Source organism: Pecten maximus, chromosome 5, assembly GCF_902652985.1.
Source record: "Pecten maximus chromosome 5, xPecMax1.1, whole genome shotgun sequence".
Classification (NCBI taxonomy): domain Eukaryota; kingdom Metazoa; phylum Mollusca; class Bivalvia; order Pectinida; family Pectinidae; genus Pecten; species Pecten maximus.
The window spans coordinates 12,754,074-12,806,776 of record NC_047019.1 but is presented as its reverse complement, the minus strand read 5'-3'; the positions used below and the strand labels follow the sequence as shown (position 1 = coordinate 12,806,776).

Here is a 52,703-nt window from a genome sequence, read left to right as displayed (position 1 = left end):
GTGAGCATAACGGTTTATGATATGTTCAAAAATATACATAATCTGTTAAATGTATAACCATATATGGATATAAGGCATAAACGCGAATTATCTGGGACACCGCCTTTGGAGCATACATTCCTGAAAATGCGAGTATGATTAGTGGAATATTTTTAAACATACCTGGACTTGTGATGAAAAACTTCACAACACACAGCTGAATGTACAAAACTCGAATTTACACCGTGAAGGTCCCGTACTGGTATGGCAGATATTAGTCGCGTGTTGAAGCTTTGTTGCTATGTTAATTTACATATTTTGTGACGTTATGTGATCTAGTTCAATTACAGATATTACGCAATGGAATTTCCAAGTAGGCACTTTAGGGCAATTCCAGGAAAGTCCCTGAGTCATAGACTCCTCCTTGTACAGCACATTCTGATAACCATTGGTTAGACGGGTTATTTAATCCCCTACATGTACCTTGCTTTCCTTTATCGGGTTCGAACCAGTTGTACCGGTAGTAATCTGCTGTACTCATATTGGAAGAGCTGTTCCAGCAGAACCGAACCGGTTCTCGTGGATCGTTTCTCAGATTACCACTTGGATCTAAAATGGCGGAGCTGTGATTCTTCATTTGTCATGCAAAAGTACTCTTTGTTAAAAACGAGACGGGTACACTCCATTTGCAATCTAATTTTATGAATTATATATGTCTTTGTTTTAAAGCTGACAGTGCAAGTTAAAAAGCATCCAATTGAGATTAAAAAAAAATACATAATACATGTACAGATTTCCAAAAATCGTTTCCGAGACATCCCCCAATTATGGTTGTGTCGTATCTAAGGACGGGCAGACATTTTTGTTTTTTGTTATGCGTAGAAACGAGCCGCTATAAAAGCGCGTGCGTCCATTGAGACAAGTATCAGTCTATCGATACATGTGCATAGCGACACATCTCTCCATTATACATAGTATACGTTCTCAATACAAACGCAAATTAGTTTTTGTTCACATTACGGAACTTGAATATGGAATTTGAAGAGGTAACTTTATATATACTGAAACGAAAAAGAAACGCAACTTCAAATTGTAGGTTTAATAAAATAATACTTGTGAGCATTATGTTTAAATTTCATATGTAATAGTTAATATTGAATATTGATGTAACATCCTTTAAATGTTTAGAGATTTTTAAGAACAGGTCACTTTGCTAGAAGGTCATGATTGGTAGTACCCTACGTGAATCCAAGTTGAAATGGCAGCAGTTTTGAAACCGTGCCCTAATATCGTGTGTGTCCTCCTCGAACAGTTATCACATCTCTAATTCTTTGTTGCATTGAGTTCATCAGGGCATTGACTTTCCGTATTGGAATGTTATTCCATTCTTGGACGAGTGCATTTGCTAACTGAGGGAGGGTATTTGGGGGGTTACGGCGATTTCGAATTCTTCTGTCTAATTCATCCCACAAATGCTCGATTGGGGACAGGTCGGGGCTATATGGAGGCCAATCTATAGGAACAATGTTCTGTGTCGCAAGAAAGTCTCTACAGACTCTTGCAACGTGTGGTCTCGCGTTATCTTGCTGAAAGGTTAGATGATGCTGCCTAACAAACGGCACAACATGGGGCCTAAGGATCTCATCCCGATAGCGTACGGCCGTTAAATTCCCATTGACTATCACCAAAGGCGTCTTCAAACCATGGGAGATTCCCGCCCAAACCATAACTGATCCACCCCCAAATCGGTCGTGTTCCAAAACACAGGCGTCAGCAAAACGTTCGCCTCGACGCCGGTACACACGTTGACGGCCATCTGCTCGAAATAACGTGAATCGAGATTCATCGGTGAAGAGCATAGACCTCCAACGTCTCATAGGAAAACGTCTGGGCATATGTGCCGTTGCCCATTGCATACGACGTGCTCGACGTTGCGGTGTTAGTGGTAAACCAACGTACTGTCGCCTTGCACGCAAATTAGCCTCACGCAGTCTGTTGATCACTGTTTGGGGATGAATTCGACGGTTATGATTATCAATCGTATGCCGTTTCAGCGGCCGTTAATCTCCTGTTACGCAGGTGTGCCAACCTAAGAACCCGGTCTTGACGTCGCGACGTTACGCGTGGACGTCCTGATCTCGGCTGGTCATCGACTCTTCCTGTTGCGTTAAGACGTGAAACTAATCGACTAATAGTCGATTTGTGAACTCTGAATTGTCGAGCGACGTGAAGTTGCGTGTTCCCTGCCAGAAGCATCGCTATAGCACGTCCTCTATCAACCTTTGATAACCGTGGCATAATTGTAAAAGGAATTATTGTTTGCAAAAGTATTGGCGATGATGTGGCTCAATGTTAGTGATGAATTGATACTGGTTTGAATGAAAAAAGAACGCATATGTTTGTACAGGCACGGTTTTTGATGTTTTTACCGCGCCGGAAGTGCATAGGTCTCTAGTCACACTTGGGTGATTTTGAAGATTGGTATGGGTGTTAGGCAGGGTGCATGTTTATTTCCGCGATTTTTATACAGATATGTATATTTAATACAAAATTAATCACAATTTTCCATGTTGCGTTTCTTTTTCGTTTCAGTATATATACATATATATTTTATTTTACAATAAAAGAAAGAAAAGAGAGTATCGACAACACAAACAATTTGGGCCCCAACAAAACATGCACCTAATGAAATTATAAACAGAGTAAATATGAGTAAATTCCTACCTGAGTCTTTCCAGTGGGATATGCAGCAAGAACAACTTTACAACTGTTACATCATTATATCCATAGTTTCCATCGAAATATTTTCCGTGTCTTCGTATTATTTGTGCACGTGCCATAACGCAATTAAAACATGATAAAACCGCACAACAGCCCTAGTGTAGTGTAGACAATAGGAATACATCCGAGGAGTGCTAGTGTAGGATACGAGTGAAAATCGGAACTCCTCGGACTGTTTACTTGTTATGAAAATGGCTGCACCCACGAAAAACACGTGAGAAGATGGATAGAGTATTTGGGATTAATTCGTTATGCATTTTCAAGTATTTATTTGGAGACTTTAATTCCAACAAGATTTGAAAGATAATTGAGAGACACTGACCATCTTTCTGCTCAAGTTACAGGTAAGTGCTTCTGTTTGGTGTCGTTCGCGAATACAGTCGTAGGTCACGTGGTGTACAGATATAGTGTAGAAGATACAGGTGTGTCACGGTGAACACCTGAGGTTAGAGTGAATGCGAGTGTGACGAAGCACGTTCTTTTTATAGCAGCGGCAGCTTGGTTTTATCCACGCATAACAAAAAAGAAAAATGTCTGCCCGTCCTTAGATACGACACTACCATAAGTGGGGGATGTCTCGGAAACGATTTTTAGAAATTTGTGCATGTATTTTTTTTTTTAATTTCAATTGGATGCTTTTTAACTTGCACTGCCAGCTTTAAGAATTTATTCAGGTATTGATTTAAAAAAAATTAAGCTGTAACAAGGTAATCCCCTCACTGATCATAAACAATAAATTAAACAGTTAAACCATTAAAAGTCAACTTGATTTAAAGTCCACAGATGAAAAGATAGCAGTGCCGTAAATGCTGCACGATACCTCGAACACGCGTACTAGAAAAAATAAAGCATGGCATTCATTTTAAGAGTCAATTTATAAATAAGAAAAGAAACTTAAATGATCGCCAAGAAATGTAACGAATTGTTCATTTTTGTGGCACATGCGAAGCATCATGAACACTGAACATTTAAAGATGCCTCTGTCCGTCGTTTTTACGAACTTCATGCGTCATTGTCTTCACGATATGTTTGTTATAATGATATTCAGTTCGATTTTGAACTCCGTGTCAATATTCCTTTATTTGACAGTATTGGCCGTTTGTACATACGATATTTTCATAATTAACTGTTTTCGATGTGCTCGGTCCAGACGGATCAATAGGTAATTTGGAATGTTGCTTTATCAGTTTGAGTTGGAACCCCCTGTCGATATTCTATTTTTCGGGGGTTAGCTCTTTGCACGTATAGCATTCTTATTACTACTGCATTTTTCATCTACCGCTTGTCACACCAGAATATAACTTGATACAATGTACAATTCCCTTTTTCATGAATGATTAATTGGAGTGGGTTTTAATTTTCGTGTCACCACCCCAACTCACCTTTAACATTGTGACTTAATTGTCGATGAAGCAGAAGACGGCTACTTTTCCGGAAGACCTGGTCTTATTCTCCGTGTACTCTTATCAGGACTCACCATTCAAATATTAAGGTTTGTAGATAATTTGTCCTCACTTAATCGGTTGAATACTTTGTTCTTGCACTACATGTTTTATCAAAAGGAGGATAATTCGTGCTTAACGTTATCATTTCAATTTTATGATATATACATGTACTTGTTCTAGATAATACTCCCCCTCTAGTCTGTAAAAATTCACCGGTCAAATCAGGCGAAATCAGTGAATCTTTAACGAACATTACATTAAGATATACCAAAATGTTATTAAGCATTCCTAAACATCAAAGATATGTTCATTAATATCATATAGCAGTATATCTAAAAGGATTATACGTAGGCATAAGATCTGTGTGGATGGGGGAAATCTTGCACTATATGTTTAATCAAAAGGTTGATAGTTAGTGCTTAATCTTATCATTTCAACTTTATGATATATACATGTACTTGTTCTAGATAATACTCGCCTTGTAGTCCGTAACATTCACTGGTCAAATCAGGCGAAAGCAGTGAAACTTTTACGAACATTACATTAAAATATACCTAAATGTTGTTGAACATTCCTAAACACCAAAGGTATGTTCATAAATATTCTATAGCTGTATTTCTAAAAGGATTATATGCATACACAGAGAATGAAAATCGGTGATATTAGTTGGAATCAATTTATTCGATCGAGTTTTGAAATTGCGGGCATTTCTGTACAATCGTTTGTAGTTCTATTTAAGTTCACTAAACTTTTGATATCTGTACATGTAGGCATAATTAACGTTACGCGATGGTAAGGCGACAACATTTGTATATTATTATATTGTTCCTCCAATTATTCCGAGGCATTTACTGAGATAATTGACCACGATATTTCAACAATTTTAACTCCGCACTGAAAACAAAAAATCGCCATCAGTGTGAAGACAAAACAATAAAAAAAAATATAATAGAAAATATTAACAAGTTCAAAATATTACCGGAAGTGGTAAAAGTCCAAATATTTTTCGCATAACAATTAAAATAATACAAACCTATCACCATTGCATACACTGAAAATTACGATGGCCTTGATAACCTTGATAATGCCTTGTGCACGTTGGTGAGCATAATGGTTTATATGTTCAAAAATTTACATAATCTGTTAAATGTATAAACATATATGGATATAAGACATAAACGCAAAGTATCTGGGAGACCGCCTCTGGAGCATACATTCCTGAAAATGACAGTACAATTAGTGGAATTGTTTGTAAACATACCTGGACTTGTGATGAAAAACTTTACAACACACAGCTGAATGTACAGAACTCGAATTTACACCGTGAAGGTCCCGTACTGGTATGGCAGATATTAGTCGCGTGGTGAAGCTTTGTTGCTATGTTAATTTACATATTTTGTGACGTTATGTGATCTAGTTCAATTACAGATATTACGCAATGGAATTTCCAAGTAGGCACTTTAGGGCAATATCAGGAAAGTCCCTGAGTCACAGACTCTCCCTAGTGCAGCACATTCTGATAACCATTGTTTAACGGGTTATTTAATCCCCTACCGTGGCCTCTCTTATCGGGTTCGAACAAGTTGTACCGGTAGGAATCTGCTGTACTCATAATGGACCGAGCTGTTCCAGTAGAACAAAATCGGTTCTCGTGGATCGTTTCTCAGATAACCACTTTGATCCAAAATGGCGGAGCTGTGATTCTTCATTTGTCATGCAAAAGTACTCTTTTTTTTTTAAAAAACGAGACGGATACTCTCCATTTGCAATCAAATTTTATAAATCATATGTCTATCTTTTAGGAAACTATTCACGTATTGATTTAAAATGCATTATGTTGATAAAAGGTAAAATAATCGGTTTTCTTATTGCGAACGACGGCCGCCATCTTGGAGACTCGCTTCAGATTCCATTACATACCATTATATGATACAATACCAACTCGGTGCAGCTGGTACGAACCCGATAAAGGAACACACAGAAAGTGTCCTCTCACTGATCATAAACCATAGATAAAACAATTAAACCAATAAAATGTGATTGATAGTCTACAGCTGAGAAGGTAGCAGTGCCGTATTTTTACGATAAGAATACTAGAAAAATATGTGTATAAAAATGCGTAGACGATACCTCGTACACGCTTACTAGAAAAAAATAAAACATGGCGTTGGTTTAAAGCGTTAATTTATAAAATCAGAAAAAAATTGAGTTAAATTTTAATGATTTCTGAAAATAGCCCCAACTCCACTATTTAACTATTTTTCTCCAAAACATTCCATATGTGTTAATAGTATTTATCCCATAACCACGCTTGTTTCACAACTGATATGGCACGTGGTAAAATTCGTAGCAGTGTGTTATTGTTTTTGTTTACACACCGCAGTGTGTAACCACTTTCTAAGCCTCCGATTGGTCATTTGTGACCTCCAACGAATCTGATTGGCTAACGTCTGGCCTTTGACCACGGACTATTTTTACTACTCTCACTTATCTTCTCTTTTTTTTGCCGTCTGTCTTCAAAAGATCAGCATGGACACGTTTTGTGGATTTTTTGGTGCTCAACATTAGCATATTAAACTGGATGAGAGGGGTCCCCGGGTGTCCTCATGGAAATGTCGATTAATCTGGGGTTTGAGTCGTACGAAATATAATTTGATGATGGTAAAATAGACGACGGAGGCGAGATATTGCATCGGTTATAGGCCTACAAGTAGCGAATTAAAACTGACACCCCCCCCCCCCCCCCCCTTGATTCTAGATATGCAGCGGATGCTGATAGCAATGATTGCAATTATCAAAACAATGAACAACTGTAATACAAAATGGTTATATCGCTGTCTCTAAATCGTAGTCATTTGAATGAAACGGTCGCACCATCTAACGTAACTGTTTGGCAGCTTCCCTTTTAGTTGGGCGTCATTCGGTACGGAACAGAAAAAAAATCAACGAAATAACACAAGTTTTCTTATCATTCCACTTACCTTTATTACGAATATATTTATCCCAAACACAAAAATTTAAAAATCATCTTCAAACATTTGTCTCATGTCAGTAAACTGACGAGATTTCGTGTAAACACATTGACAAACGTAAACTACATAACTGTTAGGCTTGCTCAACACTCAAGCTCGGTTTCCGAAATATTTGTTGAAATGCACGATGTCTTGAATGAATAAATCTCAGAATGAACATTTAACATCACAATAACCAGTAATAGCATACCTACGAAATCCAGGAAAGGACCGATAATTGAATCTGACATGATTAGTCTAATATTCAGCGGTGACGTTCGACTTCGCGATATCGATGACGGTGTCGTCTTCGAATATTTCGAGCGGAGTTATTTAAACAAGTTACCTATTAATAAATTACACAAATACAAGGACCTTTCAAACTTATATTTCGTTTTGTAAAATGATATCATTTACAAATATAGTACAGAAGATATGAGTCGTGCATCTAAAATAGATGATAAGCTTTCGTTCATAACGAACTATATTTTGTCCCGTAGATCTAGTGATTTGGTTCACGGAATTTAGTTGCTACGTTGGGAGAATTTGAACTTGACATGCTTACATTTGTAAGTAAAGAAGTTATAGGATAAACAAGTTCCCCTACTCGTGACGATTGTTTATCATTTTTATCCAACTCTCGTTAGTTAATTTTCTAATTTTGAAAAGACACTCGCTAAAGCTCGTGTCTTTTCAAAATTAGAAAACTAACTAACTCGAGTTGGATAAAAATGATAAACAATCTCCACTCGTTGGGGAACCTCTATATAATATGGGCATTTTAGTAATTGAAATGCCTCCCTATACTTCATATTTGTGCAATATAATTCACAGCCGCCATTTGCATTTCAAGGTCAAAAGAGAAATGACGTGTATGCTTTGATAAAGTAAAATCTGGTCAAACAAGTGCTCGCACTACCTGCTACAGACACTTGTCACCATAGCAGCATGGTTATTTTGTGCAATATGACTGATCCACATGAGCTTTATTTGTTCTCCTGAAACACGCTTTCTATGTCTGTTTTGCCAAAATTAACAGGGGGCTTAACAAATTGAATGTCAAATTCAGGACTCATGGATAGCCACTTTTGTTCAATTGCGACATAACAATGATTTCGAAATCTGGATAAATAGCACTTGATTTTCTGTTTACATGAACCTTAATTGATTGAATAATGTTTTCGTTATAAAGTCGGTATTCTTTGTTGTTGATGTTTTATTCCAATTATTGTTAGATTTATATTTATGAATACCCCACACAAAATATATCACGCATTCTTGATACCTTCCACCTTTGATGTTGTTTGGAACGTTATGCCCCATCAACCACATACCCAGCAATAGAAAGCATAATGATTTTCATATGGTGACCATGGAACTTCCAAGACGACACCCATTCAATTACATGCATATTGGCAATGGCGACACATTCACTTCTCAATTTTAGTCATATCGGTTTTTGCTCCTTTGACACTTTTATTTAGGTGACTCACTGAATTTATGAGATGCATTCACTAGGCAATATTGAATTGTGTGGTTAAGCAGTATATATGGGTGTTATGCGTTGCTACTCATTTTCAAAGCATCAACATTGTTGCGAAGGAGGAGTAGATATTTCATACTTGCGTTATGGGTTGTCATCGCCCACGTAATAAAATATAAGGAAAATAACAAATTTCACACATAAATACGTTTTGCTCCAGTTGTCCATTCCTATTTTCATTGACTTTATTTACTGTCGAGTGTCTGAATTGACAAGGAAAATACTTAATAGTCCAATCGGAACTCCTCGGGTATTTTTTTCAAAACCCGAGGTTGTCCAATTGATTAATAGTTAATAGTTACTTTCTACTCCTATTACGAATGTATTTATTCATAAATATGGTGTAGTTACCAACTTTCTTCAGTTTCAAGGTATTGTCAATGCAGTTAAACTAAATATTCATATACAAAGTATCCAAGATACAAAATTTATACTCCCCTTCATTCCTTTTAACATAGAACCATTCATTAACAGGACAAAGGGAACAAGACATTTTCATAAAATCTTGTCTAAGAATGATGAAATTCCTACTGGTCGAAAAAAATGGGCTGATAATTATGATTTTGATGATTCTGTCTGGGGAAATATATTTTCTCTTCCTTTCTAAATAACCAATGATTCAAAACTTCAGTAGTTCCAATACAGAATTTTACATAATATTTTGACAACAAATTCATTGCTTTTCAAGGCAAATATTGTTATAAACCCTCTTTGCACATTTTGTAATTCAGAGTCCGAAACCATAACACATATTTTTTTGGGATTGTCAAAAAGTACAGGATTTATTGCAGAGCCTAGAAATACTTCTGGATGCACTTTTAATTCCTTTTACTATGAATAAACAGTCTTTTATATTTGGACTCCCATCAGTTAGAAATGTGTATAATAAAGTTGATAATGAGATTAACATCATCATTAAACATTATATCTATAAAACCAGATGTCTGAACACTACCCTAAATTTAAATGCTCTTATCAATTCAAAAAGAGAAAACCACAATGTCAAAAACTATACAGCAATTGGGAAGAGTGAAGCTTCTCTTGAATGTTTGAACAAAGGGTTGGAAAAATGGAAAAAAGGTTTTCCTTTTGTTAATATTTGTTATATTGAATATATTTTTCTTCTCAAACTCTGACTGTTTGCAAAAAGCCAATGACATTTATAAAATTTTATCATATATTTACAGCAAGTATTTCTTCCGAAGGCCTTTTTTATGTCTGAAGTGTCTGTCTTGTGTTTGTCTGTTTGTCAATCTGTCTGTCCTTCTAATTATCTGTTTGTGTTTGGATGTCTTTATAGTTGTCCGTCGGGTGACGAAGATGGCATAGATAATCACCGAAGAAATCCCATTTCATTAGAAAGTTTCTGTGAAAAACATATCTTAATATTCAAAATATGTATGTAAACCTTACCTTGAAAGTCTTACACTAATCAATTCAAGGTACATCCTTTCGTTATTCGGTTTTTGATGTTTTTGAAAAGGGATCATAAATGAGGATCGATAAAAATGTTGATATATATATATACATGTATTTACTATTCTTAATGTTTAAAATTTGCAAAAAACATATTTGTCATTTTTCGAAAGATTATTTTCCAGTGTTGGACATTGCGTTTCTTCTCGGATTCATGACCAACAATATAATTCATTACAAACCAGCCATGATATATTTCACCTAAATCATGAAAATCATCAATACAAATGTTTTTTTTTTTTGTTTTTTTTTAAATAATTTGAACAGTGACCTTTACATCCATTAGGTCACAGGTGCCTAAAGTATGCAGAACTATTTGTATTTTTTTTTATTTTTAAATCCAGAATCCAGATAATAGCGACAGTACTCGAGGCACAAACATTCAATTTCAAGACTAATTTAAACGACTGTATTTTCTATGTACAGCTTGTTACTCTACGAAAACATGATTCATATTATCTCTAATCTTACTTAAGCAGGTTTTTGTTCGGCCATCTTTGTTTTTACAACACAACGTGAGTTTTCGGATTGCATCATATGATTGGAGAGCCTTACATGGGAGCATTGTTTGCATGCTAGTTTGTCCTATTTGGATCGGTTAGAGATTTTCAGCTATATTCATGCCATTACACATATTTCTGGTAACCTGTGTTACATGAAATTATGTTAGGGATAAAGACAACCTTAAATTTGCAGTTTGTTATTTTTAATATGAAAATTGTAATTCGCTTAGGCTACCTTTAAGATATACGCCCCTTCTACTGAAAAAAATGTTTTTTGTCGAGGTTGGAAATTCGGTCAAATTTAAGAATCTATTGTGAGGTTCTGTGAGAAATTCTGAAATAGAAAATATATTGATACAAGTTTTGTCATGTACGAAAAGCATTTTAATTAGGAGGTATATTTTTGAAAACCACTCGTATCCACCAATGGAGAAACGTTTCGAGTTTAATCTTTGTTAGTTACCGGGGTGTATATACAGATTATCGAGAGCCTATAAATTGTAATAGAAGTCTAGCAAACATCACGGGACGCACAGTCATGTCGGCGAGGAACAATATTCTTCATTAGATCAGTCTAGAATTTTATTACATATATGCATTATGCAATTATGGCACTTTGTTTCAATAGATAGAATGATTTATGGAACGGCAATAACTAACTCGACTGAGGGCGGTAGCCGAGGTTGATATTGGTTATCGTCGCTCCATTAATCGTATCTATTGAAACAACAACACAATTTTTTCATTACATTGTAGGATCAAACCCACCCAGGTAGCTTAATGCTGAATTGATCCCATACCATTTCAATAGCATTTCATTCCATAATATTCCCCACAGCATCATTAATACCACATCTTTTATCAAACATCTTATTGCCATCTTGCGCAACTTAACAGTCACGAGTCCTACGAATCTGACTGGCTGAAATTATCTGGTGTCATAGAAGAAACGCAAGTGAGTGCAATGGAATGTTTTATCATTGTCTCAGAATACATTTCAGTGTAAAATGCAATAACACGTGATTGGATGAAGGCCAATTATCATCTAATACAAAATTGGAAATAACATACCAGTAATATTTGGCGTTGTCTTCAGTCACACTTTAGTCTTCCGAACATTTTAGCTACAACAATTCATAACTTGGTACAGTGCATGTGTTTTTATCATAACAGAAATAATTCGAAACCCATTTCAATGTTCCTTTCGTAAGAAATTACTCACACAGGTGATGTGTGTTTAATCTAAAATATTAAAACTCGTACAGGTAATGTGGGTCTGAATCCGAAATATTTAAACTAACACAGGTGATGTGAGTCTTAAACTTAATATTATACCTCACACAGGTGATGTGAGTCTTAAACTTAATATTATAACTCAAACAGGTGATGTGTGTCTAAATCCAAAATATTATAACTCACACAGTTGATGTGTGTCTTAATCCAAAATATTATACCTCACACAGGTGATGTGAGTCTTAAACTTAATATTATACCTCACACAGGTGATGTGAGCCTTAAACTTAATATTATACCTCACACAGGTGATGTGAGCCTTAAACTTAATATTATAACTCACACAGGTGATGTGTGTCTGAATCTAGAATAATATACCTTACACAGGTGATGTGGCTCGTCGTCTAAAATATTATACCTCAATCATGTGATGTGGGTCTCAATGCAAAAATATCATACCTCACACAGGTGATGTGTGTCGTTATCTTAAACGTTATACCCCACACTTGTTATATTGGTCGTAATCAAAATATTATTATTCACACAGGTGTTGTGGGTCTTAACCCCCGCGGTGTATCAATGTTTGTGACTCACTTTGACGAAGGTTGTACCTCTTGTGTTTTAAACGTTTGACTTCCTGAGTTATCTCCCGTACGACATGCTATAAACGTTTATTTATAATTTTAACACACCAGAGTCTAATATAGATACCCGAATTCAGTTTAACCACATTGTTTGTGTCATCATTATATATACGAAGGCCACAACTTGTACGCGGTATTTTAATGGCGGTTTTAGAAAATGAGATTGAATTCATCATTATCAAGATAACAAATGAGTCTTTTATATTCTTTGAAAGAATTATAGAAGTCTCCATATCTACACGTATAAACAAAATGATAAATAATTGAAGAAGAATTGATATCGCAATTTGTCTTTCTCTCATTTTCGACACAATGTTGAAAATAATTCCGTTATTCTGAAGCCGTCATTAATAGTTTCACTTGAGGTTGAAGAAAAGTTAGCGGAACTGAAGAACGAGTTAGAGCTTGAAAAAATAAATGATTTCAAAAACATTATCTTTAAATGTAAACTTTATTCATCAAAACAATTGCAAAAAAAGTTATATCAATTAATATTAATTACACTTGTTGGTCCGGATGGAAGCGTACTAGTGGTCTTACTGTTGGAGGAAACCAGAGTACCCGGGAAAGACCCCTGTGATTGGACAGGAGACCTCATACCTTTTCACATCCGATCGAGGGATTGAACTTCGTCCACTTATAGTGTTTTAGCACTGTACCACACGACCCCCAAACATTGATTTGATGCATATATATCAAGAGATGAACATTCATGCTGGAAAAATTAATTAGATAAGTAAGTCGTCACACGATAACATACATGTATCAAGCAGGAAGTGTATATACAATGTTAATATGACACTCTTATATTATGGAACATAGTGTATTTCAAAAGTATTGTATACAAAATTGTCTCACGAGACATCATTGTCAATATGATATGATAACCATTTCAACATATAAGATCTGGCATTTCAAAGATTAAATGTTTAATAAGCTATATACAATTACAATGTTTAATAAGCTATATACCATTTGTTCATTGCAATGGATAAGACCATGGCAATGTATCATCTCAAGGAGGATGGGGTTGAAATATTGCACAACTTTTATGGTGTCTTTCTATGTAGCAAAAAGACAACAAAAAAGTCTATTCTCAAAATATTTTTCTATGGTGCGCCGGCATCGAAAATAAACAAAAGTACAGCTACTTGATGGAATATTTTAATGTTAGCACTAGCTTTATTGAATTTAAATTATAATAAAAGCTTCGTTTCCTACAAGTCTGCTTAGTTGATTTACAGCTTAGCAACCCGTAGGTTCGGAATTCGAATCAATGTCTCTTTTTATATTTTGTTATGTTTTTTCGCTACATGTTTCTCAATCATATTTAAAAGATATTTACAACAATTAAAGTATATTAAATTTACATTTTTTTAGTAAAAAGATAAAAAAAAAAAAAAAAAAAACAGAAAGAAAGAGAAAGAAAGAAAAAAAAATCATTTGGATAAAAAAGAATAGTCAAATAAACAACATACTTACACTTGTTCAAAGTTTAAATGAAAATAACTGCAGACAGGAGACATACATGAATTAGAAGTGTAAAACGCAAAGTTCACTAATGTACATTGGTGACCTTTTTGCGTAAATTTATAGACCTCTTGATATTTTACCTGTAATTTAAGTTCAGACTATCGCTGTGCGTGGCATTGGTAAGAATACGCGAAAAACGACCCTAATATCTTACTGAAGTTTTCATGCTTTGATTAATACTTAACCAAAACATGAAAGGTGCCGTTTGTAAGTTCAAGTTAGTATAATACGAGGGTTGATTGATATGTTGTAAGCCTCGTATTGAAGGACGTACTCAACAATGTTTTTTTTAAGACCTATTTTTGACTATATAGGGCCTTGTACCCAAGAACTGGTTTCATTCGGGTAGTTAATATCGGCGAAGTAGCATTCTAAAGTAAACAAGACAAGTGTTTTTTTGCAAAATGGACAAAAACGGTTAGGGGAAAGACACTGTCGTTACCATGGCTGCCATTCACGATTGTGGCTTTAAATTAATTGAGCTTCCGCCATATTCACCTGATCTCGATCCATAAGACTTTCATCTCTTTCTGAAACTGAAAACAGCTATTTTAGATGCCCTAACCTTAACCCTAACATGCATTAGATGACTTTCTGAACAGCCAAGAAAAGGAGTTCTGTAAAAGTGTATCGATACTGAAGGGGGTTATGTTGAAAAATACTACAATATGTCCGGCAAGAAATTCAAATCCTTCAATATGACGCTCAAAACTGATGAATCAGCCCTCGTAAATTTAGTTCCATTAATGGCATTATATATTTATGAACAAGACTTTTGCTTCAACGGGATTTTTTTTTTTTAACAAGATGTGTTTAATTCAAATGACGATCAAATGGAGCGTCACGTGCTACGAAAAAAGAATCAGTAACGTTTAAAATTGTCTTCGATTATGATAGTTCTAAAGACATTTTCATGATAAAAAAGCAAATAAGAAAACAATGTCCTCACTTAAGACACTTATATGGTTTTAAGGAAGCATCCTTAGAGCTCTTTTTTTACACCACCTTACTGGTCTCATCCATATGGCAACTGTGTTCCCCTCCCTGTCAACGATGTTTGATTTAAACGCAATATCTCCTTCCTCCTCATCCATGTTGTCGACTTTCGTTTCTAGTTGACGTACTTGTTGATCTAGTTGACCTAGTTTATCACAAGTTCTTTGATAAGTTTTGTTTGAAAGGTCGATGCTCTTTTTCAATTCAGCCAATTCGGCAAGTACAGTTTTTTGAAATGCCTGTGCTTCTCCTGACGCGCTAACGTGATTGTGTGTAAGGGAATCTACAGATCTCTGAAGGCAAACAAAACTCTCTGTCGTTTCCTTTTTTGAAGCATGTATGTCATCCAGGAGATGATTCATATCTTTTTTCATTTGCGGCAAGTCTTCTGTACTCACTGACGGTTGATCCAGGGTCTTACGTATAGTTGACACTTCCCTTTGAAGAATTTTAATCTCCCTTTCTAATTTCGAAACTTCCTTTGAACTTTTTTCGGAAGCTTCATGCAAAACATCTTTAACTTCTTCCTCTTTTTCTGCGGTTTTATCCTGATTATACTTCTTGCTTTCCTCCATATCTCGTTTGATATTTCTAAATTCATTCCCATATTTATCATCTATTTTTTTTGTTTCTCGCTTGTTTTTGGCTTCAATTTTTGCCCCTTTTTTGTCAATATCTTCGGCAATCGTCCTAACGGATTTGTTTATTTCCCCTCCTAGTTCCGTCCTCAATTTGTCAGTATTTTTGTCTGTATTGGATATGATTTGTGCTGATTTGTTTTTTATTACACTGGTCATCCTGTCCTCTGAATTTTGCATCGTCTGTGTGATATGGTCTGCCTGTTCTGTATGTTCATCGCTTCTCTTATTATCTGACTCTTCTATTGCATTTCGAATGTCGGATATTTCTTCACCTGAAACAATTATCGTGTTTTGGTTTTGATTTTATATGGCTATGTAACGTAATGGCAAACTCATCAATACAATCTTTTGCTGACCTGAATACTTCATTCTAATTCGGTTTATTTTATCCACCAAACCTGACCTAATAACAATTTTTATATTGCTTGCACTGAATTCAATTCAAAACAAAAACGTACGCTGAAGATTGTCGAGATTAAATTGGTGATGCCTTGTGCATCAAACATTGATATTCATGGTGATTACATGATGTGTTATATCATATTAACCCTGTTTTCAGTAAATCTCCCACCATACATCTAGACATCTTATATGATAGAGGGGCTATAAAAATGAACATTCATATTTCATGAAAAGCATTAGATAGATTTTAAAACGGCAAACTACATTCTAGCAAATAAATATCAACTGTGATAATGGTAAGACAGGAGGTCTGACACATTCGGCTTAAATTGTGTGGTAACAGTAGTATAAGTCCTCTACCAGTTACACCATGTACTACAGTGTAATACATGCTAGCGTGACATTCTCGATTCTTGGTTTTGTATGACCTTGATGATCAGTCGCGTCCTATTTGCGGTTCTCTATTTGATATAAAGTTCCATCTGTAATATGTATGGTTATCACTGTATGTATATAGAACCGATAATGTTATGGAAGTCTACATGGCAGAAAACAGTTATAGGAATACAATGATATGCAAAATAATAAGGCCTAACCACATGTGAAAATATTACTTAAATATTATCATGCAAATAAGATGTACAGGATGACGGACGGGATGTGACGTCATTTGATTATTGATGACGTCAATAACAATTGCAGCTCGATTCTTGATCAATCAAAAGACCGCCGGAAGGTCATAATCCACTAGTGGAATTTAACATATGTATATCCAACAGTCGGCAAATTATTACAATGGATTGAGAGTGGAATAACATAGCGTATTGTGGTAGAAATAGAGGTTACACAACGAGTGGTTGTTGGATATGGAATTTATTTCACACTCGTAAGTTATTTTTTTAAAGTTACAATAGACACGAGTGGCTTTTGCAACTTTTAAAATAACTTACGACTGTGAAATAGATTCCATATCCAAAACTCACGCGTCGTGTGACCTGTTTCTACCACAATAATATCGCATTGAAGCAAAAAAAAAGTACGTTTAACAAACACCCCATTAAACAGATAGTAGTTTCTGATTGTATCAAAAACGTATCTATGTTCTCCAGAAAACAATGCATACACTTCCCATGGAATAGAATAAGAATCAAATAAAATACTTAGTTATTAGCTTACCATTATTTTGAATTATGGTGGTATCGTTTCCGACCACAGTAGTCTTATTAATAGTTATATCCATTTGGACATCAGATGATGTCTGCTGGATCAGCTGATGTAGATTAATCATAGCTGGCGGTGCAACTACAAAGTACAATATTTAGGTACACAAATAAACATTATTTAATCTAAGAAAGTAGACCAGATTGAATTAAACTCAATCATATCAACATTATATTTATTTATAGAAGTGAAAAAGATTTGGTACAAAATGATGTGTTCAACTTTATAGTAATGTAACCGTATGGGGTATTTCAACAGATTTGATACAATAAAAATTCCAAAATCTAGGAGTCATTTAAATAGAAAATATTACACACTATCTAAGATTCCGAGATAAAGTAAGTGTCATTTAAAGATATTTTAAACTAGCATTAATCCAAAAGATAACTATAATGAAAACAAACTTACGTTGTCCACTTTCATTTTTGCGAATGGCCAAGGCATGATGTTTATCTTCGTCAGGTATATTGTCCTTGCGATTCCCACCTAGTGTGTCAGGGTCACTAGCCTCATCGTCGATCGAGTCAGATTGGTGACTCTTCCAATGTGTATCGGTGTCATCAGACCGGTTGTCCTCCCCTTGTTCATGTGTTTTGTCAGAATGTGTATTGTTGGTATCAGCGTGGCCAGAGGGTGTACTGTTGGTGTAAGCTGGGTCAGAAGGTGTATTTTTGGGATCAGCGTTGCCAGAAGGTGTATTGTTGGTATCAGCTTGGCTAGAAGGTGTATTGGTGGTATATGCTGGGTCAGAAGGTGTATTGTTGGGATCAGCTGGGTCAGAAGGTGAATTTTCGATATCAGCTTGGTCAGAAGGTGGATTTTCGATATCAGCTTGGTCAGAAGTTGAATTGCTTGTATCAACTGGGTCAGAAAGTGCATTACTGGTATCAGCTTGGTCAGAAGGTATGCTGTTGGTGTAAGCTGGGTCAGAAGGTACAATGTTGGTAACAGCTTGGTCAGAAGGTGAAATGCTGGTATCAGCTAAGTCAGAAGGTGCATTGCTGGGATCAGCTGGGTCAGATGGTGTATTGTTGAGATCAGCTGGGTCAGAAGGTGAAATGCTGGTATCAGCTAGGTCAGAAGGTGCATTGCTGGGATCAGCTGGGTCAGATGGTGTATTGTTGAGATCAGCTGGGTCAGAAGGTGCATTGCTGGAAACAGCTGGGTGGCAAGGAGCGTTGTTGGTACCAACAGTGTCAGAGGATGTATTGTGTGTATCACCTGCTGGGTCATTGTAAGTATTATTGTTGTAAGTTAGGTCAAAAGGTGCGTTGTAGGGATCAGCTTGGTCAGAAGGTGCATTACTGGCATCAGCGTCGACAGAAGATGTATTGCTGGCATCAACTTGGTCAGAAGGTGCATTACTGGCATTAACTGGATCAGAAGGTGCATCGCTGGTATCACCTGGGCCAGAAGGTGTATTGTTGGCATCAGCTGGATCAGAAGGTGTATTGTTGGCATCAGCTGGATCAGAAGGTGTATTGCTGGCATCAGCTGGGTAAGAAAATGTATTGCTGGTATCAGCTTGGTCAGAAGGTGCATTGCTGGTATCAGCTTGGTCAGAAGGTGGATGTTTGATATCAGCTTGGTCAGAAGGTGGATGTTTGATATCAGCTTGGTCAGAAGGTATGCTGTTGGTGTAAGCTTGGTCAGAAGGTGCATTGCTGGCATCAGCTTGGTCAGAAGGTGCATTGCTGGCATCAACTTGGTCAGAAGGTGAATTTTCGATATCAGCTTAGTCAGAAGGTGGATTTTCGATATCAGCTAGGTCAGAAGTTGAATTGCTTGTATCAACTGGGTCAGAAAGTGCATTACTAGTATCAGCTTGGTCAGAAGGTATGCTGTTGGTGTAAGCTGGGTCAGAAGGTACAATGTTGGTAACAGCTTGGTCAGAAGGTGAAATGCTGGTATCAGCTAGGTCAGAAGGTGCATTGCTGGGATCAGCTAGGTCAGATGGTGTATTGTTGAGATCAGCTGGGTCAGAAGGTGAAATGCTGGTATCAGCTAGGTCAGAAGGTGCATTGCTGGGATCAGCTTGGTCAGATGGTGTATTGTTGAGATCAGCTGGGTCAGAAGGTGCATTGCTGGAAACAGCTGGGTGGCAAGGAGCGTTGTTGGTATCAACAGTGTCAGAGGATGTATTGTGTGTATCACCTGCAGGGTCATTGTAAGTATTGTTGTTGTAAGTTAGGTCAAAAGGTGCGTTGTAGGGATCAGCTTGGTCAGAAGGTGCATTACTGGCATCAGCGTCGTCAGAAGATGTATTGCTGGCATCAACTTGGTCAGAAGGTGCATTACTGGCATTAACTGGATCAGAAGGTGCATCGCTGGTATCACCTGGGCCAGAAGGTGTATTGTTGGCATCAGCTGGATCAGAAGGTGTATTGCTGGCATCAGCTGGGTAAGAAAATGTATTGCTGGTATCAGCTTGGTCAGAAGGTGCATTGCTGGTATCAGCTTGGTCAGAAGGTGGATGTTTGATATCAGCTTGGTCAGAAGGTATGCTGTTGGTGTAAGCTTGGTCAGAAGGTGCATTGCTGGCATCAGCTTGGTCAGAAGGTGCATTGCTGGCATCAACTTGGTCAGAAGGTGAATTTTCGATATCAGCTTGGTCAGAAGGTGGATTTTCGATATCAGCTAGGTCAGAAGTTGAATTGCTTGTATCAACTGGGTCAGAAAGTGCATTACTAGTATCAGCTTGGTCAGAAGGTATGCTGTTGGTGTAAGCTGGGTCAGAAGGTACAATGTTGGTAACAGCTTGGTCAGAAGGTGAAATGCTGGTTTCAGCTAGGTCAGAAGGTGCATTGCTGGGATCAGCTGGGTCAGATGGTGTATTGTTGAGATCAGCTGGGTCAGAAGGTGAAATGCTGGTATCAGCTAGGTCAGAAGGTGCATTGCTGGGATCAGCTGGGTCAGATGGTGTATTGCTGAGATCAGCTGGGTCAGAAGGTGCATTGCTGGAAACAGCTGGGTGGCAAGGAGCGTTGTTGGTATCAACAGTGTCAGAGGATGTATTGTGTGTATCACCTGCTGGGTCATTGTAAGTATTGTTGTTGTAAGTTAGGCCAAAAGGTGCGTTGTAGGGATCAGCTTGGTCAGAAGGTGCATTACTGGCATCAGCGTCGTCAGAAGATGTATTGCTGGCATCAACTGGGCCAGAAGGTGCATTACTGGCATTAACTGGGTCAGAAGGTGCATTGCTGGTATCACCTGGGCCAGAAGGTGTATTGTTGGCATCAGCTGGATCAGAAGGTGTATTGTTGGTATCAGCTGGGTAAGAAAATGTATTGCTGGTATCAGCTTGGTCAGAAGGTGCATTGCTGGTATCAGCTTGGTCAGAAGGTGGATTTTTGATATCAGCTTGGTCAGAATGTATGCTGTTGGTGTAAGCTTTGTCAGAAGGTGCATTGCTGGCATCAGCTTGGTCAGAAGGTGCATTGCTGGCATCAACTTGGTCAGAAGGTGAATTTTCGATATCAGCTTGGTCAGAAGGTGGATTTTCGATATCAGCTTGGTCAGAAGTTGAATTGCTTGTATCAACTGGGTCAGAAAGTGCATTACTGGTATCAGCTTGGTCAGAAGGTATGCTGTTGGTGTAAGCTGGGTCAGAAGGTACAATGTTGGTAACAGCTTGGTCAGAAGGTGAAATGCTGGTATCAGCTAGGTCAGAAGGTGCATTGCTGGTATCAGCCTTGTCAGAAGGTACCTTGGCGGCATCATCTCGGTCAGAAGGTGCATTACTGGCATCAGCTCGGTCAAAAGGTGGATTTTCGATATCAGCTTGGTCAGATGGTGAATTGCTGGTATCAGCTTGGTCGAAAAGTGCATTGCTTGGGTCTCCAGTGTGAGAAGGTGTATTGTTGGTATCAGCTAGGTCAGAAGGTGTATTGTTGGTATAAACTGTGCCATTTGGTGTATTGCTGGTGTTGTGGTGTTGGTTATTTTCCCTCATCATAATTAGTCCAGATTGTACTTCCTGTTTACGGATCACGTCTGACTGCTTTTCCCCAATGTTATCTCTTTGGTTAGGGTATTTCTGTTTTTCTGGGTCGGTCAGCTTCTTTGGAATAACTTCTTTGCTGTATCGATACAGCTGCGATAGAATGCTTCCACTCCTCTTTGATGTCGTATTCAGTTTTCCCCTTTTTGATGAGCTAGGTCTGAAAGCTTACACTCTATTGGTTTTGTCTTTGCATTCTCGTCTAATTTTAAATTCTCACTGATTATAAGATGTGATCAACTTCTTTCTGTTTGTGTATCGGCTGGTTGTGTATTGTTGGCGTGTGAACCAGTTTAAGGTCCGGTTTGATGTTAATCAAATAAATTTGAATTGTATCGTAATGGACCTGAAAAAAACCCAACAAAGGTTCGTCAGTTGATACATCCTATAATTTGAGTTTATTTATCATGCTACACTGATGTCTGTATACACTTATTTTTCTTGCCAACAAAAGACATATAATAAACAATAAGCATGCAATTTTGAAAATGTTCTGGAACATGCAATCTTTTCTTATCAAATAGGGTGGTTATTTTTTTGCCGAAATAACATCGCCGTACCAATGTCTGTTCCTATGTCAGTTAAATAGAGACTACTAGTGGCTGTTTGATAAGGTATATAATTCAACCGAATTATTTATTTTTTAATTGTTACAAAAGGTACGAGCTTTAAAAAACAAACAAACAAACGAGATAAGATTAAATAGCATATTTAACAACAAAGATACATGTGCATACAATAAAATGAGTCGTCTGTGTGTTGTGTGTGTGTGTGTGTGGGTGTGTGTGTGTGTGTGTGTGTGTGGGGGGGGGGGGGGGGGGGGGGGGATGTGACCTGGTTGGAATGCGTGTCTTTGCTTACATATGTTAGTAAGACGTAATTATATATCTAATATATCAAATATTTAAACTTCAGATCTTAAAAATGTAAGTATTTCCAAATCTCAGAGACAACTTCATGACAATGTGGTGGCATGATTTTTTTTTTCATTTATGTAGTTAATGATTTTTTTCTTAACTTATCTCGCATATACCACTAGTAGTATATTTGTATATCGATACATTCATCCAACAATCAACTTGTTTACACAGTGGCCCAAAGGTCGAATAACACAGTGAGGAGAATAAAAGGTATTTACATTCAAACAAAAGCATATCATTCAAGGCTCTTATAGGCAAAATAGCATTCATACAGTGCAAAATTGCTGCAATTACAGACCACTTCTTTTCAAAATTAGATTTACACGAGATCATCCTTATAAGTGATATTGTTCGTGTCAAAATCAAGAAACGGTAGTCATCACATAGCTTAATTAAATGCTATACGATACCTAGGTTATTAGCAGAAACGAGAACACAATAAAGTAGCGCGAAAGGCTTAAATTGAATATCTAATACTCTTTTAACAACATTCATTTGCGTTTTTTGTTTCCGAAATTAGAAAAAAGTTCTACGTTCGTAACATTCCCCAACCTTGTGATTCACAGGGTGTTTTACAAAGCTTAAGTAGCCTATATCTTACCCTGGGTAGTTGATAGCGTATTCTGAGGCGAGTATTTTTGGCTTGGATAGTTAAAGGAGTTGCTGTTCAGAAAAAAAGAGTTTTGGTTGAGACAAAGTATATACACATGAACATACTATACCTCTTCTACATATGAATAATACTTGTAGCAAAATATATATGAAATGACACCCATATTGTATACCTCACTGCGTTTCCTGAGGTTTCTTATTAAATATTTTTCTATTTAATGTATTCCAAAAGTAAATGATAGTTATATCCAATGTAAATCCACGTGCACACTCAATGTTACAAATAGGCGTGCCTGCTTTTATGCGTATGGCGGTGGTAGAGAATTTGTGTATCCCGAGCCGAGCCCGAGCCGAAGACCCGAGCCCGAGCTTTGGATATTTCCGTTTTTCTCCTTCATTACTGAATGGATTAAAGTGATTTTTTCTACAAAGATTTGATTTCAGGTTTTAAATCAATCCGTGTAAGTGGATTTTCTTAAAATGTATTTTAACGTCCTAAATCGACGATTTTCATTTTTTAGGGGGAGAATTTGTGTAGCCCGCAATCAAGCGTGACTATTCATGTTTTTTGCTAATTATTTCCGATACATGCTATTATTGAGAAATATTACTAGATACAAACAACAAGTAAATATAGCTGATTCTAAAAATATAAATTTCAACATATATCTAATGTGACTTGATGTCAAATTTTGACATTTTTGTAACCGCGCCGACGATCAATGAACTCGCCGTGTTTACCGAGCTTTCACCGAGCCCGTGCTAAGGGCAGATAACTCTACCGATCCCGAGCTTTGTAGAACTTTTATTTACCCATCTTTTCATTATTGTTTATCACATTAAAATATTTTTATCACCATATGTACTTTTGTATTTTTTTACGTAGAAAATAAAGTTTTCATTTGTGTTATAAACCAATTCACTCGTTTACTTTTTATCTGTTACTAAAGCTATTTCTTTTAGTAAAAAAATATTTTCATCAATGCATGATTTTAATACAACTACAGTACTATTTTCCTATTGTATTTCAACGCTCTCTTCCAATAGTTAACAACTTAATTTTTGTTCTATATATCATTGGTATGTTAATAATAATTAGTTGTGATGTTGAACTAAATCCAGGTCCCTTACACAACCTTGATATTTCCCACCTAAACATAAGATCACTAAGACACAAAATAGATATTATTGAAGCTGAATTATATGATAGTGACATTATCTGTCTAACTGAAACACATCTCACTCCTGAAATACCTGATTCTGAACTAATGATTCAAACTTATTCTGAAAATATTCACAGACTAGACAGGAAAACTGGCCCCGGTGGTGGAGTTTTAATATATCATAAAGATAATATATATTATTACTAAAAGAAGACATGATCTTGAACAAGATGAAGTTGAAATGTTATGGGTAGAGGTCCACATTGAATCTCGAAATTTTTTATTGGCTTGTTTATATCGACCGGAATCACCAGTTAGATATTGGGACATTCTGGACACCATCATTGAAAAAGCCATTAATACAAATCTTGACATAGTGATAACTGGTGATATCAATGTCAACATGCTTAATCTTCAACCTCATTCAAATCTGGCTAGAATGATGACTAAATTTAATCTTTCAAATCTCATTAAGGACCCTACTCGTATCACCCCAACTTCATCAACTTCAATTGATATTGTTTTTACTAATAATACAAGTCTGATTAAAAATGCATCCATACTTCCTCCAATATGTAGTGACCATTCACTGGTTCAATTCACTATCTCCTATTCAGTTTTCAAAAAACAATCTTATCGCAAAAAAATCTTTATATATCAAGATGCTGATTTTGATAAGATGAACAGATATATTTTAGAGAAGGATTGGGATAATTTAATCAACATGATACAAATGAATTTAATAATATTTTATGTAATACTGTAAATGATTTAATCAGTGAATGTGTACCAAGTAAATATGTTACAGTTAGACCAAATGATAAGAAATGGATGACTAATGATATCAGATTACTTATAAGACAAAGAAATAGAGTTCATAGGAAAGCAAAAACTACTAATTCCATGCACCATTGGGAAAATTATAGAATTAAGAGAAATGAAATTATTACTAAGATAAGAGAAACAAAAAACACATATATTGAAAATTTACAAAAGTCACTTTCTGATAAATCTACTCCCCCCAATAAATGGTGGAAAATTGCAAGAAATGTCCTTAATATTAATAAATCTACATCTATTCCCCCACTATTACACAACAACACTTTTATACAACATCCATTTGACAAAGCTGAGTGTTTAAATAAATATTTTGTTTCCATATCAACAACATCAGCAAATACTGATCCAATTCCAGAAATTATCCAGAATTCCCCCCATTCCATTGACAACATTATTATAACACAGCAGGATGTAAAAGATCAGTTATTCCTCTTAAATAGTAACAAACCTGCTGGACCAGACAATATGATTCCTAAAGTCATAAAAAATCTACTATCATCTATATATGTACCTCTTACTCTTTTATTCAACAAAACTCTTGAAACAGGTGTAATCCCACTTAGCTGGAAAATGGCAAATATTAATGCTATCTTCAAAGGTAAAGGATTAGTCAATGAGGTATCTAACTATAGACCAATCTCTGTAACATCATGTTTTAGTAAAATGTTAGAAAAGATTATTTTTAAATACTTATATAATTACCTCACCACTTATAAAATTATCACTAAACATCAGTCTGGCTTTACACCCAATGACTCTACTGTAAATCAATTATTGTCTATCTACCATACCATTGTTAAATGTCTTGATCAAAACAAAGAAATTACCAGGTAGATACATATTTTGCGATATTAGTAAGGCATTTGACAGGGTTTGGCATGATGGTCTGGTTTACAAGCTGGAGTTATATGGTATTAAAGGTAATCTTTTAAACTGGTTTAAAGATTTTTTATTACACAGAAAACAGAGAGTTCAAACTGAAGGTTTTGTATCGACATTTGACCCTGTTCAAGCTGGGCTTCCTCAAGGCTCAGTCCTCGGACCACTGATGTTTTTAATCTATATTAATGATATTGTTGACTGTGTTTCTAATAAGATAAAACTATTTGCAGATGACACCTCTCTGTATGGTATATGTGATAATAACCCCATTGAAATAGCTCAAAGTCTCACTAATGATCTAATTAATATCAAGCAATGGGCTGATAAATGGGATATTAAATTTAATCCTGCTAAGACAGAATCAGTTATATTTTCTAGAAAAAATAATAAAGATCACCCTGCTGTAAATTTTTATGATGAACCAGTTACTGAAAATAAATTACCTACACACCTTGGTCTAACACTAAGTGATGATGCCAAGTGGAACCAACACATTTCTAATATATATGATAAAGCTTCAAAAAGAATAAATATTTTAAGATTATTAAAAACTAAAATTGATAGGAAGTCTCTAACAACCATATATACATCCTACATTAGGCCAATTATTGAATATGCCGATGTTGTTTGGGATAACTGTTCACAAATACAAAAAAATCTCTTAGAATCAATTCAATTAGATGCTGCTAGATTAATTACTGGTTTACGCAAAGGTATTTCACATGAAAAACTATATACAGAATTAGGGTGGGATTCATTGAGTTGCAGAAGGCAAAAACACAAACTTATCTTAATGTTCAAAATATTAAATAATGAAACCCAAGATTACTTAAGAGAAATTATTGAACCATATATTCATGATGAAACCTTAGTTAGATATCCACTCCGTACAGTTCGATTATTTGACCCCCCTTTATGTCGTACAGTAACTTATTTTGAAAGTTTTTTCCCATCCGTGTTAAATGAAATGAATAGACTCGCTCCTGAAATCAGTAATATTCACTCCACTTATCAATTTAAAAAAACTTTTAAATAACAAACACCATATTATATCCACTACAACTGATGTATTTAAATATTCTGGCCGTCGTGATATAAACATTATTCTATGCTAATTAAGAAACAACGTAAGTAATCTAAATTACGACCGTTTTAATGATCATCTATTTGAATCTCCAATGTGTCAATGCAATCAATCTGTTGAAACTATATCACATTATTTCTTTGAATGTAATTTATATCAAAATCCTCGTCTAGTACTTATACAACATTTAAATCATCCACATCATAATCATTTATGTACCAATGTCATGGTCAATGGATGTACTCTTTGTAATAATATTCAAAATTTTAGCATCTTGACACATGTCTCAAATTTCATCCTGCAATCAAAGAGATTTTGAAATCATGTCTGATGTATAATGATCTAATATTTTTAATATTTCTTTTTAACCCCTGGTGACTCCAATTATACAGCAATATAATTGAATAATCAAATAGACATCTAAATACATGTTTAGAATATGTAATATGAAATTGAATGAACAATGTCTATTTATTCTTGATTACCAAATATACTTGATTAATGTAATAATGAACTCTGGGCAGTCTATTAACAATTTTTCTTCTGTTAATCTATTTTATCTATAACCTTATTTGTTTGTGCTTATATGTAAGTGAGGTAATTCCTATAAAGGTCTTTTTGAAACAATCATTTTATTTTCAAGAGTTGGTGTAACTCTACTAACTTAATATGTTTCTATGGGATGAAATTGAGTTTTGATCCTCTTCAGTGGATGGCTTGTGTGTTAAATATATGGACTTTATGGCCTGTATCTGTTGGGGGAATAAACTCAATATCATCATATAGATACACCTACTTTACAAAATACACTATGTTTGAATATTCATTTAGTAAATAATAAAACCATTAGCTAAACTAAATATCCTAAGGGTTACTATTTAATGTTGAAATTAATAAATCCTTGTAATTATTAAGGAATTACCTCCCCTGATACCCTCACCAACCTTCCATATATGTATATAGGTCTGTGTTTGTTTACCATCTGATAATTATAAGGAAAGGACTAAGATAGGCTATGCCTGATGTCCAATCCTATTGACCTAACATCATGTCAATAAAATATGTTGAAATTGAAAGGATGGTTGTTAAGAACGGTTAGATGTGTATAGTTAACGTGAGTATATATATAGTGTAGTTAAATAATGTATCAGTGGCTAAGTTTAGTGGTTTAGTTGAATATAGCTATAGTGTAGGTAGACAACTTGTCTGTGTTGTAGTTGAGTGTAAGTAAAGATGTAGACAAGGAGTCTTTTTTAGTTGAGTGTAGGTATATTATAGGTAGACAAGATATCTGTGGTTAAGTTGAGTGTAGTTAAAGTGTAGGTAGAGCGATGTCTGTGGTTTAGTTGATTGTAGTTAAAGTGTAGGTAGACAGATGTCTGTGGTTAGTTGAGTGTAGCTATAATGTAGGTAGACAGATGTCTGTGGTTAAGTTGAGTGTAGTTAAAGTGTAGGTAGACAGATGTTTGTGGTTAGTTGAGTGTAGGTATAGTGTGGGTAGACAGATGTCTGTGGTTAGTTGAGTGTAGCTAAAGTGTAGGTAGACAGATGTCTGTGGTTTAGTAGTGTAGCTATAGTGTAGGTAGACAGATGTATGTGGTTAAGTTGAGTGTAGATATAGCGTAGGTAGACAGATGTCTGTGGTTTAGTTGAGTGTAGCTATAGTGTAGGTAGACAGATGTCTGTGGTGTAGTTGGGTGTAGGTATAGTGTAGGTAGACAGATGTCAGTGGTTAGTTAAGTGTAGCTATAGTGTAGGTAGACAGATGTCTGTGGTGTAGTTGAATGTAGGTATAGTGTAGGTAGACAGATGTCTGTGGTTAAGTTGATTGTAGGTATAGTGTAGGTAGACAGATGTCTGTTATTAAGTTGATTGTAGCTATAGTGTAGGTAGAGAAGGTGTATGTGGTTTAGTTGAGTGTTGCTATAGTGTAGGTAGACATATGTCTATGGTTAAGTTTATTGTAGCTATACTGTAGGTAGAGAAGATGTTCGTGGTTAAGTTGATTGTAGCCATAATGTAGGTAGACAGATGTCTGTTATTAAGTTGATTGTAGCTATAGTATAGGTAGAGAAGGTGTTAGTGGTTAAGTTGATTGTAGTTAAAGTGTAGGTAGACAGATGTCTGTGGTTAAGTTGAGTGTAGGTATAGTGTGGGTAGACAGATGTCTGTGGTTAGTTGAGTGTAGCCATAATGTAGGTAGAGAAGATGTTAGTGGTTAAGGGTCATCTATATAGCAGAATAGTGTTGAATTTTAAACACGAATAAATACCTTAAGATTTGCACAAAAAATGTCATGTAATATACCAAAATGTTTGTTTGGACATGTAGCTTCTTACAATCACCAATAATATGCTATAGATGCTACCAGTTTCTTCTGTAGAGTAACTTTGTGGTAAGATTTGGCATGGAATAATTCTAAGTCACGCAAATGATCAAACCTGAAAAATAGCCATGCTGTTATGTTCACAAGTGTCTATAGCACAGGATAGGAGCATTTGTTTGACCGAATTTTACTGTATGTACGTATAAACACTTATTTTGTTTTGACCTTGAAATGCAAATGGCAGCTGAGAATAATATTACACAAATATGGCTTAAAGGAGGCATTTCAGTTAATAACAAAACTCCTATATCGTACTTTTAAGACATCTCATCATAGTAACATGAACATTTGAATGTCAATTTGTTAAAATGGTGAGTTTGCAGCCTTTTTCAGAAATAGGCATATTTTATCCCAAACTCAATGGTTGAACATTTTTTCATAAAAGCAGTCTTCTTGCCACTTCAAGAATACTTTATATTGTCTAATAAGAGCATTTTTGATGTTTTAAATACCTCCTTATATGCCATATTTGTGTGATATCGTTCACGACCGCCATTTGCAATTCAAGGTCAAAATAAAAACAGCGTTTATACATATAATAACGTCAAAGCTGGTCAAACCAATGCTCCTATTTTGTGCTTTAGACACTTGTGAGCAAAACGACATGGCAAGTTTGTGTAATATATGGGATACAAATGAGTTAATTATGTCCCCCTGAAACATGCATTTTTCCTACGTTTTGTTGAAATTTACAAACAGCTTAACAAATTACATGTCAACAGCAAGACCGAGGGTTTGCCATGATACATACTAAAAGTTCACCATGTTACTTGTGTGACATTGCACCATAATAGGGATTTATAGGCCTGTAAAATATCAATGTTTTGACTGAATTTGCTGTTTAGATGCCCCTTAAGTTGAGTGCAGCTATAGTGTAGGTAGACAGATGTCTGTGGTTAAGTTGAGTGAAGGTATATTATAGGCAGACACATGTATGTGGTTAAGTTGATTGTAGCTATAGTGTAGGTAGAGAAGGTGGCTGTGGTTAAGTTGTTGATAGCTTCAAATGCGGATAATGAGGGTGTTGGTAGTTGTATGAATGATTAAGGTCTTGGTAGTGCGTGTAGTTAAGGTGAGTGTAGGTTAAGAGTGTATATAGAAGCCGTGAATTTAAGATGAGGACAAGTATGGGTAGCTTACAGGAATTTTGTGTGGAGCGTATAGTTGATGTGAGGGTACTTACATGGTGGGTAATTAATGGAAGTGATTTGGTAGTTAAAAGATTAGAAGTAAAGAGGAAACTAGCTAAAGGGAGATTAGCTGAAATATGTACTTTTTTTAAATTTTGGTTGTAAATGACGTTTTATTCACGTATAACAAAAACCAGAAAAAGTACTAATCTGCCTTTTTGTTTTTCGAATGTTAGTTATAAGATCTACATTATCTCCCAGTTCAATAATACACCAGGCCTTATAACATCCGACAGGGGACTTGCATTTGTTTAAACTGTCAATGAAACATATAATAACCACCTTAGGAAGTACGATATGTATTAGCTACACGATGAAGCTTTACTTCTTAGTATAATCTAGTATATAGTTACAGGTAGGATACTATATCTTTCCATACTCTATGATATCTGACATTCGTTTTAAAACTCACCTGCTGTTTCGCTTCCCTTCCTTCTTGTAATTTAGCCTTACTGTGATGATAGTGTCGTGTGTGAATTGCATGTATTTAAATTGAAGTCGAGGTTTAGTTTTGACTTTTTAAAATAATATGCAATATAATTTCCCGCTGGGGCGCTTTAGGGTAAAGGCAGGACGTCTGAGCCACGATCTACAGTCTACCGGTGATGTATTCCTAATACACTACCTAGCGTGATACATTGTTGACCTCATCCTAGATTCCCCTGATGTCCCTTCATTGACATATAAATACAGTGACTTACGCAATTGAACCGGAAAACCCAAATTAGTTTTAAATTCACAGCTGTCTATGTAACAGGAATTTATATGTACTTATAAAGCTTTACAGCAAATTAGAAAGCAGGAAGTATGGTATGGGTCTGGGAGATGACAAGTCTTCAATAGGTCAGACTTGTTTGTGTATTGTTTAAAAACCATTACTCTTCGTAGCGTGTTTACATATATATTCTTATCACTTATTAGTCGCCCAATCGGTAACGTCTTCGACGGTTTTCCTGCTGCTTATTATGTAATTCAATAAAATAGTTATTTTGCATATTATATTACTATACTGTTGTGATTGTTCTAGCACCTTTCCAACTCTATTTATTGTGAATCTGGAACTCGACCTCCGACCTCTGAACTATAGCTGTACAATAATGAATGGCGCCATTCTGTGAAGTTATGGGATATTCCTTAAAAGTACAGTGTTACAGATGTATAAATTTAAAGGTATTATGTGGCCAGCAAATCTGTTTCTAATTATGTGATTCTGTATAGAAAAAGACATGGTATTGTAGCAAAGGAGATAACTTAAAGCTTTAAGAAATAAAAACTACCCAGGCATGTAACTCGGTTGATATAGGGATTGAACAGTGTTTTTATCGCGTTTACGGTGGCATGAACGCTGTGGGATACAGACATATTCATTGTATAACGCTTTACCTAGGTCTGATATAGCAAAAGAGATAGCATTAATATAGAAAAAGAGATAGTTCTGATTTAGAAACGTTATAATTCAGATATCGAAAAAGTGGTCACTAATGTTAACAATTAAAGGAAGCAAAATAGTAGAAAGTCTTGAACATACAATTTCAACTTTATATTTTACAATATATACACATAAAATAAATTCACTTCGCAGCTTAGATCCTTTATAACACACCCTAGCATTCCCTAGAAGGCAGACGATAACTGTAAAATCTAAATGTCAGCTTAACATATTTCTGAGAACTACAATTTCACACGGAAACACTACACAATGATGATTATCCTTGAATTTACGGTATGATCTACTATGACCTCTGAGATTATAAGTAATTATATAATGTAAAATGCAAGCGTTGACGTAAAATGTATGCATGTATAATACATGTATAAAGGGTATTCAGTTTATATAATTGCAACGACTTCCTTTTCCGGCTGAAGAACATGACACTATCATGTTAATCTGTGTGTATGACTGACGTCATTTGTCTTAGTTGTTGTCTAGTCGACGGACTTCAAATGCCGAATTGATATAAAAAAAAATCTGTCATTTACATGTATACGAGCACATTCATATGTTCCCGACATCCCACTTGAAGTGCACACGAGTTCTGACCAAGATTCGACCGTTTTAAGTACTCTAGAACTAGAAATGATGACAGAACCGCCTTGTTCAGTTAGAACATAACAATTGAATGGTTAATGGAATGAGCACATTTCTGTGTCCCCCACATTCCAATCAAGATGCACACGAATAATGGCAAAGATCTAACTGTGCTGAACACTCTAAAAATGATGACACAACCGCCATTTAACCCTGCAAGATTCTATACGAATGAAAATATGCTCCTGCGGACATGTGCTTCCTTGTCCACCATTAAAATGGTTACCGGAAAGAGCACATTTCCGTGTTCACCACATCCTGCTGAAGGAGCACATGAATTCTGACCAAGATCCGACCACTCAAGAAATGATGACGGAACCGCTTTTACACGCGGCATCTTTCCGTAACAATGTAACAATGCTGCTGCACACACGTGGCTCGTTTTCCACTATAAAAATGGTTACCGGAATAAGGAAATTTCAATGCTTTGAACATCCCACTCGAGGTGCACACGAATTCTGACTAAGATATGACCGTCTTAAGTACTCAAGAAAGGATGACAGAGCCGCCTTTCTAACCTGGCACCATTCCGTAATAATGTTACAAAAATGACACGTTGTTTCTTGACCACTATTATCATTGTTACCAAAATATTTACATTTACACTGCAGCCCCACTATATAGCTTTACCATGCTCACTTGGAAGTTATGAGTCCATAACTTCCAAATCTTTATTATGACGCCATTATTATAGTGACGTCATAATTGTCACGTCGGCGATAACGAAAGATGGCTATTGAAAAGACTGTTCCGTAATAAGTTGTTCGTTCATTATCAGAGTAAAATTCCTGGATATAGTCTTTCAAATTCGTTGTCAAATGTAAATATAAGCATTGAACTGCTTTCATTTGGAAGTTATGGGTTGAATTTGCCTTTGTTCAGCTGGCATTCATCAGTCCCATAACTTTCAAATAAATGCAGTTCAATGCTTAAATAAACACATTTTCGTGTTTCTTTCATCCCACTGGAGGTTGACATAGAGAGAGAGAGAGAGAGAGAGAGAGAGAGAGAGAGAGAGAGAGAGAGAGAGAGAGAGAGAGAGAGAGAGTATATATCAATAATTACTAGGTATGTGGATAAGTTCAGGATGGCTCATTATGGGGCAGGTAGTTTAGGAATGAATAACTAAGGATTAGATGTAAAGAGAAAAGTAAGCTTCGGTTAAGAGCAATCGGAGCAATGAATTGTTCAGGGCGATAAAATGTGCATAGTTAGTGTGAGAGTAGGTAATGGGTAGGTAGACAATGTGTCGTTGGTTAAGATAATGGCAGTTAGGGAGTTGGGAAAACACAACGTCGGTTTTTAGGTTAGTGAATAGATTAGTAAACAAAATGTAAAGAAGAAGCAAGTTGAGGAGATGTTAGCTAAATTGTCTACCTATTTGAAGTCATAGTGTGGAGGAAATGTGAAGAATGTCCTTAATATTAACTTTTCTCATGTGTGAGGGATGACAGAATTACGCAATGTGTGGAGGGAACTACTGATGAAATAAATTAATGAACTACATTTTAATTAATAAATGCGCAATTTCAGCACGTACAACAAAATTATATCAGTTTAAATCATTTTTAGTGATAAAAGGACTGCAAATGTGTCATTTGAATAGATGCATCCACTTATTCAGCTTGCATTCAATTTAAAAGGGACATCCCGGTAAAAACGTTAAAAACCTTTACGTAACTGTTTTGAAATCGTGGCAACACAAACAGACGATAGTTTACAAGGCGATATCTATATTCCATCTGGGTTAGTTGGATAACGATATTATACAGTGGTTTAAATGTTAAATAACACGTTCTGTATATATTACGGCACACATTTATGTGTAAATACGTGTAAACACTGTTGATATATAGTATAGTGACAGTAGCGATGTACTGGTACAGACTGTGTAAATATTACCGAGCTTGTGGAACTATTACCGAGTTTGTGTTAATTTTACCGAGTTTGTGTAAATATTACTGAGATTGTCGTGACCTACTATCAAACAATCAAGCAGAATACGGGCGGCGTCCGTATTACTGCTGTTTTCATGTTTGAACTGTTACAATCTATTGTACTGCTTCCCAAGTTTAATTTTAGGATTGTGTTTGACCCATTTTCCTATTATTCTCTTCATTGCGGAAGCTGTTATCGTTTCCAACCGCAGTCGATTCACATTGGAAGCCATTTTTGTTTCCATGTGTTTTAGTTTGTTGTGCGCATGCGTTTGTCGTATATGTCACAAAATTTGCATATTCAGAGTGATAACCTGTTAATAATTGATAATTGATGTTTTTATGTACATACATCATCAAATTCGTATGGTTATTGTTCAGAAGGTTATTTTTTTATATACCCAACAATATGATAGAAAATACAAAATAAATATTGGTTTACCGTGAGGTCCCTTTAACTTTGTTTCGTTTTTAACTGTATATCTGTATTTTGCATTGACCGCTACATTGACCAATCACGTACTTCATCTTGACCAGAAACGCCACCTGTCGCGTCATATCCGGGGCCAAAACAAAATTAGACGGCTATGCCGAAAAATAGCAATTACACAACCTATGTAACTGGGGTGGGTTAGGTCCCAGGTGGATGACAAAATAGCACAACTCCAAAAGGTTGTTCTCATTATTTATTCAATCCATTTCGGTTCAGTAACCAAATTCCAGATTCAATTCAAGTTCTGTAATAAATACAAATAAAACACAATTAGATCTCACAAATGCAAAACACTTGCATTCATAAATACATCCATGCATTCATACATGTATACATGCATACATGTATACCCACACACACACATACACACATACATACATACATACATACATACATATCCTAGGCCTTATTCATTTAACTAACTTCTAACAATGTATGAAATGCTAGATCAATTAACTACACAATATATGAATGCATCACATCCACAGTATAAGGGGAGATAATCTACCCCTTATCTACATTTAACCTTATATTAATAAATATAATACAGAATTACATTTCCAAGTTACAAATACTTATTTTACACGAAACTACATCATTCATGTACTCATAATAGACATGTACCTGCTATGGGCTGAACTTTCTCTGGCAATCTAATCTTCTGATTAGATCTAAACAGGTTGACCCAGGGCCCTATACACAAATAAAATATACTAATTAGCAAAGTTGCAATAATTAAGGTATCTCCACATAAAATACAATATTGACATTATGTCTTTACAATAATACATTGTATACACTTGATATACACTTGATAGATTATTATGGATTTACAAAATCAGTCTTACAACATTTTGTCAGACTTGTATCAAACCAACATCAAAAATAGACAATTTCATACTATTTACAAGAGTATGTGAAATACATGTTAGTAAAGAATAGAAAGAAAACTTACAGGAGTAGATCACTGAATTTATCTTCCAAAACCACGTCGGAAATCTATCGCCATAACTTTTGAAATGCCGGACGGATGTACAGGTAGAACCGGTACCTTCTTCTTGAACTTCCAGCAGAAAAACTGCCAGATTCAACACAAAGACTTAGACACAAACAATAAAAGTGGAGGGAAAATATAAACCAATAAAAACATATGTACTATCTTATCATAACCAATAAAACCCATGTTGACAATCATGTGACCAACATAATGGTTTGACCCAAAAGCCTTATTACTTACCTGTATATACCTATACAGGTAACAACCTGTATCTACCTATACAGGTAACATACACTCTTCCATACTCACACACACACACATTCCTAGTCACTACAGGTAAACACACACACAAAGACATGCATGGACATACTTGGACAACACACTGCATAGTGATTAGATGAATGTGAGGTGCTGGTGCAATTGAAGTTGATGCTACTTAATAAATGACTAATTACTAAATTAGATAAAATATAACTATATAAATCACCCTGCCACACCTATATGATGTGTATATATACCAGGCATGCGTCTCAGGTCAACACAAATATCTCAAGCCATCGTTGATAGAATAGTAGTAGAATATATGACTAACAAATATACATCATAGTCTCATAGACTGTCACCCGGGTACATGTATTGTACAATATCAAAGTATCAGGAGAAATGTTCAATAGTCAAGCAGATCATTAAAGGTCAATAAAGATATCGATAGCCCTGGTATACTGTATAACTGACAATCTAATTAAAATCTACATGGTCATTATCACTACGTTACATGAACATTTAACAACATCCCATAAGGGGTCACGTCAGGGTGACCTTTTGGATTAGCCAATCAAATGACTACTTCCAGAATCTTGGAAGTGAATTTTACATGTCCGAATTAGCATGACTAGAGTGCATAGCTGTCAATTTGTTTCAAGTCATTTCGTCCCACAAATCATATAGCTATATACGCTGTGCCGAAATGTTTTGCTTCGACGACATCGCCAAATAGACAATTCGCCCTGAAAGTGAAATACACACATATCGGAGGTCATCAGAACGTGACCCTTTATGGGATGTTGTTAAATGATCATGTAATGTAGTGGGAATGACCATCTAGATTTTAATTAAATTGTATAACTGGTATTTTTCGCTCCAGGTAACAAGATATTCGCCCAGTTTTAAATTCGCCCTAAACTACTTTTAAGAAATGTTTTTCCTCGTATACAATCGGAAAATTCCGTTCGGAATTCTCGATACAATTGCACTCGGAACACTCAGGATTTATCAAGTTCCCCCATTTTCTTTTCATTGCATACCCCGCTGAGGTGTGAAATGTACAACGTTTACCTGTTTTCAGATTTACTTTTAGCCTATATTGATTCAAATAGTATCAGATATGCATGAATTGTAAGTTCACCGTGCCGTGACTAATTACTGGCCAGTATTTTATCTTGCTCACTTATAAATCGATGGAAGCCACAAGCGACGTCGAACTCATAAAATTAGCCTCCACACTAATGCTTTTTTGTATGCATCATTTTGAGAAATGACTGGATTTTTTTTTTTTAAAAGTTACTTGGTATTTATAGTTTAAAAAAAAAAAATCAAATAGTTGTTCCCGCGGCATTAACACATGCTAGTATTGTTACATTTTCTCTGGAGTCAGACGTTCTTGATGAAACAACTCGTGCCCCTTTCCTTGCCACTACATTTATTGGGCGGTGCTGGAATTTTTTGCCCGTTTCGTCGCAATTCCAGACACGTTCTGGTTTTGCTGCAATTCCTAACTCGGACACAATTTTGGCCAAATCCTTAAAGAAATTGTGTATCACTGTAGGGTTCATCATTTTGGTCCTGGCAGAGGACAGCGCCTCGGGCTTCCGGAGGGAGAGTTCTGGGTGTCTGGATTTTAATCCTTGCCACCAGGTATCTGCGGGCACACCATTTTTAAAGGGTGTTGGTAATTTAGATGTTCTGCATAGCCTTGCAGTTTTCAACAGAAGCTGTTTTTTGGAAACCCCAAATCCTTTGTTTGATGCCTCTATAGCTTTGGCTACCATGGAATCTTCGAGATTCTTTGGAATCACAGGTTTTCTCCCTGGAACCGAACCCATTTTATATTTGCCATTTTTGTGGTCAAGTATAGTAGTCTTGGGTATCCCAAATGCTTTGCTGGCCTTCCCAAACGACATTCCGTTTTCAACGGCTGTAATAGCCTTTTGTAATTGGTCACTATCGTACCTACAATATATCCCTCTGTTCTTGAACTTAGGCATCTGAAAATTGAAAATAGAAAGGGAAAAGTGATACTTATGAGTTATATTATTATGTATAGATAAAGAATATCCAGCATATTGTTCTTAAGGGAAAGGAATTGCTGTGGATTGCTTCATTGCCATTCTAAAGACACCCACAAACCGGTCTACTTCAGTAGATAGAACCAGTAGGGCCAGTGTATACTCAAATTTATAACACTAGATACGCTTTAGAATATATTGTTTAACTGCTGATAAGAAAATCGTCTAAAATTGTGACACAATATCGGTTGTTCGGAATTACCCTTGTATGCTTTTTTCTTTCACGGTAATTCCGACCGAAATATATCTGCATTTTAATACTAATTCTTCCATATTTTTTTTGGTAGTTTTTAATTTTACTTACATTTCAAGTCCTAAAATTGTCATTAAATTGATTTAAGATAAGCAAAACGCCATATACATACCTTCTAGCTAGTTGAAAAAAAAATCTGGATCGTCAGAGGACAAAGTCAAAAATTCCCGCTATACAACTGTACCTCAATCTTGGTCCGCAAAACGCTCGTAATGTACGTGTTCCGCGTAAGGATATTTACCAGGCATTTTTTCCCCAAAACACCACAATAACAAAGCGTCAACTTGAGGCCGACAGCGAAGCGATAGGACTAGGGCATTAGTTTCCACGCAATTTCTACCAAATTCGGTCGGAGTTACCCGACTGGTCGGATTTACCAGGAGTTCCCCTATATACTAAACCTAGTACGCTATCTTAGCCCATATTCTCGATTTAATTAACGTGATATTGCAATTTTACAAGGCCTAGATTTAGATATAGATTTCATTTCACATGCATAAATTGGAATAAAACACACCTGAAAAGTACGAGGGTATGTTTTGTATCAGACTACAATTGGCCTATGTACGATGTATCATCAAAGGGCGGAAATTAAACGGGGGCAAACATTATCAGAAATACAGTATAACCCCTATTTCATGTCAAGAGAAATGTGGCAAAGTAACCACAAAGAGAAAATGTGTCATGCTGATAAGATGATTAACGCTTCACCAGTCTCATTCTAGTTTCAAACCAAGGGAAACATATATCAATCTCCTAAGTGACCACATAGGGGTAATGGAAATGTTTGATGGATGCGTAAATCACCTTATCAACAAGATGCATCTTTCACACATTTCTAAATTGAAATCAGCTATTGAACAAGTGTAGTACACCTGTTTAAACTGAACATTAAAATAATCTAAAATGGGAATAAAAAATAGAACACAAGTTTGCTTTATCTTCAAAACTAAAAACTAACAATCTTTTAATTTTTTAAAGTTTACACATGATTCACAACTTCATTATTCTTTAAACATTTAACTAAGTATAATGAACGAGTATTCAAATTCACAAGGTGCTCATTAGAAAATACAAAGGTACATTTAAGCTATATCATGATATTTGACACAAATATGGACTCATACTTCTTGACTTACATAATCTTTTAACAGGGTTTGATAAATGAGTATGGTAGGCCTTATGTAGATTAATATCAACAATGTAAGAATTGATATGGGCTTTTTTAAACATGATATCACATCCTGAGTATTGGTTTTAAAACATACCATAAAAACATTAGAAATGTAGAAAAGTTTCAATAGACATGATTGTTTACACAGATAGCTAATTGTGTTTCTGTTTTCAAACTTAGAATATTTAACGATAGAGCACCATCAGACAACAAATGAGCAGTTATTTGAAATTGAACGCGATATGATAAATGAGTATTTTAAGAGTCTCAAGGTAGTTAATTTGTCTAAACCCTATCATGATAATTTACATAAACATTTAAATTTCTAAACTAACAAATTCAATATATCATACTAACAATAATCAACCTCCATCATCCTTTAAACGGGTATAATATGTGAGTATTTTAAGGTACAAGATGATTATTAGCAATGTAATTAAGATATATCATTCTGTTTGACGCAAATGTTTTAAGTTTCAAAGCTAACAAATTGAGAAATCGGTATCTTTGAAAAAATTAACATGAACAATGTAAAACAAGTATTGTTGTTTAAAACATAATTAGACAAACTTGTAAAACTTCAAACAAATTATCAATATCCTCAACATTTAAAAACATTCTAACCTTAAAGTCAATCATGTGCATCTAATGGGAAAACATGCTGTGCTTGCTATTGTAAATCTGTTCATTGTACATTGATACCCAAGATCATTAAATGAAACCATGCATAAAATGGCATTTATCAACATTTTCAAAGGATATGGACTGACCATTGTAAAGGGTATCCTTACAGAGAAAAATTCGCAACCTTTACAAACTTTTGACACGTGCATCCAACTGGAACGATTCCGACCACTAGTAACTGGCCACTATTAATGTTATAATGCATACACCCCAAAACTAAAGCAAACTAGCCACATTGGATATCAACGTTCAAATGATCAACATGTTATATCACGCCATACTAACTTTATTTGCAGTAACCATTATTGGAATGGTTACAAAACTTTTACAAAGACAGAAGAGGGACGCAAGACTCAAATCGAGCCTCAAATATAATTTTAAAATGCGTTCGTGAAAGTTATGATAAAACGTCATCAGGCAAACCCCTGCATGTCTCCTGCCATCATACCACGGATTCATGTCGAGCATATCCAACTGTTAGGTAAGAAACCTTCATTTTTGAAATGCTTATAAAGTAAACAGTGTTAACAGTGTTAACAGTGTAAATAAAATAATTTTCAATATTATATATATTACACTTTTGAAAATGTTTTGAGTATATGAGCACCAGAAAAAACCGGTTTACACCAGTAATAATTTGCATAAAATTGTTAGGAATGTTACAGGTTAACTAATTAAAAATAAAAATGTATAGATATTTTCATTATCAGGACAAAATAAGGTAGATTGTAACAAACTTTTATGATAAAAAGAGAAAACCTTTGAGATATTGAAAACAAATTTAGATATTTCAATCATTAGGTTATGACGAGCGAGATTTTTACAAACTATTTATAGGAAAAAAACGTTGCATACAATAAAGCCAAATATCAACTTTAAAACGTTATGGGTATATCAGCACAATAATTCAGTGTGAATAGAAATACTCTAAGGATTACTGATGGAGAGGAAAATACCGGTTTACACCAGTAATGATTTGCATACAATTGTTAGGAATATTACAGGTTAACAAATTGAAAAGCAAAAAACTGTATAGATATTTTAGGTTATGCAAATAAAACAAAAATGTATTTTCCCTAACTATATAAAAAAGATGTTTTAATGTTGTGTTAGGCATTTTAATTATACACTTTTACTTTTCATAACAACATTTGTGAAAAAATATCAATTTTGCTAAATGCTTATAAAAAACTAACAATGCAAAAGTTTTTTTTTTTTTTTTTTTTTTTACAAATTTTAAGAAATAAAACATGATATTCAGTAAAGTAAAGTTTTAAAGAAATGATTTAAAAATTTACCAAACTCAATTTGTAAGTGCACAATAGGCATATATCAATGTTGATTATAATGTTATACACATAATAAAACTTAAGTAAAAATGTTTTGAAAAAAAAAAAAAAAAAAATATTAACACATACAACAGTTCTAATAAACAAGTTTAGTCTAGTAATATATCATTCACACATATATGAGGCCGTTTATCTGTTACTATCTGTTATACAAAAATGGCAACTCAATTCACTTTTTGTTCTCTTTGTCGTCGGAAAGGTACCCTGACTATACTATCCTCTGACGAGGATGATCCTACCCTGTCCACTTCCTTGCAAGTGGTGACAGAGCTGCTCTTAGGCTCCAAATGTTGCAATGTTTATGCAACAGTACCAGGTATGGCTTCGGATTCTTGACTTGGAGGCGGAGTGATTGGTAGAATGGCTGGGCTGGAGGAGTAATCGTATACATGACATCAAGCTAATGTTCTGAGAGAAAAAAAAAAGAGTATATTTTTTAATTGAAATAGTAAAATTAAACAGATTATACATGTATATAACATGCAAATTTTATTATGATATATCATCCTTGTGTTAGATATATGTAAATCTATTTTTGGAAACATATTTACATCGTCAATACATTTTCACGTGAAAATAAAATGAGAGATAACTTTTCTAGTTTACAGTATTTATATATACATGTTCATGTACACTTTAACACTAGCCCTCCACCTCTGGGTTGCAAGTTCGAAACCTACGTGGGGCAGTTGCTAGGTACTGACCGTAGGCCGGTGGTTTTTCTCCGGGTACTCCGGCTTTCCTCCACCTTTAAAACCTGGCACGTCCTTAAATGACCCTGGCTGTTAATAGGACGTTAAACAAATACAAAGAAACCAAATCATGTACAGCGTTAAAAACATACCTAAATGCCGAGGTCTTAGGTTATATTGGTGCCTTATAGGCCTTAAATTATAATCACGTTTCTAATTTGAGCACTTTCAACGGAAGTTTCAGATAGAAATTACGCAAGAAAATGGAAATGTATTGAAAAGAAGCCGTTATTCTCAAACAGAGAGGGTGGAAATTAGTGGTAAAGTTGACGCCGAAAGTAAAGGTAAAATGCTCTAATTTTGCTCATAATTTTAAAGATTTTATATACATTAAATATTTTTTATAGTAATTGATATTTTATAATTTTCATTTCTATTATTTTACATACTTTCCAAATTTATTTGTATTATTTAATTATTGTAATTCTTTTTTTTTATCGTTTCATATATATTAAACATAAACACGTTTTAGATAAGCATTTCATCAGTAGCTGTCAGTAAAATGTGTGTAGATGCAATCCTCAAATTTCACATTACATACATAACATTACATAACATTACATACATAACATTATATACATAACATTACATATCAATACATACATAGCATTACTTAGCATTTCATACATAACATTACATAACATTTCATGCATAACATTACATACATAACATTACATAACATTACATACATAACATTACATAACATTACATACATAACATTACATAACATTACATACATAACATTACATAGCATTACATACATAACATTACATAAAATTACATACATAACATTGTATACATAACATTACATACATAACATTACATTATTGTAATTCGATCTTTTTCATTATTGGGTTTTATTTATTTATTTTTTTTTTATTTTTACTTATTTTCTGATTATTTTTATCCTATTTCCTCCATTTTTATATTGACAAACTTGAATGACTTGTGTAATTTTCAGACCGTAAATTTAAACCTTTGAACATCTGTTAACATCTTCACTCAAGCTCTAGCTTTGATTGATATGAACTGTTTTATTTCATTACCAATATTTTTAGATTGATGAAACCTAAAAAAAACCCCAAAAACCCGAGGAAATGTAAACACCTACAACAGTTCTAATAAACAAGTTTAATGTAGTAGAATTATATCTTTTTAACATATATGAGTCTGTTTATCTGTTACTATCTGTTATACCAAAATGGCAACTCAATTCGCCGTTTGTTCCCTTCGTCGTAGGAAAGGTACCCTGACATCTGACGAGGATGATCCTACCCTGTCCACTTCCTCGCCAGCGGTGACAGAGCTGCTCGTGGGCTCCAAATGTTGCAATGTTTCTTCAACAGTACCAGGTTTGGATTCGGATTCTTGACTGGGAGGCGGAGTGATTGGTAAAATGGCGGGGCTGGAGGAGTGTTCATATACATAACATCCAGCTGATCTGAAAGAAAAAATAAATTCAAGTATATTTTTTTAACTGAAATAGTAAAATTAAACAGATTATACATGTATATAACATGCAATTTTTATTATGTCTTCATTTCATCACTTTTTATATGTGTTAGTTCTATGTAGATCTATTTTTGGAAATATATTCACATCGTCAATACATTTTCAAGTGAAATAAAATGAGAGATATTTTTTTCTAGTTTACAGTATTTATACATGAACAGCATAAAAAAATGCCGAGGTCTCAGGTTATATTGGTGCCTTCTAGGCCTTAAATTATAAAAACGCCTTCTAATTTACATAGGCCTTTTGGCTTCTTCCATGAGCACTTTCAACGGACATTTCTGATAGAAATTACGCCAGAAAATGGAAATGAATGAAAAGAAGTCGTTATTCTCAACCAGAGAGGGTGGAAGTTAGTACCAAAGTTAACGCCGAAAGTAAAGGTAAAATGCTCTAATTGTGTTAATAATTCTGCAGCTTTTATAAACTTTTAATTTCTAGTTATAGTATCTAATATTTCCTAATTTTTATTTGTGGTGTTTTACAGCATTTCAATTTTTTTTTTCTTGTAATTCTTTTTTTCCCATTATTGTGTATTATTTTACTAATTTTCTGAACATTTTCGTCCAGTTTTATATATTGTCAAACTTGAATGACTTGTGTAATACTCAGACCGTAAATTAAAATCTTTGAATATCTGTATATTACTTCTCTCCAGCTTTAGCCTTAATTAATATGAACCGTTTTATTTCATTACAAACATTTTAAGGTTGATGTAACCTAATTCACCGCGGGAAACGGTTAAAAATATGTCCACATAAACCGGAATGGTTATACCCTCAGCCTGCATTATGAAGAATTTGAAGAATTATGCCTTGTCAAAGAGGCAATAATTTGAGACAACTCCATCATCTGGACGAGGTAAAATAAAATCGATCCGGTTGTAAAACGGATATACTTGGAATATATCATTATTGCATCACTGTTAATGTTGTCCTCCATTTTATAAGCACCTTAACTTCGACACTAATTTTCCACATTTTTACACATTGTCTTCTGTATAACAATTGCACTCTCTTACCGAATGAACATTTTGATGGATTCTACCCGTTTCAACTATTTTCTTGAAAGCTACTAATACCTGTTTTGCGGTTTTATTTCCCATAGGTTCTACCCATAAAAAGCGAATGAACACATCGATGACCATAAAGAAGAACTTTACACTGGAGTTTTGCTTTAAAAATGATGTCATATTGCTCGAATGGTTCGCCAACTTCTTCACGTGCGCGCCTAAATGACCATGTTACATGGTGTATACTATAATCGTCGAGGCTTTGAGTATACCGGCTAATCGTGTGTAAAACTGGAGAGTCAATTCCTTGCTATTTCAGTTTTGATGTACTTACTTAGGGCTTAAGAATGTCCTACCTTATTAAAGTTGTTATAAATGTCATCAGCTCTTTGTTTTTCTTGATGTGTCAACATTGTCTGTAACAAATAGGTACTGTTAACGTAAGCATATCGATAATATCAGTTTCTATACTAGTGTCTAAAAGTATGTTCCTTTACACATATTGATGAAATGCTTAAAAAGTAGCTCAACAGTATATACTTGCTGTTTCGGAAGTCTTCACATAAATGAATAAAAATGGTTAGCGTTTCCATTTTTATAAAATGACAAATAGGTTTTGAGAACATGAACATCTATGTCATAACAAAAATGGAATATAAAGAGGACCAAAAGTGTCGACAGTAAAAATACATAATTAATTGGTTAAATTGACAAAATGCTCACGTTGACAACATACTAATACAAAAATAACAACAGAACACAATGCTTAATCTTTAAATATATACTAAACTTGACAATACTGATGTCTCTACATAAATTAATAAAAAAGTTACGGGTTTATGAAGCGATTATCTAAACGCTGCATAAATTCAATCATTTGATCTATCTGTTTTCTCGACATGGTTTTTTCAGTTTCATATTTCACCATTCGGAGCTTGACACATCTGAAATATACATGTAATATACATTCTGATTTCGATGGGAACATTCCAACAGTTTACTTCTTCTATGTTTACTGCATCAAATGATTGTTGATATGTGTTGAAATTATACACAAAATTAAATAAAGAGTCCATTTACTCAATAAATGGCTGTCTGTCCTCCATACATTCAAATATGAACATCATACAATGTTAGTCTGGTAAGGTTTACTTTTTTTCACAAACTTCAAAATTCTTCAGTTATAAAAGTTGTTTCACATATTCTTCAGAGCGGAAACGTTCATCTTCCTTTAAATATTGTTGCAAGTGTGACGGTTCACGTGACTGAATAGTAAATTGGTGCCATAGTTTGTCTACTTCCAACTGTTGACGGTTGACAAGGCTTTATCGAAATATAGATCTACTATGACTTCACTATCAAGCATAACACAGGCATGTCATTCCTGGTTAGCTTGTTCTTCTATACATCCTTTACATACAAACAACTTCGATATAACTTAATTAACGCTTAATGTATAAGCTAGACATAACAAGTTTTTAACAATCTTATAAGCTTTTTCCTCTGTGTGATTTCTCATATAAGCATGGAGTCTCTTCTCATTTGTATCCATCATGCAGAAATGCTATCGACTATATGCTCCTTTAACGTGATAAAAAAATCAAGTAATGAATCGTCATAGAAAAATCATTCTTCTTCTTCTTCTTCTTCCCAAAGTTCTTTTAATTTTTTACTAATTGCATGATATGTTGGTCTTTTATTTTTTCCAAGTCGTACGACCAATCTCTCTCTGTCAGATTCTTAATATCGCAATAATGTACCCTGTAATATCTACACAGTACTCGTGAAAGTCTACTTCAGTTTTAAAGGGAACAGCCAACCAATTAAAAAAATACTTATTAACATGTAAGCATTTAAGATTTCTGAGAATTTTTACTGCGCAATTTACCCATTTTCAAAATGGCTACCCTGGAAAACAATTTGAGCTGAAGGACCCAACTTTTTTTTGATAACGTGTTATACGAGACCCTAAACTTTTGTTATAAACCATAATTGCCATATTGAATTCAAGAATTTTAATGATATACTCCAAAACGTTAACATTAAAGTCTATGAAAAAAAAGATTGGTTGGTCCCTTATAGTCACGTCATTTGTAAATATACACAATCTTTCAACCACCTACTATTTTCGATTGCGATAGAATCGTTAGATGCCAAGGATGCTAATTACACACCACACATAAAACATGTGACTTATAGCACCTTCGTCCAGAATCGATAAAATTCGTTACGGATGTGTTTGTTTGCAGCTAGGATTATTTGTTTGGCCTGTTTTGAAATGTTTGCATACGATTTTCACTTTAAATCATTGACTGATTTACTGGTCAAATGAAGTATGAAGTGAAGATACTATCTGTTGCAATATCAGACAAATTAACGCATAAAATCAAATATGAACTGTCAACTTTCCGATAGAAACACTACCTTTTTCAAATAGCCTCCTGTTATTTGACCAATTTTCCCGACTTCTTTTTAACAAATTCTCGGCTCACCTTTAACTTTTTTCAAGATGACTTCTTGTGTAATACCTTGACTATGATGTATATTTGTGAGAGTCATCTCTCCATGTCTATTCTATCAACGACCGCTTCAGCCCTTTGTGTCTTAAACGTGTGCCTGGTATATATATACCTCATATAGATTGTGTCTATTTTCAATTAAATACATGTTAAGTATTGCATGTTCCTCAGCACATTGCGTAATACTGCACACTATTAATGCATGTGCAATACTCCACACTATTAATGCATGTGACCTGTGTACATTCTTTGCATTCCCCAACACTATATATTGTACACAATGTATCATAAGACCTAAGGTATCCTTTTTTGCATAATATTGCGTCATCAGACCTTGGTCAAGGCCACTCTACACCCCTGCACACAAAAGGCCAGACCAGTAAAACCCTCCTACTATTAACTCAAAGCAATATTTTCAAATCACCTGACTTTTTCGAACACAGTTGTTTTTCGAATGTTCGTTTTATAATCTACATTGTATACCAGTTCAATAACCCGTCAGGCACAATAGTATATGACCGACAATGGAATGGGCCCTTTAGAATCAATGCAGGTAATAAATGAGTCACCGTCTACTAGGGAGAAAGTCAAGAGATGTAACCCTAGTGCACCACATACTGGCATAAATTGCCTGACTAGCCAATCATCAGCGAACAACAAATTGTAAATAAAAAGAAACTTCCGGTGATGGAGTGGTATATTATGTCATTGATTTACATGTAATACCAAGCGACAATCCATTATTTTCGTCCTAACTCCTATCCTCTACTTTACTTCACCTCATAAACCCTTTCCAGCCCCCTTCCTATTAAAATATTTTTTGTAATATATTATACTCTTTCCGCATATATTTATACTTACCAATTCTTATTTATAACTGCAATATTTGGTTTGATACAAAAATCTCGCCTCTCTCTCTCTCTCTCTCTCTCGCAAAACCATGCTTAAACTTATCGGCCAATGAGGTGGTGTTTCACGATGGTTTGGGTGGATGGGGGTGGGGGGTGGGGGGTGGGGGAGATGATACAATGTATGTTAAATATTCTCATTCTTTACTTGAATATGAATGTAGACTTATGTTTCTCTCTTAATATGCCTATTTATGGGGAATAATTATCACTGCTCTTAGGTTTGCGGGGAAGTCGTAATTATCTCTCTATAAAGTCGTCTTGTAGGGATTATTACCCATGCTTCTTCAAGCTCACTTCTACGGCAGCGTGAGAGAATGAAATTTGCTAATTGTTCTAAAAATAGCACATTTTCAAATTTTAGCGGCAACTTACACATTTTCGCATCCGGATTCTTTTCAAATACTGCTTGGATTTATGGGGAATCAGAGGAATCCCCATAAGACCGATTATTCCCCACAATGTTGGTCAAATGTCTAATTATATTCCCCATATGCATGGTATTGCGAGCTCTCTCTCTCTCTCTCTCCTCTCTCTCTCTCTCTCTCTCTCTCTCTCTCTCTCTCTCTCTCTCTCTCTCTCGAGAGAGAGAGAGAGAGAGAGAGAGACTTTTGACGTCCAATACGGTTACGATGAACGATGAAAACAGTGTATAAATGATAATTGATCATGGTTGTATAGGTGGTGTATTGATATTGATTTATTATTGTATGATGGTGATGATTATGATTACGACAGTAATTATGACGTAACGTAGTGATATGTCGTAGCGTCTAAAATGTTGATGATGTTGTGATAAAATGCTGATGTAGTGATACAATGATGAAGGGATGAAATGCTGATGTAGTGATACAATGATGAAGGGATAAAATGCTGATGTAGTGATACAATGATGAAGCGATGAAATGCTGATGTAGTGATACAATGATGAAGGGATGAAATGCTGATGTAGTGATACAATGATGAATCGATGAAATGCTGATGTAGTGATACAATGATGAAGGGATGAAATGCTGATGTAGTGATACAATTATGAAGGGATGAAATGCTGATGATTTAATGATGAAATGATGATGTAGTGATGAAATGATGTAGTGATGAAGTGATGATGATGATGATGTGGTGTTTTTACTAATTCTATGATATGTTGGTCTTTTATTTCTTCCCAATCGTACGCCGATCCTCTCTCTTTGTAATATCTACACAGTACTCGTGAAGTGTACTCCAGTGTTATAGTAGTGTCATTTGTAAATATATACATTCTTGTCAAAAGTTATGGTACTATAATTCTGACAGGTTGCAGATGAAAAATTTTGTCCAATAATTCTCATAAAATTGCAGACAAATGTTATGGTCCTAAAATTCCCACAGGATTGCAGACATTATGGTCCTATAATTCTCATAGGATTACAGAATAACGTTATGGTCCTAAAATTCTCATAGGATTGCAGACAAAATTATGGTCCTAAAACTATCACAGGATTGCAGACAAAATTATGGTCCTAAAACTATCACAGGATTGGAGACAAAAAGTTATGGTCCTAAAATTCTCACAGGATTGCAGACAAAAAAATATGGTCCTAAAATTCTCACAGGATTGAAGATGAATAACACGCGTCATAGGACAATAACTTCCCGTAGAAGGCAGTTTTATGCTGAGATATTATTAAATCTATCATTTTAAAGCACACATTTAACATTATTATTATTATTACGTCCATTATTTTAATTAATGGTGAGAATGGTTGTGTTGTACACCCGGTGAATTGTAGTACCTACATGTACAGTGTATGGCATTGTTTGTGACGAAGAGGAAATAAGAATTAAAAAAAAATATCATTGATAACATCAAATCAATAACGTTTTACACTTTGACTCACACTGTAGACACTAGTACGAGGAAACATACAATCTGCAATAAAGGTATGCTAAATATACCTGGTAACATGCGCATGTTTATAAAGAATACGATCTCATGGAGTGAACGCGTTATCGTTGGAAAGATATCTGTCTAGAATGCTGTGTTACTTGTGTAATATCCTGAAGAGAGGTGACTGGCCATTGGAACAATAACAACATGGGGTAAGTTCACTTAATTAAAACAATTCACTTTTGCAGCAGCGTACATGTGTAAGCAAGACGTGCATGTCATGCCAGCAATGTCTTTTGGCTAAGAACAGTTAAGATGTTTTGTCGTTCTCAAACCCGGAAACACTGTGTATTTAAAAAGACGCCAATTTTTATGTCGACCTGTCAGTGTAAACTGCAAAACTTCTGTTTTGTTTATGTTGTTGTTGATTTGAGAATTTATATCTTGACCAAAAATGGCAATCATAACAATATGCTTGAGATTGGTATGTTTATGTTGAAAAATAAACCTTTCAGTTATCTAATAAATTGCCCAGTGGAAATATGTCGGATATTTATCTTATGGCTGATACCTTTTTCTAATTTCAGAAAAGGAAACCAATATATTCTAAGTGGAATAATAATACTCACAATTTGCGTTTTGATGATATATTTAACCGGAACAAGGTGGCGTTTCGGAGCATTCGGTTGGCCTCGATACCATATGAACCTGGATCAACCTGCCTTTTTGATAAAAGAACTATCCAGTTTGAAGTATATTAAATACTACAATAAGCCGGGATGGGTGAGTGGGAAAGAGTTTGAAGGCTGTCACTACTCATGTAAACTGGTATCGAATCTAACTTTCTCCTCTGCAGAGGTTGTTATTTTCCATGGACCAAATTTAAAGGTATCAAATCCACCTAAGAAAATACCTGGTCAAATTTGGATTATGCATGGGTTAGAATCTCCGTGTTACTATCGGAGTAGCTTATCACAATGGAATAATTTGTTTAATTGGACATTTACATATAGAAGAGATTCAGATATATTATCAACATACTCTGGATTTCAAAATACTCCCAATGAAATAACATCAAACAGATTATCGGCGCAGTGGATGACCAAAGACAGGGCCACTGCCTGGATAGTTTCTCACTGTGCAACACAAAGCAAAAGAGGACAGTACGTAGATTTTCTCCAAAATACTACCAATATCCACATGTACGGTAACTGCGGAAAATACAAATGTTCCAAATCAAAGGAAACTCACTGCATGGAACTCCTTCAAAACCATTACAGGTTCTACTTGGCATTTGAAAATTCTTTATGTGTCGATTATGTCACTGAGAAGGGATTTAAAACATACTTTCATTCTCCGAGTACCATTCCAGTGATGAGAGGAGGATTGAATTATTCCATTTTCTTTCCGCCTGGATCGTATTTAGATACGAAGGACTTTGATAGCGTCTACAAATTAGGTAAAGCGATTAATGCTAACATGGTGGAAAGTAGTAAAATGAAGCAGTTTTTTTCATGGACAAAATCTTATTCCATTGATAGAGAATTATTGCACAAGAACTGGTGTTCCTTATGCGAACAGATTCATAATGCGGAAACTCATAAACGTTTGTATGCAAATATAAATAATTGGTTAAATGACAAACCAAGATCGGGGTGCAGGTCACCTAGCGACCTGCCGAAATAGACATTTGTTTTGTTTTGTTAAATTCTGTTGTAGTTAGTCTGACGTTATCTTGATAGAGTACGCTGATACGGACTGTGTACGCGTAGTAACAAACCACAGAACGATAGGGAAAAAGTTCATTCGGAAGTGATTTATCATCTCCACGTCGGTCGCGTCGGTGTACCTAAATTTTAATTTTTTTTCCATTGGTTCATCGCCAGATTTTACCTATCGGCTATTTGTGCCATCTGTCTCATAATTTAACATGGACAAGTGGGATCATGGGAATCCACTACACAAATGTGTATATATTTGAGACAGGTCCTTTGAAATGGTTCTCTCTTTAATTGTTTTAGTATTTGTGTTCCTATTACTGAGTTGAGTCCAAGATTTGTGTTTGGTCAGTTAAGTGGTCATTGGGCAGATAAGGGTCCGGTGTCTGGAGTATTATTAGATAGGAGTAACATTATTGGAGTATTTAGACTAATGTAATTATTAGACCATAACCATATCAAATATGAATAGGCATTAGCTCAATCTGGAATGATATATAAATATTATGTGATCATTTTCAAAGGCTGGTTTATATACAATGTATGGATTATCACAGCCGGATTTAAATCCTTATTGGATTGGATATGAACAGGTGTGTTCCCCCA

General features: G+C 35.1%; 2 protein-coding genes and 2 long non-coding RNA genes across 7 annotated transcripts; 1 reads left to right on the top strand and 3 right to left on the bottom strand.

The window, feature by feature from the left end:
• Positions 1 to 15,116: 15,116 nt before the first annotated feature.
• On the bottom strand, positions 15,117 to 21,360 carry LOC117328309 (proteoglycan 4-like). The gene is made up of 4 exons (XM_033885831.1): positions 19,224 to 21,360; positions 17,817 to 19,112; positions 17,364 to 17,489; positions 15,117 to 16,057 (listed from the first exon to the last, which is right to left on the bottom strand). Exons 1-4 carry the CDS (start codon positions 21,358 to 21,360, stop codon positions 15,117 to 15,119), a joined length of 4,500 nt encoding a protein of 1,499 aa, XP_033741722.1.
• Positions 21,361 to 35,182: 13,822 nt separating this feature from the next.
• Positions 35,183 to 36,491, bottom strand: LOC117327199. The gene is made up of 2 exons (XR_004532597.1): positions 35,629 to 36,491; positions 35,183 to 35,248 (listed from the first exon to the last, which is right to left on the bottom strand). It is a non-coding gene; the product is annotated as an uncharacterized LOC117327199 (long non-coding RNA).
• Positions 36,492 to 37,593: 1,102 nt separating this feature from the next.
• Positions 37,594 to 38,181, bottom strand: LOC117326861. Its single transcript, XM_033883646.1, has one exon. The coding sequence runs from the start codon at positions 38,179 to 38,181 to the stop codon at positions 37,594 to 37,596; it is 588 nt and encodes a 195-aa protein (XP_033739537.1).
• A 2,468-nt stretch (positions 38,182 to 40,649) lies between these two features.
• On the top strand, positions 40,650 to 45,463 carry LOC117327198. Of its 4 annotated transcripts, none has more exons than XR_004532596.1 (7): positions 40,650 to 40,938; positions 42,006 to 42,233; positions 42,737 to 42,842; positions 43,798 to 43,949; positions 44,312 to 44,453; positions 44,780 to 44,931; positions 45,178 to 45,463. It is a non-coding gene; the product is annotated as an uncharacterized LOC117327198 (long non-coding RNA). The 4 variants fall into 4 exon arrangements; XR_004532594.1 differs by having other exon boundaries at positions 43,798 to 44,021; XR_004532595.1 differs by having other exon boundaries at positions 42,006 to 42,122; positions 43,798 to 44,453.
• Positions 45,464 to 52,703: the final 7,240 nt, after the last annotated feature.

Coding starts and splice junctions, on each gene's coding strand:
- LOC117326861 (XM_033883646.1), bottom strand. CDS start 38,181: ATGTCGTTTGGGAAGGCCAGCAAAGCATTTGGGATACCCAAGACTACT.
- LOC117328309 (XM_033885831.1), bottom strand. CDS start 21,360: ATGAGGGAAAATAACCAACACCACAACACCAGCAATACACCAAATGGC. Junction 19,113..19,223: donor TTCTGACCAAGCTGATACTA/GTAATGCACTTT, acceptor CTTCTGACCAAG/TTGATGCCAGCAATGCACCT. Junction 17,490..17,816: donor CAAAAATGAAAGTGGACAAC/GTAAGTTTGTTT, acceptor TGTACTTTGTAG/TTGCACCGCCAGCTATGATT.